General features: G+C 46.3%; 5 protein-coding genes, 1 long non-coding RNA gene and 1 other non-coding gene across 7 annotated transcripts; 1 reads left to right on the top strand and 6 right to left on the bottom strand.

Moving 5' to 3' along the window:
* Positions 1-28,276: 28,276 nt before the first annotated feature.
* On the bottom strand, positions 28,277-31,233 carry LOC123442559 (probable leucine-rich repeat receptor-like protein kinase At1g68400). The gene is made up of 2 exons (XM_045118638.1): positions 29,301-31,233; positions 28,277-29,201 (listed from the first exon to the last, which is right to left on the bottom strand). The coding sequence occupies exons 1-2, from the start codon at positions 30,778-30,780 to the stop codon at positions 28,510-28,512; spliced, it is 2,172 nt and encodes a 723-aa protein (XP_044974573.1). The 5' UTR covers positions 30,781-31,233; the 3' UTR covers positions 28,277-28,509.
* Positions 31,234-39,665: 8,432 nt separating this feature from the next.
* On the bottom strand, positions 39,666-43,226 carry LOC123442558. Its single transcript, XM_045118636.1, has 4 exons — positions 42,906-43,226; positions 42,283-42,448; positions 42,068-42,193; positions 39,666-41,144 (listed from the first exon to the last, which is right to left on the bottom strand). The coding sequence occupies exons 1-4, from the start codon at positions 43,118-43,120 to the stop codon at positions 39,858-39,860; spliced, it is 1,794 nt and encodes a 597-aa protein (XP_044974571.1). The 5' UTR covers positions 43,121-43,226; the 3' UTR covers positions 39,666-39,857.
* A 1,621-nt stretch (positions 43,227-44,847) lies between these two features.
* LOC123442557 lies at positions 44,848-47,405 on the bottom strand. The gene is made up of 2 exons (XR_006630481.1): positions 47,353-47,405; positions 44,848-45,368 (listed from the first exon to the last, which is right to left on the bottom strand). It is a non-coding gene; the product is annotated as an uncharacterized LOC123442557 (long non-coding RNA).
* A 1,058-nt stretch (positions 47,406-48,463) lies between these two features.
* Positions 48,464-49,296, bottom strand: LOC123442556 (protein EXORDIUM-like 3). The gene has a single exon (XM_045118635.1). The coding sequence runs from the start codon at positions 49,154-49,156 to the stop codon at positions 48,761-48,763; it is 396 nt and encodes a 131-aa protein (XP_044974570.1). The 5' UTR covers positions 49,157-49,296; the 3' UTR covers positions 48,464-48,760.
* A 319-nt stretch (positions 49,297-49,615) lies between these two features.
* Positions 49,616-51,655, bottom strand: LOC123439265 (glycosyltransferase BC10-like). The gene is made up of 2 exons (XM_045116001.1): positions 50,667-51,655; positions 49,616-50,566 (listed from the first exon to the last, which is right to left on the bottom strand). Exons 1-2 carry the CDS (start codon positions 51,210-51,212, stop codon positions 49,916-49,918), a joined length of 1,197 nt encoding a protein of 398 aa, XP_044971936.1. The 5' UTR covers positions 51,213-51,655; the 3' UTR covers positions 49,616-49,915.
* Positions 51,656-69,060: 17,405 nt separating this feature from the next.
* LOC123441353 (glycosyltransferase BC10-like) lies at positions 69,061-70,555 on the bottom strand. Its single transcript, XM_045117827.1, has 2 exons — positions 69,929-70,555; positions 69,061-69,791 (listed from the first exon to the last, which is right to left on the bottom strand). Exons 1-2 carry the CDS (start codon positions 70,553-70,555, stop codon positions 69,159-69,161), a joined length of 1,260 nt encoding a protein of 419 aa, XP_044973762.1. The 3' UTR covers positions 69,061-69,158.
* TRNAF-GAA lies at positions 69,831-69,903 on the top strand. The gene has a single exon. It is a non-coding gene; the product is annotated as a tRNA-Phe (tRNA).
* Positions 70,556-70,944: the final 389 nt, after the last annotated feature.

Raw genomic sequence — 70,944 nt, 5'->3', positions numbered from 1 at the left:
CATAGCATGTGAAAAACTGTTGGAGTACTGAATATTTTTCATAGCATGTGAAAAACTGTTGGAGTTCTGAATGTTTTTTGCCAAATGTGATTTCTCTAAAATTGTGAATAATTTTTATAAATACGAATAGAATTAAAAAAAACATTTTTTTAAACAAAAAAGACATAGTATTTGTGACAAAAATAGAAAACATAAATATTTTTAACTTGTGAAGAATTTCAAAAATACGCGAACTTTTTTTAAACTTCATAAATTCTTGTTGTTAGTGGATCGACCCAAATTCTGACCGTGAGAGTAGCAGACTAGCATGTTATTCGGGTCGGCATTGTGATATTCCCAGAATTCCGGTGTGCCAAACATGTGTAGGGTCCAAAATAGACCGAGATTATAAGTTTAGAGTGTCAATTTTAGGGATTCAAAGTTCAGGGTTTGATTTAGCTTTCGTCTACGACTTTAAGATTTGTTTTGGACTTTTTCCTTTTTAAGCGGACATGCATTGATTGTTGACCTGCACTGCACGCACGGCATCCTTCTCTGTAGTAGCAACTCCACCTTGGTTTGCCCGGCGCGCAGGGCGTGAGGTCCACGGCTCCTGCTGTGCTGCCTCATCGTTACCTGCCAAAAGCTAGGCAATGGGGTACTGCGGCCCCGCCGGCGCCGGAGGAACAGATGCCCGGCAATAGTGCCCGCCTACTTCCGCTGTTGGATCAACACAAGAAGCCACACACACCTCTCGGACGCCAAAGCATTCCTGTCTGATGGTGTTGGAAATCCACACCTCGCCGAAGAGCTAGCACATGACAACCAAGGTGAGCAGAGTAGGTGTGCAAAGGTGGCTGGCCTGGCCGCTGCTTGCAGGCCGGCTGACCCGCTGTGACCGCTAACCACCCCACTGTTCTGTTGCCGGGTGTGGATTTTCTTCTACTTTTTACGACGGATCCATCGACTTGCGCGGCGCTTTTCAGTTAAGGCGCACCGGTGCTGCAGTGCACCGCCGGCCGCCGGGCACCGGCACCGCTCCGCTCGCCCGTGGACCACCCGACCCTGGCGCTGTACTGGCGCGCGATGTGTGTACTGTGAAGGGGGCATCGTGTGGCATGTACGTCCAGTAACCAGTATATGATGGCCACGCGCCGCTGCACCGGGCATCTACCTTTGGAGCGAGTTACCGTTGCTCCACCCACCACGCCGTAGCCCAATTAACATGCATGTAACGTAATGATAATTCTGGCCTGGTTACCCCATGCATGTTACTCTTATTAGACAATGTGTTTTGGGAACTGCTCGACATCCTAAACGTGGGTGCGGCTATCTCATTATATAAGGGGGTACAAAGAGGTATCATACAAGTCATATACAGTTATATACAGAGAGGCTACGTATATACAGTCTAACACCCTTCCTCAATCTTAACTGTGGCCTGAAGTACAAAGCAAGTTAAGATTGTGCCTACATCCTACAAACTGAGGCTGTGGAAGAGGCTTCGTGAAGATGTCAGCAAGTTGATCCTTGGAAGAGATGAACTTGATACGGAGTAGCTTCTCTGCAACACGTTCCCTGATAAAGTGATAGTCAACTTCAATGTGTTTTGTTCGGGCATGGAATACCGGATTCGATGAGAGGTATGTAGCACCAATGTTGTCACACCAAAGTATCGGAGGCTGGTCTTGAGAGACTCTCAACTCTCTCAACAAAGATTGTGCCCATATGAGCTCAGCTGTGGCATTAGCAACCGCCTTGTATTCAGCTTCAGTACTACTGCGAGATATTGTAGCTTGCTTGCGAGCATTCCAGGCGATCAAATTAGGACCAAAGAATACTGCATAGCCCCCCGTGGATCGCCTATCATCAGGACTACCAGCCCAATCTGCATCCGAGAAGGCCGAAAGCTCACAAGATGTAGCGGGCTTAAGGAGCAAGCCATACGAGGCGGTCAGAGAGACATAGCGCAGAATCCGCTTCACAGCTGACCAATGAGATGTCCTGGGTGCATGAAGATACTGACATACACGGTTGACTGCATAAGAGACATCCGGCCTGGTGATAGTGAGATATTGCAGACCACCAACAAGGCTGCGATACTCAGTAGCATCATCAGACGAAAGAGGGTCGCCATCAAGCACAGACAACCGATCAGTGGCAGACATAGGAGTGGTAGCATGCTTGCACTTCAACATACCAGCACGACGCAGCAAGTCAAGAGAGTACTTATGCTGAGTGAGAGTCAACCCAGCAGAAGACCGTGAGACCTCCAGACCAAGGAAATAATGCAGAGCACCCAAATCCTTGACAGCAAAAACTACACTCAGTGAAGAAACAAGGCGGTCGGCAGCAGCATCAGACGAACTAATGAGAATGATATCATCCACATAGACCAGCATGTACATCGTCACCTCAGGACGCTGCAGAATGAACAGTGATGTATCAGCTGTGGAGGAAAGAAAACCATGAGCTCGAAGAACCGAACCAAGGCGTGCATGCCATGTGCGAGGGGCCTGCTTCAGTCCATAGAGAGCCTTCACCAGGCGACAGAGATGCTGAGGACGTGCAGGATCAACAAAACCAGGTGGCTCGCGCATATAAACCTCCTCCTCTAGAACTCCATGCAGAAAAGCGTTCTGCACATCAAGCTGAGGGAGAGACCATCCGCGAGAAACAGCCAAAGAGAGCAGCAAACGAATGGTAGTAGGCTTGATGACTGGACTGAACGTGTCTTCATAATCAAGACCATACCTATGTTTGAAGCCCTTGGCGACCAGCCGTGCCTTGTAGCGTTCAATGGAACCATCACCATGTTTCTTGACCTTGAAGACCCACTTGGAATAAATAATATTGACCCCAGAAACAGGAGGAACGAGTCGCCAACTATCATTCTTCAAGAGAGCTTGGAATTCCTCCTCCATAGCAGCGCGCCAGTGCGGAATACCGAGAGCAGCCTGAAAATGTCTAGGCTCCGCAGTGGGATCAGCAACGGCATGAGCAACACAGGCAGCAATCCATGCAACAGTCCCCCCAGGTGTTCACTGGTGTTCGTGTGTCGTCTTCACACTGGCATGCGCGCCTTGGTCACCCTGCTGCTTCCATAGTTCGCCACGTCCTGCATCGTCCTGAACTTTCCGTTGTGTCCAATAAAATTGCTGAAACTGTCTGTGATGCCTGTCAGCAAGGCAAGAGTCATCAACTTCCGTTTTCTGAGTCTAGTCGTGTCGTTAAACAACCTCTTGAGCTAGTGTTTTCTGATGTATGGGGTCATGCCCAAACGTCTGTCAGCGGCCATAATTATTATGTCAGTTTTATTGATGCTTACAGTCCGTTTACGTGGGTGCGGCTATCTCATTATATAAGGGGGTACAAAGAGGTACCATACAAGTCATATACAGTTATTTACAGAGAGCCTACGTATATACAGTCTAACATCTCTCTCCGTTCTTTTATAAATTTCATTATAAACTACATACGGACTATATTTTAAATTTTATCTATATACATTCGTCACTAATAGAATTATTAAAAGTTCTTATATTTAACGGAGGGAATATTTCGGAGTAGATTTGGCACTGATCTGCGAATGGTGCGTGCCTCAGCCTCGGGTTAGATATAATATCTTTTATTGAGACGAGGTGGATTAAGAGGATCTTTGGTACTGATGGCGGTACTCGTACAGTCGATCAGAGTAGGTAACGAACAACGAACTAATTAATGCGTCCATTGTCAGCCTTCTCAACTGGATCTGCCAAAGTGCACATGGCTCGCAGCGGTCAGTCAGGGTCCACGTTAAACATGGCGCCGCAAAGTCCGAAGAACATGAATATACTACTAAAACTTGCTAGCCTCGCATGCTTGGATCCAAGTACTAAAGAAACAAAAATTAAATTAATGAGTATTTATTATCCTTCAAACCCACCAATCCCGAACTTGCATGAGGAGTTAAATTAGGAGAGAGATTACTAATGCACATTTTAGTAGGGGTACCCCTCACTAAAAGATTTTAGGCTCAAGACTAAGAGGGTGATTGGATACGCTTTAGTCTCATGACTAAAAGTAATGAGACTAAGACTTGCCAGCCTCATCCATGCTTGGATCCAAGTACTAAAGAGACTAAAATCAAGTTAATGAGCAGTTATTATTCTTCAAACCATTCAATCCAGAACTTGCATGAGGAGTTAAATGAGGAGAGAGAGAACTAATGCACATTTTAGTAGGGGTACCCCTGACTAAAAGATTTTAACCTCAAGACTAGTTTTAGCCTCTCTTTAGTCGGGGGTGCTTGAAACTTTAGCATCTTAAAGAGACTAGTTTAAGTCAGACTAGTTTTAGTCTCTTGAATTCAAGCACCCTCTAATTTTAACCTCTCTTTAGTCAGAGGTGTTTGGAACTTTAGCCTTTTAAAAAGACTAGTTTTAGTCTTTTGGATCTAAGCACCCTCTAAGTCACACTCTTAGAGTATTTTTCGTCTAATATTTACTTATCTTTCTGTTTAAATTTTTTGTTTTAGATTTGTCTAGAGGCAGGTTCACTCATGAGCTGAGGTTTATGGGAAGCATGTGTTGCTGAGTAGGAGCCGTTAGTGTATTCCTCTACAATGGGTGTTTGCGAAAGCACCAACCATAAGCTCCAAGGGAACAATTCGATCTGTATTATCCAATGATCAGCGAGCAGGCACGATAGGTGCAACCAAAGACACAAAGAACCGTTTCCGTTCACGGTGCTGAAAAGGAAAGCTACTACTCGGCCAAATAGTGCTAGGTGGTACACTGCGAGTCCAACTCAGCAGAAGGAAATCGAACCAAACAGTTAATTGGTCCAAACTATGGTCGGACAGTTACATGAACAATGGTATTTCAAGCTCATCAGGGTTCAAGTCCTGATCACATTTATTTTTATTTTTATTTTAGGATTTTCAACTATGCGTGTTCAGTAAATTTGTCAATCTCAAGATAATGTATCGGTTTAGTCTTTTGAAGGCGTTCATACGGGTATGATGTGATTCTAAACCGAAGTTGTAATTCTATATTTTTGGAATAAAATCCTATGCTTCATCGCAAAAAAAAAAAGGTTCATAACATATTCTAGTTTCATACGGGTACCAACCGCGGCACGACCGACATCGAGATCCTCTTCGGATCCAGATGCTACTCGTGGGGGAGGGTCATTGTCTGGATATGGCAGCGGGATGCGGTGCTCCCAATGCCAATGTACTTGGTGCATCAGGACACTCATACGATGGCGAGTCCGGCGGGATGACGCCGACAGGGGGAGCACGCCGGGATGGACTTGCCCTTGTTTTGGGCACAGAAGCCGGTCATGGGTGTTGGCTAGGGTTTGGTCGCTGAAGAGGGAGCAGAGAGGTCGCGCGATGGGGACAAGGTGATGAAAGCAGATGAGGTCGAACCCCACCGCACGTTTGGATTAAAAAAGGCCGACCGCAGTCGATGACGCATTGGTCCGTGAAGAACGGTCTTCATTAATTATGTTGACCGCGGATAATTGGGGCGAACATCGAGAGGGCGCGCACGTCCTTTCATTCCTAAATTTAGGCCGAAAATGAATCGGCGCGGACGCGAAACGAACGCATTTTGATAATGGATCCACGTGTTGGATTATTATATTTGTTCGCGTAAATCCAAACAAACGACGACGGACGAAAAGCATCACCCCGTTGGAGTTGCAGTATTCTGGCCTGGTTGCCCCCATGCATGTTAACTCCGCAGTAGATTTGGCAATGATAGGTGAATGGTGCATGCCTCAACCTCGGGTTAGATAGTTCTTTTATTGAGACGAGGTGGATTAGCAGGATCCTTGCCACTGATGGCGGTGCTAGGTTTACAGTGGTACTTCTTCCGCTTTTAAATATAATTTCTTTTAAAGATTCAGTATAGAAAACATACGGATTTATGTAGTCTCATTTTAGGATGTACTCCTAGATTCATTAATTTTGCTCCACAATTTATCTATAGTAAAAAAACGTTTTATATTTAGAAAGGTACTCTACTAAGTAGTACTACCTCCGTCCAAGTGTATAGGGCATATTCGTAGTTGTAGGTTGTTAATTTAACTAGTTAAATATATATTAAATGTGATAAAAATTACATATTCAAGAACTACATTCCCACATGAATCTAATGGTATATTATTTATTATATATAATATATATTTAGCTAGTTAAATTAATAACCTAGAACTACGCGCATACCCTATACACTTGGACGAAGGTAATACTGGTAGATCACAGTGGGTAAGGTAAGGAACAACAAACTAATTAATGCAGTACTCGTAGATCAGAGTAGGTAAGGTAACGAACAACGAACTAATTAATGCGTCCATTGCCAGCCTTCTCAACCGGATCTGCCAAAGGGCACAAGGCTTGCAGCGGTCAGTCAGGGACACGGACCACGTTGATCATGGCGCCGCAAAGCCTGATTAACAGGAATATGCTTGTGTAAAAAGATCATGGTAAGATTTCCATGGTTATTTTGTGATCGTAAGTCATACTCATCAGAGTTCAAGTCCTGATCATTTTTTTTTGTATTTATTTTAAAATTTTCAATGATGCATGTTTAGTAAGTTCGTTAATTTTAAAATAATGTACCGGTTTCGTCGTTTGAAGGTGCTCATACGGGTAATGATGTGATTCTAACATTAGTTTCATAACATATTTCAGTTTCATTTATCCGAGAACATATTTCACAATTATGTAATTTTGAGTTCAGCTATTTCAGAACAGATAATTGCTCTCATTTCGTTAATTAAAAAAAAGGTGAATAAATTAAAATAAATGTTTCAATCCATTTCAATCTTATTTTCAGTTTTAGAACCTGCATTGCACTTTCAAACACATGCCTTTTACTTCTAGAACATGCATTTGAGAACCACAAACGTGCACATCAATTTCACATACCACAGAACATGTTCCAATTTCGTAAATATGTACATCGATGTCACGTACCAAAATCTAACAATTCCCCATGCAGGTGGTTGCAAAAGATCACTTCGACGAATGAAAAGATAGAGCCATGGTAAACTCACACAATTAATAAACCCATAGAGAAAGAAAAAAGGCTCCCATGCGTTAGGATGTATTCGCCCCCTCCCCCCCCCCCCCTCCCGAGCACTGCCGCGATCTACCCAACCTCTTGTGGCCTTAGGGCCATGAAGGCGCGGTGGATCGTGGCCCATGCTGGGGGTAGGGTTCATGCTTTCTTTTAGGTGTTTTTGAGCTTGTTTAGGGACTGTGTCCTGCTAGAGGAGGTGAGTAGGCGAAGACTCTGTGAAGACCGTATAAGGTTCTTCCGTCTAGCCCCCGTCCCGGGATGCGTCTCGCGTCATTGGAAGGCGTGTGGAGGTGTTTTTTTTTAGATCTCATGAGATTCAGACGATGTTTGTGTTTGATGGATTCACGTGGATCTTATTTTCATTCGTCTGTGTTCATGTGTCCACATGTTAGAGCCTTTTGATCTATGAATTTCTTCATCGACGGCGGTTGTTGTTCTAGTGCGGTAGTTTTTTTAGGGCCTTAGCACGATGATTTCGACCGTGTACTACATCAATACTTACCCCGCGTCGGTGAGAGAGGGACGATGATCACGATGCACCTCCGATAAGTTTCGGTGTATGTAGTTGTCGCTAAATGGTCTACAGACGTGCATGCATATTTTTTGTTATTGTGTTCTTTGTACGGTCATGGTGTTTGATGAATAGATCGAAAGTTTCGCGCAAAACAAAACTCCCTCGGTAAACCAAAGCGCACCCCGGCGGTAGATCTATTCTAAGTAAAGCAAGCAGTCATCATCATGTACAAAAACCATCAGCAGATTAGATCCAATGGACCACATCAATCCTCCTCGAAATGAAACAAAAACCATTGAATCAAAGCACTAATCACAACAATTCAAGGCCCTAGCAACTAGAAGCCACCTCCGAATCACTGTCGAGACGCCGTAGGACAGCATCGCTAGCGACCCAGCAGCTAGCACGCGCCCGCGGTCACCGCCCCCAGGCGATCCACCACACAAGCGGCCGAGCGAGACGACGGCGGCTCGAGCCTTTTCCTCTTTGGCGGATGCAGTTGCAGGACGGCCTGGCCGGGCAGCCGTTGCCGGCTCTGCTGTGACTGATAACCACCTCACTGTGCGCCGCTGTTGCCATCGCTGTGGATCACGGATCGCTTTGCGGTGCTGCAGTGCGCCGCCAGCCGGCCTCGTCGCCCGCTCGCGCTGGACCAGTGCAGTGCATGGGACTACGCGAGTCCTTCGGGCGATGCCGATCTAGCGGCCTCTAGCTGGACCACCCGCTCCGATCCAGTGGCGCGCCATGGGCGTTTGGTGTAGAGGGCATCAATAATTGTGCCGGCGCGGCGGCGGCGCTGCCTGCCTCGACCGTTCTGTTACCACCGACTCACCGGAACATGGAGCTGGATAAAATGTGCACCGAGATCAAAACCTGGGGATGAAAATGTTGTCCATTCACATTCACGAAAGCAATGGGAGGCGAACAAGCGATCGTTTCAGATTTAAATGACCGGTTAGAGCATCCACAAACGGACATAGTAGCAAATATGATCCCCGTCCCCTATTTATCCGTCCACACATTCATACTTTTTATTTTTTTTCTCATATATCCGGTCACTGATATGTGATTGACGGAAAGGAAGAGAGAGAAAGTAAAAGAATAAAAAAAAGTGATCCAGGATAGGGTCGTGTCCTACGTGGCGGACTGGCCGGGCATGACCGGACGCGTTTGCAAGCCCTCGTATCCTTCCTATATTTAAGATGGATATGAACTTTTTTGCGGATAGTCCAGACTTATAGAGATGTTATGAGGGGTTTAATTGGATCATTTTTTTTCTTCTCTCTTCTCTTCGGTCACTGCTCAGACACGTTTGCGAACGTAGGAGGGATCGTTTGAGACGTGCGATTGTAGATGCTTTTAGATCTTTTAAGACAACTTCAACGGGGCGACCCAAACGGACGCATGCTTTATCCGATTTTCGTCCGTTTGGGTCGTCCGCCGGTCTGTCCGTGTCCGTTTTTTAAAATGAATCGGCACATGCACTCAACGGAAAGTAAGTGGGCAACAACATTGTAGTATTATAATAATAAAAGAGAGGTGGATGAGAGTGGGCCAACAAATTAAATAAGCATGCAGAGGTGGGTGGGTGACTGTGTGACAAATAGGTCAGGCCGGTCACATGCGGGCACAGAGAGGACGCGCGCGTCCGCTTCGTTTCCGCGCCGACGCATTTCAGTTTCAAATTAGAACCAAAAATGGGTAGGCGCGGATGTAAAGTGAACGCGTTTTAAAAATGGATCCGCGCGTTGGGCCATCACTTTTGTCCGCACGAATTCAAACGAACGACGACGGACGAAATGGATCGTCGTGTTGGGGTTGCTCTTATTGAGGCGAGTTGGATAGGGTTAGATAGTAAGTACTCCTTCTGTCTTAAAATAAGTGTCTTAATCTTAATACAACTTTATACTAAATCTAATATAAAGTTGAGACAGTTATTTCGAAACGGATGGAGTAGCTAACTAGCAACAAATGCCCTGTTTGGATACTCTAGATTAGCTAGTGGTTAGAGTTAGTTTCTAGCTCATGACTAACCCTAAACTAACTCTAGCCAAATAGGTGTTTGGATGGAAGAGTTAGATTGACAATAGATGCACTTTATGGAAAGAGAAAAGTGATGTTTTTATGGGGCCCATGAGAACTAGCTCCAATTAGCATCTCTTGGCTGGTAGGAGAGAGAGAGAAAAATATGTTTTAATGAACCCATGAGAACTAGCTTCAATTAGCATCTCTTGGGTGGGCTAGTTTTTTAATGGGTTAGATGCAACTAGCTCCAATCTAACCCTTGTATTTGAATATTTTAGGGTTAGTTGAATCCAAAATAGCTCAAGCTAACTCTAGGTTATGGATCCAGCCCAAACTAAATAATGCCTCGATTGCCAACCTTCAACTCCATCTGTCAAAGTACAGAGGGCTCGCAGCGGTCAGTCAGGGGTCCATGTCTGTCATGTCGCTGCAAAGCTGGAATAACAGAAATGTTTGTGTGAAAAGATCATCCGATTTTCATGCTTCCCTTGTGCTCCGGTGAAAACGAAACACTACAATGATCACGTGTGATGTCTAGTTCGAGATGATGGGAAGCATGTGTTGCTGAGTAGGAGTGATAGAGTCAGTGTATTCCCCTACAGTAGGTGTTTGCGAAAGCACCAACCATAGAACTCCTCCACATGAACTCTCTAAATTGTTTATTGACGTTTGTTATCCAACGAGCAACGAGCAGACAACGACACATTGAGTCAAGACACACGGCACAGGATAAAACCGCCTCGTCTATGCAATTTTTCTTCTTCTTTTAGGCAAGTTCTTGTGTGGATGATGAGTTTTTCGGCATGCTGCTGGCAACGATAGCTACCACTCAGACAAGTAGTACCGGTACTCTGCGGGAGGAACCCGACCCCGGGAGCACTAGCACGTTGCCGTAGCTATGCAAGAGCCAGCGATGTGAAAAAGACTTGCAGAAGCAACCTCGCCCTCGACTGGCAACGGCAATCCACGGATGGCAACGCCGTGGTGGTGGTGTGGTCATTACTATACCACGTCGTCTCCTCCTACGCGGCAGTGCGCCACACAGATATGTCAGACATTTACAACCGTACCCCTCAAACCTTTTTTAAAAGACCGGTCAACCGATAAGAAAAACAATTCAGACGGATCTCTTAAACTGACCTCCAATGCATGAGCTCAAAGACATCCTTTATATTCAACCCAAATATAAGGCGAATATGTGAAAGCCCGGACACGCTCGTCAGGTCAGCCTGACGGTGTGTCCTCATGCGGCCTCGTCTGAAAACCTGACGGTCCGACGACACCGCGTGCGGCGCTACGGTGTAAACGCCGCATAACGCCGCTCCGTCTCACTGCCCTTATCCATAGCCAACTATTTAAGCCGGTCGACGTCCCGGAACCCTAGCACATCCATCTCATCCCTTCCACCGCCGCCACCTTAGCCTGTCAGCCAGGGCCGTGTCCAGGAATTTAGGGCCTTGGGACGGTAAAAAACAATATGCTACGATTCGGCTATTACTTTGTGCAATGCGTGCTTGGTGTCACATGTATGTTCCAAGATTTCGTCACCTTGTTAAGGAGTTGATATCGTATCGCATAGAGTACTCCAAGTTGCACATTTGAGTTGTATGGTCATCGAATATAGAACATGGCCTTAAAATTTTGAAAAGTCATACTCCTTTGTTTCATATTATTAAGTGTGTATTAATTTCCCTGCTTAAAATAAGGTGTTTATTATTTTTTCTGAAAAATGGTGTGTATTAAGTTTTAGGGGATTTGAAAATATTAAGCCTTCTTTTCGAGCTCTTTTTTTACCAGTCTTTTCCAGCTCCGTGTGGTGCGGGTGGTGACGGCGGTGTCCGCTCAGATCTTCGGCCTGTTGTTGGGAGCCGGCGGGCGACGACGTCGGGCCGTTGTTCTACCTAATAAAATCGACGGGCAACGATGTGAGGCCGTTGTTCTATCTAATAAAATCGGTGGTGCTATGGCTCCTCTCGCATCAAGACGAATATCTGCTTGATTGCTTGTCCTCCTTAATGGTCGGACTGTCAAGTTTCAGAAAGCTTCACCGACGAACTTAGTTGGATGCACATGCCTGAAAATTGCTACATCGAATAGGATTTGGTCGTGCGCATTCATATTTTTTTGACCGTTTGATTTTTAAATAATGCAGAAACTCTGTGTAATTAGTATCTTCGTGATATCAATATATTTTCCTAGTGAAAAAAAATAAACCTGAAAACCCAATCCAATAGGTTAAAAAAACGCCCCTTCCAAACACTATTCAACGCCGCCGCCGTCCTTTTTTTTTCCAGGCGAAGCCGGGACGCCGGAGGCAGCCAACACATGATCCCCAACGCACAAGCTGACGAATGAGACGATGCCGGGTCGAGCCTTTTCCTCTTTGGCGGACGCAGGGTGGCCTGGCCATGGCCGGGCAGCCATTGCCGGCCGGCTCGCTGGCCTGCCGGTGTAAGAGCAACCCCAACGCAGCGATCCATTTTGTCCGTTTGGGTCATCCAGACACAAAAGCTGGCCCAACTGGATGCCCAAACGGACGCGCGTGTCCGCCTGCTGTCCGCTCGTTGTCCATCACGACCCAAACTGGGCGCAAAATTGGGCAAAAAATGGGTCCGCGGCGGACAAAACTGGGCGCTCATGTCGTCCGCTCCTCCCCTCTCGTGTCCACCCTGGTCCCACTTATTAGCGGTCTGCCTCTCCCCAAGGCCGATGTCGGTGGAAGTGGCCGGCGACCTGCCGCGGCTGCTGTCGTTGCCCATCTCGACGCGGAACCGGCAAAAAGAAACGAAGTTGAACTAAGCGGGATGAAGGGTAGGGCCGGGCCGAGGACGTGCGGTGGTGGGGCGGCGGCGGACGGGTCATGCATGGCAGCGACCGAGGTGACGGGATCTCGCGCGGCGGCTGCGAGATCTCGCGCGGCGACTGCAGGATCTCGCGTGGCGAGAGCAGACGTAGGTGGTCGGGCTACGGAGGGAGGCGTCGCGAGCGAGGGAGGAAGGCGATAGTGGCGGCGTGATGCAGTTCGCAGGAACGGACAGATGTGATCGGGGGAGGTAGGGAAGTAGGTCGTGGGGAGCGGGTGGTGGTTCTTTTTTTCTTCTATACCGGAGAGGTGGGTTGGGTTCGTCCATCGACCGACCCTGTCCGCATCTTGTCCGTTAGATGGACGCGTGATCCAAACAGACAAAATTCGAACAAAATTCGTGTCCATTTGAATATTGGCGTTGAAGTTGCCCTAACCACTTGAGTATACACAGCTACTGTTGCGATCGCCATGGATAGTTGGATCACGGATCGCTTTTCCCAGTGCTGCAGTGCACCGCCGGCCTCGTCGCCCGCTCGCTTGCGTTGGACCAGTGCAGTGCAGTGCAGTGCATGGAACTCCGCGATGCCGATCTAGCTGAGAGCCTCTAGCTGGACCACGCGCACCGTCCGCGCCATGGCTGGTCCACTCTAGTCACCGGACACATGGAGCCGGCCGGGTGAAATGTCAAACGAGAAAACTTGTGGATGGGCGAAAATGTTGTCCATTCACTGAAAGCAAGCGGGTGTGGATCATCCTGGGCGTAGTAATAGTTGATAAATAAATTCTGCATCCCATGTTAGATTTGGCAATGATGATTCACACCTCCGGCCCGATCTTTTATTATGACGAGGTGGATTGCGACGATCTTTGCGGCTGATTGCGGTGCTGGGTCCGAACTGGGTAGGAGTGGATCGGAGTGGGTAAGGAACAACGAACTCATTAATGCGTCAAATATGCAGTACGGAGTAGATCTGATCAAGTGCAGGCTCGCACACGTCATGGGTCAACGTTTATAAGGGCACGGCAAGACCACAAGGCCGACGTAAAAGCATCTCGAGCACACCCGTATAATCACGGTCACCGGAACCGTAAAATTCCAGCGACCAAATATTTTTTCTACCGGATACTGTAAACACGGTCCAGTCCGTACATTATTTGCGATCATAAACGCGAGCGCTCAGCCACTATATCTGTCGGTTCGACCGCTGGATGCGGGTCGAAACCCTATCCCACCGCCATCGTGAAAAGTTCCCCCATCTCAGCGCCGGCGCCTCCAATCCGACGTCGCGCGCCTCCATTCCGCCGCGTAGCCGCTCTAGTCCACTGCCCTTTGATGGCCAACTCCGACGGCCGTAGGAACGACGGCCCCGAGATGGCTCATCGCGTCAAATCCGACGTCTCCCGGAAACGCGTCGCTTGCCGGTACACGCTGTGGGGCCTGGCGCCGCCGCCATCGCTCCTCAGTCGCGAGACAAAGGAGAACGACCACGCGCGCGGCCGGCTCTTCTCGTGCAGCTCCTCCAAGGCCTCGAGCTCGCCCTTGCGCACCTCTCTCCCCCGCTGGAGAGGGAGCTCGAGGAGCTCGCGCCGGTGAAGATGGAGCTTGAGGAGCTCGAGGAGCCGGTGGCCGAGGCGGTGCCGGAGCGACGTGTCGGGGCCGTCGTCGGACCGGAGGATTTCCTCCTCCAGGCGGAGGCAGACAGCCTTTTGCCCGCGCTGCTGGCGCGGGGTGCGCGGGAGGCGGAAGAGGACCAGTAGCGCCGCCGTAGGGAGGAGGAGATCGATACCCTGCTCGTACCTGCTCTACGAGCAGGGTGTCGCGTCGGCCCTCGCCTTCGGCCAGAAGGTGAAGGAGTGGCGCCGCGAAGCGACTGCGCATGAGCGCATCTACGTCGAGCTTTCCTCCGACGAGGACGACGACTGAGGGCACTGCGCATCTACTACCGCACGAGCTCGACTCCGGTAAGCTCATTTTTGCGTAGTGCGATAGGAAATAGTAGCTCCGGTGAGCTCAAGTAGGATAGCTTACCTCTAGCCCCTTCTTTAGTATGTATGGTCGTTGACTATGTATGAACTGAGTGAAGTGTGCTTCCAAATTCGTTCGCGAATACTTTTTTCAAATTATGCAGTTCGATTATACGGGTTCTGTTCTGCAGCGTAACATTTCGTCCCACAAAACCCCAGATCTTCGAACTGTAAAACGCGTTTGGAGGTCGCAATTATACAGGATCTGCTAGAGATGCTCTAATAGAGTTACTCTTAGAGCATCTACAACCGAGAACGGACATTTGAAGCTCGGTCTCCACGAAGGCCGAAATATTTGAACAATTAAAAATTTAAATTTTTTGGTTTTAAAAAAATATGAAAAACATATGCAAGTAAAGGAGGATATTATACACATGTGTGTGAAATTTTAGGATTAATTACCTTGAAATACAGCACAAAAAAGACAGATTCATGACGTGGAACGATGAATAGTATCGTGTATTAAAAAGACTCAAATTTGTCTTTTTATACAATCCTCCTTTCAATGTATTTTTTATAAAAATTTACACACATGTGTGTTACGTACTTACTAATCTCTGTATTTAAAAAAATAAAGTGTAAAAAATATGAATTTTCATGAAATATGTTTTTTCATAAAATTTGAATTTCAAATTTAAAGGCATGTACTCCAAATGAAATTTCCGATATACAACCGGCCTTTATTTTTTGGAGGACATCTATACTCACACTTGTCAAATTGGACCCTTTAAGAGCAACTCCAACGTGCTGACCCAAACGAACAACGTTTTTGTTCGCTTTTTTTCATTTGGGTCGGCCGCCCGCCTATCCGTGTTTTTTTTAAATGAATCAACAAATGCATCCAACAAGAAGCAAGTGGAAGGCAGCATTGTGGCAATAAAATAATAGGAGAGAGCTGGGTGAGGGTGGACCAGCAAATTAAATAAGTAGAAAAAGGTAGGTGGGTGGGTCGATGATAAGTGGGTCATGCCGGACACATGCGGACGATGCAGACACAGAAAACTTCCGCTTTGTGTCCACTGCGACCGAAATATTACCCCAATTTGCGCTAGAAATGGGTCCGTACGGACGCGAAGCAGACACTTTTTGGGTTTGTGTCGGCGTGTTGGCCGTCCACTTTTGTCTGCACCACCCAAACGGACACGGGCGGACGATTTGAATCGCTGCGTTGGAGTTGCTCTAAACGCTCGCGAATGTCTTCGAACATGTCTCCGAAGAGTGACCATTCACGCCTTAAATAATGTATTCTATAATCGGATACCTCAAATTCATATTATTACATGCAACGTCAGAGCTCGTCTGGCTCCACCGTGTCTATGTCCGACGGCTGACTACACCCTTCGTAGTGTTGGTCCGATCACCGGCGAGGTAGAGTAGAACATGGGACACTCGTCAGCTCACGGGAGTCGAGCTTCCGCCGCCTCCCATGCCCTACTCTTTCTCGTGAGATCCCTTAACCCGGACGATGTCGGTGGACGTCAGGTCAATGACGAATCCTTCCTTTGAGTAGAAGACGTCCACCACAACGTGGTTGTGACGCTCACACCCGTGTAGCATACAGGGCGTCGGAGAGTGTGACCCCGTCTCTCCAACATCCACCACCGCGAGGGCCTCCATCATTTCCCGCACTGTCTGCCTCGCACGACAGGTACGACACGCCATGTTATTGTCTCAGGGCGCCCATGGTGCGTCCTCGACGCGCCAACACAAGGGTTGCGTGTCCGCCACGGCGTTCGGATGCCTGACGAACTGTACTGCCTCCCATGAGGGAGTGATGCCGGATCCAAGCACTGGCTCTGCCGACGCAATGGATATCCGACGTTGCGAGTCCGAGTGTTGCCTTCGGGCGGCCGCCTCCCGAGAGCGGCGAAGTGCAAGACACACGACCATCTATTCCCCGAGGTCACGTGGCCATAGTTTAAACTACCATACCGGACCGATAGTCGGACTAGAAAAAACCGGAACCGACATCCCTTTCGGTTTTGCAAGCTAAAAGGACTTACGTGCAATTGGACCGGAAAAAACTATGTAAAGCGGCTGGTTTTTTGCATGAACCAATGGTATAAAGTGACGATTTAACCAATGTCACGCATAAAAATAGAAAAATAACCTACAACAAAGGAAATTCAAATCGAGGATGCTAGATATAGGTGTGTAAGTTGCACCTTTGGTCGAATAACCATCTTGGCTAGCCAACTTTCTTCTCAAATTGAAGTAAATGATGTACTTTACATCTATTTAGTACCACACTAGTACAAATATATATTATTTATGGTATGAAAAAACAAACATCGAACCGGTGAACCGGCGGTCCGACAGGTAAAAACCTGAACCGGTGGCCTGACCGGTTTGGTTTTTTAAACTATACACGTGGGATGAGCTTGTGGTCGACAGATCTGGAGGTGAAGGACTCAGATCCGATGTCGCCATGTCGTAGAAGGTCGTATTTCGCGGAGGTGAGGTTGGGCGACGAATGGGAATGGAGGGAAGTGGAGTGAAGTGGTTAGGATTTCGTCCGGCGTGCGGATTTGGACGAATATATGTGGGATCGATGCGGGCGAGCGTGGGTCAGGCCAATGGACGAATATATGTGGGATCTATGCGGGCGAGCGTGGGCCAGGCCAATGTGGCACGCGTGCCCGAGCGCGTCCCCATATTCGCTCCATATTTGAGCTGGATATGAGGGGTGCGACTCAGCCCATGCGTTTGAGCCTCATTTAAGGCGCCGGTTGGGTTGAAAATTCGTGAACGACCAGTGATCGGACGACATGTCCAGACGTTTGAGACGAGTATGAGAGGTCCGTCTATAGATGCTCTTACGTGTCCAAGTGCGCCGGTTTTGGTACAAATGGACAAACTAGACGGCCCAACGCGCGGCCTCATTCATATAATTTTCTTTTTTACGTCTGGTTCGTCGTATTTCTGGACAGAACTTGCTTCTGATTTGCGTACACACGAGCAGCGAATTGATGCGCATGTCGAATGTTTTTGTCCACGTCGGGCCCGTGTGACAAGCGGCCACTTATAACACACCGTCCAAAATTAATCCGCACGCCCATCGTGACTGACCATCAGCCACCGGTCTATTGAATTCATGTTTTAGTCGGTTGTTTCAAAAGTTCGAACTGATGAAGGAAGACGGTTAATATATTTCATCATTCTCCCTCACATTTAGGCTATTTTAGTCCTTTAACGTGGGATTGATGTAGGCGTAGAATCTTTTATTCTTAATACTGTGTTTGTAGGGTCTTTAACTGAAGACCTATTATCTCTTATACCATGTTGAATTCATGGTCCAATCAATTGCTTCAAAGATCTGAACTGATGAAGGAAGATGAGTAATATATTTCAACACAATCATCGTCCTTCTTAATGTGAAAGTCATAGACCGATCAATTGCGACCACGCGACCACCCAGTGACCGAAGGCGCCATCAGCCCACCTTTGAACGCCTCCATACGTCGATCTCATCATGGACGACGATGATGAGGACGCATGAAGATGGCGCTGGCATCAACAATAAGCCACAACGGAGTCGGTATTGCAGTTTTTTCTAATGTTAAGTAATGTTTAATTAAGCGGGTCAGGGTTTTTTAGACTTTTTAGATTTTGGTAATGTTTTATTAATTTTTATCTGTGGTAATAAAAATATGTGGTCGGCTTTTTTGTGTGCAATGCATACGATTTGGGATGCGACAATGTGTTGGATGCATCTACCGGCCACTGTCTAAACCGGACATGAACGTCCGTTTTACCATCTCAAACAGACGAAATCCATTTGGGTGTAAGGTTGGAGTTGACCTGAATCTGTTGAGGCAAAAATATCATTGTATTTAGTTGTTTCTCTTCTTCTCCGGTGCAAGAAGAACGTACTGAGAAATTTGCAACAGTGATGCTTTGGCGAACGCATCTTTGCGTGCAAGAACCTTGATGCATCAATCGGCGACACAATTATATCTAACCGGAGGCGTTATCAGACCGCAGTACTACAATGGATACACCGAGCCAAGCCACACAGCAGAGGACAAAACCGCAAGCCAAGCCACAGAGCATAGGACGGAACCGCTCTGTACTACGTGCATGGCGAGCCGCGTGCCGCGTGCCGCTGACAAGGAAAGCTACCACTCAGCCAGGGTGCGGCCAGCGGGAGGAACCGAGCCGGACGGAGCGGGCACTACCACCACGTTGCAAGCAGAGCCCAGCGATGCTAGCAGCAGCAAAGCCTCGCAGTCACCACGAATGGCGCCGTGGCGCCGTGGTGGTCGCTTGCTGCCTGCCTCGTCACTGCTCCTCCTCCTCCTGCGCGTCCGGCAGCGCACAGCCACGCCACGCTGTGCCCCGACGTCTCCTGCATAGCTGCACTGAACCGAGGAGCAGGAGCCGGGGGCCGCTGCGATACCGCAGATCTGCATCGGGCGCGGCGCCGCCTCTCTCGCTCCACGGCTGGATATGGCTGCCGGCTATCCCATGGGCGGTGGGCGGTGGGCGCCAGGCGCTGCGCGTCAAAATCACCTTGCCAACGGTCGGTCTTGCTTTGCTCTGCTCCCACGGACTCACGCCCTTGTGCATTCATCATGACGTACGGGCGAGCCCATTGACGCCGCCATACCGCATCTTGTTCCATCAGCCATCACCATCACGCCAACAAAACCACCACTCCATTCAATCATCAGTGCTTTTTTTTTTGACAAAACATGATTTCACTATCTAAAAATGTAGCATCAATCGGATACAAATCATAATGAGCTACATCTAACTTTACATAGCTAAGATACACACAGTCAGCAAATAAATCATCATTGGATCGAGGCAAACTTTATTGTAATACACAGTCAAAAAATCAGCGTGTTAAGATCCCATAGGACTAACGCATTAAAACACCAAACATTGCATATGAAGAGAAACATAGATAAGAATGATCAAATGTGTAGACAAACGACGAAAGACAAACAAACACTCGATCTAAACATATCCACCAAAGACCAGCACGAGCTGAATTCTGCAAGATCCAACGAAGACACTAGACGCACCGTGGGGCCGTGGACGATTTCACTGTTTTGATCATTTTTACATAGTTTAGCCTCTGACCCCGTTTGCAGATTTTTTTTTTTGAATCTGATCATTTTTCCTACCGCCACCCGTTGTGGCGGTAGGCATACACATCCTACCGCCAGAGACACCGACGATAGGGTCGTTTGACTTCGCTGACCTGAAGAAACCATTTGCATTGACCCGACCCCTATCGTCATTGTCTCTCGCGGTAGGGTGTGTATGCCTACCGCCACAAACGATGACGATAGGAAAAAAGGTCACATCCGAAAAAATTCACAAACGACATCAGGTGAAGCTAAAGTTAGCAAAAAGGATCAAAATCTTGAGTTTGTCCTAGGGACATGGATGAGGCATGGGAGATATTATTACAACTAAGGCATTGATTGGATTGTCGTTTTCAACCCTGTTACACGTGTAAAATATAGAGACCATAGTCCGTCGTTTTTATTTTCTACTGAAAATCATACATGACCAGTAAAATACAGTTGTAAAACTAATACGGATGTATTAGAATACACCGATTCCAAGCGGCCCCTAAGGTACATCGTTGCCGCCACTAGATCATACCCAAGATATGAAATAAAAAAGAACAAGAGTGGAGAAAACAGGTCCGTCCCTAGGGTGACGGTTGGTTTCTCGTCTCGCGAGTCCATGGGCGATCTAGAGTTCGCCTGGCCACCACCGTGCTGCCATCTCGCCGACGATCTCCAGCCCGCCTAGGTTCCGCTGTGACCCTGATTAGGTTGAGCACGGAGTCCCCTCTCGTCTCCCTCGTCGAACCCATCCACCATACAGCCTTTCGCGGGTCCAGGGACCGTGATCGTACACCACATCTAAAACCCTAGTTTGCTTCCTCTGAGTGCGGTTTGAATACCGATGGAGAAGGTGGAAAGACTGGTGCACAAACTGAAGCTGTCGGAGAAGGAGAGGAAGGGGGTCAAGATCGGATGGGCTGGATCGGGGAAGGTGGTGATGGTGGAACCGCAAGCAGTGGCAAAACTCCTCTAAAAAACGGTGTTTATGGAGGCGATGGCGGAGACGCTCGACAGGATTTGGTGCCCGATCAAGGGCCTGGAGTGTAAGGAAGTTGGGGAAAACATATTCCTCTTCACGTTTGGGCAGGAATTGGGGAAGCGGATGGCCCTCGAAGGGGGCGTGGGAGTTTGGGAATGATTTGTTGGTGTTTGAAGATTTCATCGCAAGTAAGAGACCGGAGGACTATAGTTTCGACACCATTCCTATATGGGTGAGAATCATGCGTTTACCGCTTGAGATGATGTGTAAGGAGGCCGGTGAGGCGATTGGTTCTTTGATTGGGGAGGTGCAGGAAGTGGAAGCCAGAGCAGATGGAAAAGCTACGGTAAAGTTCCTAAGGGTGAAAATACGTATGAACATCAAGTCACCTTTGATGAGGGGTTTTACCCTGGAAGAGGAGGAGGCAAATAATAGGAAGAAACAGAAGGTACCCCAAGGGGGAGGAGAAGAGTTGGATGAAAAGAATTGGTGCCCTTTTGAGTATGAACACCTCCCTGATTTCTGCTATGTGTGTGGGATAATTGGTCATACTGATAAAGCTTGTGGATTGAAACTGAAAAAGGGAGAGAAGTCGCAGTTTGGTCCCATGTTACGAGCTTTTATCCCTCGTAGGGGTGGCTTGGATGGTAGGAGCAGGGGGAGAGTAAATGGGGGGCTGAGGCCCGTAGTTTTGGTGGCAGAAACACGAGCAGATGGGGACGTCGTAGCCTATCCGGGAGTGATGCACCGTCTTGGCGCAAGAATAGGATTAGCGGGGCCGACCACACTGAAGACGAGGAGAAAGGATAGGAGGTGACGAGCCCGCTAAAGAAAACAACGTGAGAGAGGGAGGCGGGGGTGGTTAAGCAACTGACTTTCCCGGCGGAGGAGAAAGGTACAAAGGATAAGGGGGGAGTAGATGTGGAGGGTAGCGGAACCAAGGATGATGGGAAGGAGGGTTGTGGCGAGGAGACTGAGAAAATGCAGCAGGGTGATATGCTGGTCGATGATGTTGAAGGGAGTGTTAGGCCCGGCTACTCAAGGTCCGACGAATCATACACGGCCAAAGAACACACAAAGCAAGTGACTTCGAGGGACAAAATCTTGGAGAATAAGGGGAAGGGGAAGAAAATTGGTACATTCAAAAGGCTTAAGGGTGGGCGGAAGGTCGTGGAGAATAGTGCCGAGGGAGCAGGCGGATATAACGAGTTCATCACTCGTACGAAGCGAGGTTGTGACACAATGGAACTCGATGATTCAGAGGAGCATAAGAAGAAGCGGGTTGAGCTGAGCCTGGATACGAATGCACCAAAGAACGCGGGGTTTCCGGGACAACCCTGCGAGTCTCAATGAAGATATGTGCATGGAATTGCCGTGGTTTGGGGAATGGCTCGACAGTTCGGAGCCTTCTGAAGTTGCAGAAGGAGGAGCACCCCGACATTCTTTTTCCGTCGGAAACTAAGCTGGACAGAGGGAGGATGGGCAAATTCAGAGATAAGCTGGGCCTGTATCATATGGAGGTGCAGGATAATGTCGGGAAGAGTGGAGGTTTGGCACTGTTATGTAGGAAAGGCATCAATATAACAGTCAGATGGAAAGGACGAATGCACATTGATGGTGTAGTTGAGGAAAAGGATGGTTTCAAGTGGCGTCTCACGGGGATCTATGGGGAATCACACACTCAGAAGAAAGTGGAGACATGGAGGTTGTTGCGTACCCTTAACCACCAGGTGGCGCTGCCATGGGTCTGCCTGGGTGATTTCAATGAGATCTTATTTAATCATGAGAAGCAGGGGGGGTGCCCCGCGCGCTCATAGACTTATGCAAAATTTTAGGGATGCTTTAGACTTTTGTAACTTGCATGATCTTGGTTTCGAGGGTGATGTTTTTACTTGGAGGAATAAAAATTATCGAGTTGATGGCTATATTCGTGAGCGTTTGGACCGTGTTGTTGCTAATCCGGAATGGTGTACTCGTTTTCCAGCGTATAAAATTGTCAATGGGGATCTATAGCACTCTGATCATCGTCCGGTTTTGCTAGCACGTGATGGGAGCCCAAAAGTGCAACGCATGGCTGCTGCTCCACGAATACCACGCTTTGAGGCGAGGTGGCTGCTCGAAGATGACTGTGATGGCATTGTGGAGAATGCTTGGGAGAGGGCTGTCGACCCAACAATAAAGAACAGATTAGCGGTGGTGATTGGAGCTCTGAATACTTGGAGTCGGGAGGTGTTGGGGGACCCGAGGAAGCGGATAAAAAAGTTGAAGTCTGAACTGGAGGCCACACGAAGAGAAGCGATCTCGGATCACCATGTAATGAAGGACTAGACAATAAGCTTCAAGTTAGAGCGCCTTGAAGAACAAGAGGCTCTTGTTTGGCGGCAGTGCGCACATGCAAATTGACTCACCAATGGAGATCGGAATACGCGATACTTCCAAGCTTATGCATCAGAAAGGAAGAAGCAGAACTCGATAAAAAGGCTGAGAAGGGAGGATGGTGTAGTGGTGGAGGATGAAGAGGGCATAAAAACTCTTATCACTAATTATTTCTCCTCCTTATTTACCCCCATGGCAGGTGTGGACGCAAATAATATACTCCAACATATATCCCCCAAGGTCACGCCTCAAATAAATGACGTGATATCTGCGGAGTTCAGAGCGGAGGAGGTTAAGGGGGCGTTGGATAGCATCGGTGACCTTAAAGCCGCTGGTATGGATGGTTTACCTGCGATCTTCTACAAACACTACTCGCACTTAGTTGGTGATGATGTGGTTCGGGAGGTGCTATACATGTTGCGAGGCGGTAGTATACCGGAGGGATGGAACGATACCCTAGTGGTTCTAATCCCAAAGGTTTAGAACCCTGAAACTATGAAGGATCTACGCCCGATTAGCCTTTGCAACGTGGTATACAAGCTTGTGTCTAAGGTTTTAGCCAACAGACTCAAGTGCATCCTGGGGGAAGTTATATCATCAAACCAAAGTGTTTTTGTGTCGGGGAGGCTAATCTCGGATAACACTATCTTAGCATATGAGATGACACATTTCCTAAAAAGGAAGAGGTCGGGGAGTAGTATTTATGCTGCACTCAAGGTGGACATGAGCAAACCTATGACCGCGTCGAGTGGGATTTTCTGTAGATAGTGATGACATGATTAGGTTTTGTGCCGAGCTTTCTGGGGTTGATCAGCAAATGCATTCGTACGGTGCGCTTCCAGTTTAAGGTAAATGGAGATCATACGGAGCGGGTGATCCCGCGCAGAGGTCTACGCCAAGGAGACCCGATCTCACCGTACCTATTTCTCTTGTGTGCTGAGGGGTTGTCGACACTGTTGCAACATGCTGAGGAGACAAGTCAGATTCGTGGGATCCAAGTGGTTCCGACCGCGCCGACTGTCAGCCACCTTCTTTTTGCGGACGACTCGCTGCTATTGTTTGAGGCCACCCCGGATAGTATCGAGGTCATTAATCAGATATTGCAGGTGTACGAGCGTGGGTCGGGACAAATGATTAACAGAGACAAGTCTGCAGTGTTGTTTAGTCGAAATGCATCAAATCAGAGGAAACATCATCTGCTAACGTTGCTTGGCCTAAACTTTGAAGGGGAGCATGGGAAATACCTTGGTCTACCTAGCTATGTCGGGCAATCGCGGAGACAGTGCTTTGAATACATAAGAGATCGTATTTGGGAGATCCTAAAGGGTTGGAAGATTAAACTTTCGTCCAAGGCGGGGAAGGAGGTGCTTATTAAGGCGGTGCCCCAAGCGGTGCCTACTTACACGATAGGATGTTTTAACCTCACAAAAGCGCTCTGTGATAGTATCTGTCAGATGGTGTGCCAGTTTTGGTGGGCAAACCAGGATGATGAGGATAGACACCATTGGGTCAGCTGGGAAAAGATGATGCTACCAAAGGAACAGGGTGGACTGGGCTTTCAAGACCTGCATTCTTTTAACATGGCCATGTTGGCGCGCCAGATTTGGAGGATCATCGAGTGCCTGAATCCCTTTGCGCCTGTGTCCTACAAGCAAAGTATCTCCCCCATGGTGATGTGCTGAAAGCTACAACCCAACCTGGCATGAGCTATGTGTGGAGGAGTCTGCTGCAAGGGGTGGAGGTGGTAAGAGCCAGCATGATTTGGAGGGTAGGCTCTCGAGATAATATCAACATCTGGTCTGATCCCTGGCTACCCTCGAGTGACACACGACAACCGCGCACATTACATGGATCACATCTGCTGACGAAGGTATCCGAGCTCATAGACCCGATAACAAATACTTGGGATCAGCAGTTGGTTGGCCAGACTTTTTGCCCTCGCGATGCTAGTACAATCCTAAGCATTCCTATATGTGAACACTATGATGATTTTGTGGCCTCGCACCCTGACCCCAAGGGAATGTTTTCAATGCGGTCCGCATATAGGGTACATGTGGAAATCCAACGAAAGTCGAGAGTGAGGCAGATTGGTGAGAGCTCAGAGGACCACGGGCAGGATGCTAAATTCTGGAAGCAATTGTGGCAGACCCGGTGTCCAGCTCGATTTCATCATTTCATGTGGCGATTTGCACATAACAGCCACCCGCTCCTCCGCAATGTGGAGTGCCTGGGAGTGGAGCTTGACAACAGGTGCATTATGTGCAGCCGACTACGTGAGGATGGGGCACATCTGTTCTTGAAATGCAAGCAGGTTAAACAAGTTTGGAGGGCGGGGAGTCTGGAGCGAACACGCCAAGCGTTGCTACTGTGCCAAACCCCAAAGAACATGCTGGCCACTATCTTCAAGATGTCGGAACCACAAAAACTGTGGGTGTTATGTCTATTATGGTGCTGGTGGTCGGAGAGGAGCAAAGTGAATCATAAGAAGAGGACAATGTCGGTTGAATCTCTTGTGGCATCTGTCAACTTCACGTCCATGGAATGGGTGGAGTTCTTGGGGAGGAAACAACCTCAGCCAAAACATGCAGAGCGATGGAAGCCTCCACCTGCAGACTTTATAAAAATCAACCTGGATGCCGCTTATAACTCCAGAACGGGTGACGGGGGTTGGGGGGCTATTGCTCGTGATCATGAGGGAGCTACGTCCAGGGTGGCCGCAGGGAAACTTGCACATCTGAATGATGCTCTACATGCAGAAACGGAGTCTTTGCGGCAGGCTATCGACTTTGCTGAAGATCAGGGGATGGGCCGTGTTTTCTTTGAAACGGACTGTTCCAACCTGCAACATGCAATAGCATCCAATGTGCAAGACCGTGGACCTCTGGGAATCCTATTCCGTGAAGCCAAATTCCGGTTGCAGCTAGGCTTCATTGAGTGAAAGATCATGTACTCTCCCCGTATGTGTAATACCGCAGCGCATGTGCTGGCTGCCCGTGGTATGGCTGGAGTCACTGATAGCCGAGGGTGGCAATCAAACTTCCCGAAAGATGTAATCCGCGCTGTGGTCGCCGATTTGGCTGGTCCCTTGTAATTTTGGAATGCAAGGTGTTCCACGTCAAAAAAAACAAGGGTGGAGTCCCACCCGGCAAGGTGGCTGGAGCTGTTTGGTTTGAGATTAAGGTTGTCAAAGGATGCCGCACCTAAGGTTAATCAAGTTTGATCGATTTAGATGAGTATTTGATTCAAGTAATACTTTAGGCAAGTCACACTCGGGCCCTACGTTGTGTACATACCAAAAGAATGATAAGATTCTCTTAGAGCATCTATACCAGACGCCCAAAAATTACTCTAAAGATCGTCTTTTTTGGATGCGGAGGCGTTCCACGAGATGTTGCAAAATAGAGCACGCGAAAAAAATTAAGCACGCGCTAAGAATTGTTATTGTATGCTGCAAATTTAAAGCGACGGATGACGCGCTACATAATTTACACTGCATATCTTTTTGGGCACATGTTTCTATGCATCCGAAAAATGAATGTTGGCCGCGGGGCGCTAAAAACGCTATGATGGTGTAAAACTATTTTAGCGCTTGCTATTTTTACGCGTATGTTGAAGATGCTTTTAGTCTTGTTAATTTATGACTTTTATTTTATTATACTGATCTTAAACAAAGCGTGACGAAAAATATATGATAAAATGTGACGATGCAAGGCCTAGAACCAAACAACCCCTTCACACCTTCCTGGCGCGGCCAACTAAGGAGGCATGAATCGGTGACAGTGCCCACGTGCGAAGGGGTAGTCGCCTAGAGTCGGACGGACGAGGGAAACTTTTCACGTTCCTCCAAAAAATTTTAATACTCCCTCTATCGGTCCGAAAATCTTTACCTACTAATAAAGCAAATAATGCTTCTGTCGTACGTCATAAACATTACCCCTAAAGTTGCTTCAAATTACCCACTATGCTACCCATAAGTCAAAAGAAAACGGTTTCTTTTTTATCACAAATCGAGTATTGGTTTATAAGATGTTGAATCGTAATTTGGCAACTAAGGTGTCCTAGGGTGCTCGCTCGAGCGCGCCCCTTCTTCCTGGAACACTCGGGTTCGAGTACTGTCCTAGCATATATTTTTTCTTTTTTTATTTACCTTTTCTTCTTTTCTTCTATCAGGCTTATTCAAATCAAGCAATTTTCGTTTATTTTTTCCCTTTTTTGTTTACCTTTTCTAGCATATTTTTTTTTCTTTTTTTTTACCTTTTCATCTTTTCTTCTATCAGGCTGATTCAATATTTTTTTCTTTTTTTTTTCTGTTTTTTGTTTACCTTTTCTAGCATACTTTTTTCCCTTTTTTTGTTTATCTTTTCTTTTTTTCTTCTATGAGGCTGATTCAAATCAAGCAATTTTCGTTTGCCTTTTTCTCTTTTTTGTTTACCTTTTCTTCTTTTCTTCTATCGGGTTGATTCAAATCAAAGCGATTTTTTGCTTTCTTGTTTTTATTTATCTTTTCTTCTTTTCTTCTATCAGGCTGATTTAAATCAAGCGATAGGAATTAGGAGAAGAAGATGAAATGGACTATTTTTGAAAGAGGCCAACTATCTATGATAGGTTGTCAAATTGTATACCACTAACTAGATCGCGAACTTTTTTTTTGCTCCAATGGCCTCTGAATTAGTTCATCTTGATTTCTTTCACTCATGTACAACAGTATGCATGCGAGCACAGCGACGCCCGACGTATACAACATCGGCCAGATATGCATACAGAGTGGTTGTTGAATTTTGAATCTATTTTATGCTCCCATGCGGTATTTGGCCAATGAAAATCTTGAATTGCACTTTTGTAGGGTAAGTTCATCTTTGTTTGTGTCGTAACTAAAAAATCTCATATTATAGATCTTTTTTATAAATTAAAAAACGTGTAGCATTTTTTCTTCAGTTGCAACGCACGGGCCTTTTGCTATTAAGTAACTAAAAATGATTCAGTTTCGTACTAATTTTAGTATAAAGTAGAGTCACTAATTTTGACAAAATTAATTTTAGTATAAAGTAGAGTCACTAATTTTGCAATGGAGGGAGTATATTATTTATCGTGACTCATATTTAGTACTTCCTTCAACTCATATTATTTGTCGCTGACTTTGTACAACTTTAGTGAAAGTAGAATAGAATGTTCACCGTGAAATTAAAAAGATTTTCATCTAAAAAATATAATATTGTGTCAATAGACTGAAAATTAGTTAATCATTTGTCAGATTTACAAATATGTTCGTTTGGATATACTAAAACAAACCGTCACATTGCAATAAATTAGTGGTAGTGCAAAAAAACAGTGTTTGCTAGCTGAATTACCATGAGATGAAAACCAGTGTAGTGACGCAGTAGCACACGACCACGTCGACGCAAGAAAAAGACAAAGCCAAGCCAATGATCAACTCACATACACAGCAACAATCAAGCGGTACGGCTATTCTAATCAGACCAATCATCATCATCATGTACTCCTACAAAACACCATCATCAGATCAGATCCAACGGACCACAACCAATCCTCCACCAAATGAAGACAAAAAAAACAGTTAACCAAAGCACAAACCACCACAAATTCTCATCAAGCCCCCAAGTACCTAAAAAAAGCTCTCTCTCCGATCACTGGCTGGCGGCGCCGCCTTCCGAGACGGCGGGCGAGTCGGAGACGCCGGACGACTCGTCCATGGACGACCCGTGCGACGGCGAGGAGGCCTGCGGGTCCCCGCACGCGCGCACCTCGTCGACCATCCTCACCACGTACCCGATCTTGGGCCGCTGGTCGGGCGCGCTCGCCGCGCAGCTCAGGGCCAGCTGCAGCATCGCCACCATCTCCTCCTCGATGCCCTTGTCCTTCATCAGCTCCAGGTCGAACACCTCCGACGTCCACTCCTCCCGCACCACCGACTGCACCCACCGCGGCAGCTCCACCACCACGCCGCCGTTGGGCAGCTCGCTGCCCGGGCACCGCCCCGTCAGCAGCTCCAGCAGCACCACGCCCAGGGCATACACGTCGCCCTTCTGCGACGCCCACGGCCGGGACGCCGGCGCCGGCGCCTCGGGCGCGCGGTACCCCGCCGAGCTCGCCGCCGGAGACGACGTGCCCAGCTGCGCCAGCCCGCAGTCCGCCAGGCGAGCCTCGCCTGACCTGTCGAGCAGTATGTTGGTGCTCTTGATGTTGCCGTGCGCGAGCTTGGGCGCCATCCCGCCGCGCCGGCTCGCGTGGTGGATGTAGGCGAGGCCGCGCGCTGCGCCGGCCGCGATGCGCATGCGCGCCGCCCAGTCCAACGGCGTCCTCCCTGGCCCTCGGTTACCTGCGACGACAAACGCACATTTCCACCTTCAATTCAGCAACAGAAGCAGCAAGTGTTCGACGCAATTAACGGTGAAGAATCAAGCAGCAGAGGACTTGCCGTGGAGGAGGGAGAAGAGGCTGCCGTTGGGCATGAACTCGTAGACGAGCAGCTTCTCGTCGCGGGCGTAGTAGTAGGCGTTGAGCGGCACGACGTTGGGGTGGCGGAGGCGGCCGAGCACGGCCATGTGGTGCTCGAAGTCCTTCTTGGTGGAGGCCGCCGCTCCCGGCGTCGCGTCGCGGAGCCGCTTCACGGCCACGACGCTGCCGTCGTCGAGCACCGCCTTGTACGCCGTGCCGCAGCCGCCTTTGCCGAGCATCTCCGCGGACGCGCGCAGCAGCTCCTCCAGCTCGAACCGCTTCCCGCCGGCGTCCTCCAAGAACACCATCTTCCCCCGCTCGTACGTGCCACCGGCCGCCGCGACAACGCCGGCCGCGCCGTACGGGCTCGAGGAGTAGACGATCTTCTCCCCCTCGCGGTGGCGCCTGTCGCTCCGGCGCCCGGAGATGCGTGGCCAGAAGTAGCAGAAGAGCAGCCCTGCGACGAGCCCGACCACGGCGAAGTCCGCGGCCACAATTGCGGCCACGACCCCGCGGCTCATCTTCCCCTTGCCATCCGCGGGCTTCGAAGAGGGCGAGGATGCCGCCATGGCCGCAGCCGGAGGGCACGGGGACGCGTTCTGCATCTCATCCTTGCACGGCGGCAGCGGCGCCCCGCACAGACCAGCGTTCCCGCCGAACGCGCCCGCCGGAAAACCCGCCATCGCCGCCGGAATCCTCCCCACAAAGAGATTGTTGGACACGTTGAGATCCTGTAACCTGGGCAGCGCAATGCCGTCGACCCCGCCGATGAGGCGGTTGGAGTCGAGCCTGAGCGTGAGCAGCCGGTCGAGCCGGCCCAGCTCGGGCGGCACGACGCCGGACAGGTTGTTGGACGAGAGGTCAAGCCGGTAGAGGCGGTAGAGCCTCCCGAGCGAGGGCGGGATGCCGCCAGAGAGCGCGTTGCGGGAGAGGAAGAGCAGCTTGAGCCCGAGGAGCGGCGAGAGGTCGGGGACGGCGCCGGAGAGCTGGTTCCCCTTGAGGCTCAACACGCGGAGGCCGTCGAGCCGGGCCAGCGCCGGGAGCGCGTCCGCGCCGGACAGGCCGAGCCCCTCGAGCACGAGCCGCGTCACCCGCCCGCCAGCACACGTCACACCGCGCCACGCAACTCCCGTCGTGCCGCCGCACGGGGACATGCCGGCGGACGTGTTCCAGCTCGCGAGCGCGCCGGAGCGGTCCGCGGCGAGCCGGAAGTCGGCGAGCGCCGCGGCGTCGCCCTCCAGAGAGCCGGCATTGGCGCCGCAGGCAAGCAAGACGGAGAGGAGCAGCAGCTGCAGCAGCGTGGTGCTGCTGCCGCCGGGACGAAGCATGGTTTTGGGTGGCTGCGGGCGGTGCGAGCAGCAGAAGTGGCAAGGCGGACAGCGGCGGGACGAGAGGGGCTGGTTCTTCTTGTCTGTCTGGTGCCACGCTCTGTCGCCCTCTGCTCGGCCCTTTTTCTCCATCCCCGGCTCTCTCTCTCTCTGTCTCTCCGCTTTCAACAGCTTTACCGCACAGTAAAGCCGCTGGCTGGGCGCAGTGCACGCTCCAGTGCCTGTCAGTAGGTCGCCCAGTGCGCGCGCGGGCACCACCAGTGCGGCGCTGTTGCGTACACTGCTAGGCTCGTGTGCGTGGTGATCGGTCGACGGGGTCGAGAGCACGCACGCACGCACGGGGACGACGTGTCCGTCCTTGAGCTGTCAGGGGACGTTGTGGGCGTTGGGTTTTTGGGTTGATAGGGACTTCTCAGTGAGCAACGGACGGAGGTGGTAGTGGTAACAATAATAAAAGGCGAGGAGGGAATTGTTTGGGCGTGCATCGGTGTCCTAGTTAGTGGGTGGGAGGGAGTGAGTAATAATGTTTCATGCATGGATTGGGGTGCCTGGTCTTTACGGTCTGCCTCGGGATGTGGGAAATGCAGGCTAAGGGACAATTTGGTTTCCAGCCTAAGGTTGTCACGCCTAACCTTAGTACAATACTTAAACATTTGTTTGATTCATTGCATACTTATGGCTTGCCACGCCTTTTCTAATTATATGTTTCGCAAAATTAATCATGAACCAAACACGTCCTAAACTAACCAACCCATGGGCCATGAACACGGGTATCAGGTTGCTGTTCATCATCATCATCATGGAGCCAACAACAAGGAGCCGACGAAAGAGTGCCACGACTTTTTTTTTTTGTCTCAACTAAAAAGTTTCTAGTCCCTATTCATTTATTTTCAGAGACTAAACAGGGACTAGAGATCATTAAATCTCATGCAAAAAGACCATGTTACTTTTAGTAATACTAGAAGTTATTAAATGACATGCTAAAAATAGGGGCAATGTTGTAAAAAGTGTCAAAAAAGTCCCAAGAAGTCCCTCGGGAGGGACTTCTTCTTTTAGTCCCAAATACCCCCTTTTAGTCTCTAAAAGTCCCTCATGTTTCTTTCACATGAGACTAAAAGAGACTTTTTTAAGTCCCTACAACAAAAAGTTCCTCTAAAGAAACACCCCCTAGTTAGCTGCAAACTTTGGTTGACGTCGAGGGCCGGCTGGATCAAGGAAAACAATCCTTTTTTAGTTGGATCCGGACGGACAAAAAAAATCGATCCAATGCGTCCACCCAAAGATGCGTGTCCGCTTTTCGTCCGTGTGTGGATTCATTACCGGTTTAATTTTAGACCTGATTTGGACCGACGTGGGCATAAAACGCACGCGGACGACATGTGCGTACTACTTTCTCTTGCCTTTTAGTCGGTGGTGCATTGGCCCTCGCCTTGCCTTCACCTCGTCGTCGCTGCCGCCCAATTCTGGTGACTCGGCCACCAGTCACGCCTCCTCCCGTACCTCCCCAAACGACGACACCTACCCACGCCTTTAGAATCGTCGGTTAGCTTTATCATCCACGGTCGCAAGTTGTTCAACAGTCTGCCTCAAGGTACAAATGGACTACGCCGATGAGTTGTTTTTTCATAATGTTTTGTGCGACTCGGACGGTTAGGAGATGTTTCTTACCGTGTTGGTCCATGACCACCTTAATAGGCAACGACCGTTGTTCCGGGGCTCGATTCCAGGACATGTTGTGGCGTTGAATCGCAACCGAGAGAGTGGTCAATTCCTTCTATGTAAGGACTAATTTGACACAACAAATCCGTTGTTCAAACATCAGAAATTCCGGCGGCATTTCCGTATGGCTAGGCATATTTTCAACCGGATTCGAGAGGTGGTTGTCGGATACGATGACTACTTCGAGTGCAAAGAAATTTCATTGAAAAGATTGGCTTCTCATTTTATGAGAAATACACTTCAGCTATCCGGATGCTTGCTTACGGAGTACCTGATGATCTTATTGATGAGTACGTTCGTATGAGTGATTCTACGTGCCTAGAGTCGTTGTACAGATTCTGCAAGGCTGTGGTTGCAGTTTTTTTGCCCTTAGTACTTGAGAGAGCCGACTGCTGGAGACACAACCCCTTTGTAGGCGACGAATGCCAATCGGGGCTTCCCATGGATGCTTGGAAGTATAGACTACATGCACTTGGAGTGGAAAAACTGCCCTTCTGCTTGGCAAGGTCAGTACAAGGGCCATATCTAGGCTTGCACTGTCATACTTGAGGTCGTGGCCTCTCAAGATATCTGGATCTGGCACTCTTTCTTTGGGATTACCGGATCACACAATGATATCAACGTACTTCAATGTTGGCCGGTGTTTGCAAGGTTTGCCGAAGGCAACAACTCGTCGGTCAATGTTAAAATCAACGGTCACAACTACAACAAAGAATACTATGTAGCTGACAGAATCTATCCACAGTGGACCGGTATTATGAAGACAATCTCCAATCCTGTCGGAGAGAAGAGAAAAATATTTGCCAAGAGCAAGAGAGTTCTAGGAAGGATGTCGAGCGTGCCTTTTGGTGTTCTGGAATCTCGATGGGAATAGTTCGATATCCTCCTAGAACTTGAAGTACCAAGAAATTGTGTGAAGTGATGACTTCTTGTGTGATCATGCATAATATGATCATAGAGGACGAGCGCCCAGAACGTCTCCATGATCAAGGGTTTGAGTTTGAGGATGACAATGTGATGCCTTAGCATGGCGGAGGAGTGGCATCGTTTGCATAGTTCACCCAGTTTCATCATGAAATACGTGATTGGAAAACTCATATTCAGTTTCAAGATGATTGGGTTGAGCATATGTGAGATCATGTTGGCAACCAATAGATGTATATTTTTAAGATAATTTAAGTTTTATTGGGTTTGTAAAACTTCGTTATATTTTATTCCGGTTATGAAACTATACTATTTCATTCGTTTTTCAAAATATGCAAAATGTATGTATTTGTTAAATAACGATGGCTAGCCGGCCATGCGAATAAATATCAGTCGATGCGTTGAACGTACCGTCCATCCAAATTCTAAAGTGGACGGACACAGAGCGAGCGGGTGATCTAAATGAACTAAAAACGAGTAAAATCGTTGTTCATTTGAATCGATCAGTTGAAATTACTCTAACTACTAAAGGCTAGTTGGGTAACTGAGTGTTCGACCATGAACATGTTATGGAGTGAAAGATGAAGCGAGAGTAGCTGCAGGCTCCAGCTAGCAGTAAGTACAGGGGGAGAGTATCTGGTTCACCGGCCCAATTAGTGCTACCGGTGCACCCGAAAACCGTTACACATTAAAAATATTCAATAAAATCTGATAAAAGTTTAATGCACTGATACAATATCAATGTGTGTTGTCACAAAAATTTAAATTCAAATTTAAAACATTGCTCGTGATATAAGAATGACAAATTTGACGTGAATAAGCTAATGGGTTAAATCTACAGCCCGAACTTCTATTTTGTACTATTCAGTGTTAAACTTGTCGTTTTTATATCTCAAACAATGTTTTAAATTTTGATTTGAATTTTTATGAAAACACATATTGATGTTGTGCCAATATACTAAATTGTTTTAATTGTTTTTAAATATTTTTAAGTGTGTAACAAGGGTCTGGTGCACCGGTAACATCAATTGCCCAGTGCACCAGATACATTCCCCATTACAGGGCAGTGGCGGATCGTGATCGGAAATCAAGAGTGGACCAATTTTTAAATAAGAACACGTTATATGCATACAAAATCATCAAAGTTGTACGTCCTTCGCTTTAAATATAAGTCTTTTTAGATGTACACTACAAGACTACATACACATGTATATAGACATACTTTAGATTTATTCATTTTACTCCGTCTGTAGTCTTATAATGAAATTTCTAAAAAAATTATATTTAAGAACGGAGGGAATAGAACATATGCAAGGACAATTAGAGGACCATATCATCTGCTGCCAACGGTGCTGCAAGTGGGTTGTGGTATGTGGTGTATCTCCTCATAGGCTGGGCTAGATCGGTAAATGTTACTTGTAGTGAAAAAATCCACATCGGTAAGGGGCGTCATAGGCTCGTAGCCCAGTTTGATCACCCCAACGCTCCGCCAGTGGTGAAAAGGAGAACAATTTTGAAAGACCCCGAACAAATATGAAAGCATAAACAAATTTTTAAAACACGAATATTTTTTGAATCTTGAGAACAACTTTTGGAACCGAGATCAATTCTGAAAAATCCGGAATAAATTTGGAAGCACGAATAACTTTTTAAAGAACGGAAAATTCTTAAATCTTGTGATTAAAATTTTGAAAAGATGAACAACTTTGAAAAAACTTGAACAAAATTGAAAACACAAACAAATTTTTAAAACACAAACATTTTTTGAATCTTGAGAACAACATTTTGAAAACCCCAAACAAATTTGAAAACGTGAACAAATTTTTCAAGCACGAGGTTTTTTTTTAAAATTGAGAACAAATTTTGAAATCGAGCACAATTTTGAAAAATCCAGAACAAATTTAGTAGTGCGAACAATTTATGAAAGCATGAACATTTTTTGAATCTTGACAACAAAATTTTAAATGGAGAACAATTTTGAAATACCGAACAAATTTGTAAGCACGAAATTTTTTTGAAAGCACGGACATTTTTCGAATCTGGAGAACAAATTTTGAAAACCCCAACAAATGTGGAAGCGCGGATAATTTTATAAAGCAAGAACATTTTTTAAATCTTGTGATCAAAATTTTGAAAAAGATGAACAATTTTGAAAAACCCGAACAAATTTGAAAACGCGAACAAATTTTAAAAACAAAATAGTTTTTGAATCTTGAGAACAAAATCTTGAAAAGGAGAACAGTTTTGAAAACCCCGAACAAATTTGAAAGCGCGAACAAATTTTTAAAGCACGAATCTTTTTTTAATCTTGAGAACAATTTTGAAAAATCCTCAAGAAATTTCGTAGTGCGAATAATTTTGGAAAGCATGAACATTTTTTGTATCTTGACAACATAATTTTGAAACGGAGAACAATTTTGAAATACACAAACAAATTTGAAAGCACGAAAAAAAATTAAATCACGAACATTTTTTGAATCTCGAGAAGAAATTTTGAAACCGAGAACAATTTGAAAAATTGCTGAACAAATTTGAAAGCACGAACATTTTTTGAATCTGGAGAACATAATTTTAAAATGGAGAACAATTTTGACAAAACCCAAAAACATTTGAAAGCGCGAACAATTTTGGAAAGCACGAACATTTTTTGAATGTTAAAAAGAAATTTTGAAACCAAGAACAAATTTCAATCTTAAGAATAAATTTTGATACCGAGAACATTTTTTGGAAAATACAGAATTTCTTCAAAATAGAGATTTTTTTTTTAAATGCAGAGCATTTTTGAAAATCCAGAAACATTTTTTGAACTAGAAACATAAAATAATATATAAAAGAAAACGAAAAAGAAACTGATTCAGAAAACCTTGTAGAAGCTTCCCAAATCCGAACAATTAACGGCTAGAACCTTCCCAAAACCGGGGCGCAGCTACCCACTAAATGGATCAGTCCATTTAAAATCGCTATCTTCCCTGATTTATGCGATGTCCTGACAGCGCTTCGCACAGAGCGGCGAATAGAATATTCATTTTTTCATACTTGCTCAAGCGTCAGTCTTCAGCTCTCACGATGCGCACATGTTTTTCTTGAGCAATGCTACAACTACAAAAAGTTTACAGAATGTTTACGGACTAAGTTTAGATGGGATATTTTAATTGGTTTAGGATGAAGCGGGGCCCATCTTAAAAATCTGGGAGGCATAATTAGTGAGAGGAGAGGGGTTAGTCCGTTAGAGTCTGTAAAAATCATCCGTAAGTTTAGCATTTCACGACGTACAAATACAACACTCTGAGTGACTACAAGTTTTGGGCTAGCTAGTCCTTCAACGGGCCGGGATCAGCAGCTTGTATTTCTCTTGTGTAAAAGAAAAGTTTAATTTTGCTCCTTGTCTAGAGGTAAAATGCCGCTAAAACACGCACCCTACAGAGGCCCGCGGAGCTCCCGTTCGCTCGGCTGCCTTCACTTCATTTTTCTAGCTCGCACCTCTACTTCTGGTTCAAGAAAACAAGGCGGTCACCAGGAGTTTGCTAGTTTAAAGAAAGGTGAAGTAACAAAACTGGTCACTAATTTTTTAAATTCCATTTTAAAAATAAAATCCCCTGATTTTTTCATCAAATCGATCTGTGTATTACTCCTTTCATTTCTAAATATAATTCTTTATTTCTTCGGCTTGTCCGCCTTTGTTTTTATTTTTAGGGCTTATTGAGTTGTGCCCTCATCAGAACCCTACAGTACTTGTGTTGTGTTGTGTGTGTTTGGTTGGAACCTTGTATGAACCTTGTGGCTGTGGTAGTTTGTTTTATCTATAAAGCGAGATGAAAGTCTTTTTTATTAATATCAGTCTTTATAAGATTTCACTACGGGCTACATACAAATAAATCTACACTCTAATGCATGTATATATACATCCGTAGTTATAATGAGATCTCTAAAAGAAATATATTTAAAAATTGAGGGAGTAGTCAAGAAAATGTTCATGAATTTTAAAAACAATAATTTAAAAATTGTTCACAAATATGAGAAACGAAATAATGAATAAAAATAAACGAAAAAAATGTTGTAAGCCAAAGAGAAAATCAATAAAAGCGCCAGAGAAAGCACACAAAATAAAAGAAGAAGAAAATTGGTTCAAGCTTCCCAAAATCGCAAAAAACAAAAAAGGATCTGAGGGGTGAGCCTTTTACACCGTTGACGACGTATTTCCCACAAACGAGGCAGAGATATGATTTTCCTGTCCAGACTAAGTGAGCCTTTACTTAACTGGTGTTTCATGGCACGCACTTTGGTTTTGAAAAGCAACTTTTGCGGAACGTTATAACTTATACGGAATGGCTCAAAATTTCAGCCCCCACAGATACTCTAAAAGGGTCCCGTTCTGTAAAAATGTTATGGAAGGCCCATAAACCGTCCTGAGTTTCGGTATATATTCGGAGGTAGGAGGGATTTAAGGTTTCCGTCCCATAAATCCCCAAGCCACATCTATCGCAAACTCTTCCCTCCGATGACGAATCCCTTTCCTTTTGACGACAAATCCCGTCCCCTTCGGCCACCGGATCTTGCCAACGACGGCATCCGTAGGTGCAGGGCATGGACGCGGCGATGGTTATTGTCATCGTGGGGATCTCCGTTGCGATGGGGGCTCCGTCGGAACGACGGCGAGGAAGGCGGCTCCGGCCTCCGCCTGCCCGTGTCGGAGAAGCAGGGGAAGGTGACGCACATGCGGCGGCGCCAAGTCCCGCAGCGCCGGCTCAAGGTCGACGGCGTGGGACAACTTCCGGCACCTCGGTGAGATCTTTGACCCAGCGTTGGAGGCAGGCAGAGCTCACCTGGTTCCATCTGAGGGAGGCGGCCCGAGACGACGTTGTGGTTGCGGCCGCACGGCTGCCGGCGTTGCGGGAGGGGTTGGACCTACATGCCACACTGTACCAATCGATGCACGATGCCACCCGTCGATGCCATCGACTAGATCTAGGGTTTTTAAATTCTGTTTTTATTTATGTATAATTATGGTTTTGTACTAAAACTCCTCTATGCATGTGATGAACTACTATGCTATGCTATGTGTGTGCGATGAACTCCAGCGGATTTTTTAGCGTGAACTACTTATTTGAATTTGCAGTATGAATTTGCGATATCTGTTCTTGCGGAGAGGGAGGCGTCCTACAAAAACCGTTTACGAGATCCCATAAATGATTTATGCGGGACAACGATTTGGGGATCTGGTAGGGATGCTTTTATCTCTGCCCATGGTGGCAACGACAAAGAAAGATTTCAAGGTTTCTCTGTCCCCCTCCCCCTCCTCCGGGCGCCCCTCTCTCTTGTTGCTTTTAAGTTTTAACTTAAGAATCTTCTCTATACTGTGTCGATGGGCTAACCTACAGGAAAGCTCCCATGTGCTCTCGTTTAAGAAAAAAACTGATGCTTTTCACCAAAGAATTATTATTGGGAAAATGCCGTTTATGGCTATAAAATCGGTTCTTGAGATATTTTAATAAATAGAAATTTTATATATAATAACGACTTTCAAAAATTGCTTCATGAGTTTTAAAAATACTCATGAATTACAACAATATCCATGAAATTTTAAAAAATATATTCAACTTTGATTTTTTTAATCAATATTACAAAAGAGTTCGTAAGATAAACAATATGCTTATGAATTTATAAAAAAACATGATTTATCCATTTTTATTGTATTAAAAAAAATTAGAAGGTAAAAAACCGGGATGAATGGTGAAAAAGGAAAATAAGTAAAATAACAAAAGGAGAACAATAATATATTTGATATAGAACAGAAAATTTTAATATTACATCAGTTGAACCAACAAACTCTATCGAGTTGGGCGAGCCCATATCATGGGTGAATCCTCAATAAGACTACGGTCTCTAGTTTTAAAAAGTTCATATGCAATTAAAATTGGGTCATTTGATTTTAACCGGGTCAATAATTTTTTAAAGCTCTCTCATTTAATTATTTTATATTATACTCTATGCTTCCTAAATTTTAAGGCTTCACAATTACTCGAGGTCTTCAATTTAGATCTGGGTCATCCGATTTTGATCGGGTCAAAAGCTCTCCCATGCAATTCTTTTAGTTCTCTATGTTTCCTTATTTCCCAGCTCTTACATTCACTTGAGGTATCCAATTTGGAATATGGTTTACGATTTTGACCGAGGCAACGATTTTTCAAATCAATCAGCAACAGCTACCCTACAAAAATATATCAATGCCTCACTCCCCTCCTATCACTAGAAAGAAGAAACATCATGTGATACTATAACATCAATATAGTACATGCAACCAGGGACACCATTTTTTTCCTTACATAAATATATGTTAGTTAGCAGATAACACATAACCATACCACACCACAAAAGGACCATCAAATTACCGCATTATGAATAAAAATATAATACACTCCATCATCTCTCCCACCTGCCAAACTAAAGTTGTTCTAAGCACAACCATGGTTCAACTCATAAAGCATTAACGGTTAACAGCGAATGTTACAATTTTCAGGCATTTGTAGCAGCAAAGTAAAAAAACAACCACTATACTAAAAACTAAATCAGATATCTGGAGGGAGAAGCCACATTGGAGGATTAGGGCCACCCCTGACATAGTATCCTACTGCCCCGATCCTATCAATGTCGCCCACGGCTGCTGCGGCGAAAGCTTCGCCGTCTTCCCTGTAGTACACAGAATCACCCTCATTGTTCGACCTTGTCAGGAACACCAGGTCACTGCTGAGATGGATCTCCTTCTGCGCTAAGCGGCGATGGTACGAATAGTAGATGTGGTTTCTCTTCACACCGCCGTGCTTGTCTGCTGACACATGCACCGCCTTGGAGCAGTTTGGGCCTAGGAATAGGGCAAAGTCACCCAAGCTCAACACCTCTGCCCACTTGTGCGTGCCACGTGCCATCCCCTCGCTGGCGTCCATGTCAACAAGTTCGAACACTCTGAAGAAAGGTCTGAGATTGGGTGACCATGGGGACCTCACCGCGGTCGCAAGCTTGCCATGTAGCTCAAAAATGTAGCCAGCATCCACCCGGTTGGCCCAGACACTAGGGGGCTGCTGGTGCACGGGGGTGACAACCAGCCGATCCACAGCTACGACCATGGGTGCGCCATCTTCGTCAGTGTCGATCTCAAACTTGACAAGTTCCCATCTGTCTCGTGTGAGGCCATAGAGATCACCGTCACAAAAGGCGATGTCTGCAAGCACCATCGTATGGCTTACATGACCTTTTGTCGTCCACCCACCATTCGGACACCCAATCCTGCAGAGCGCGATGCCATGATTGTCGGTGATGGCTGCGAGGATACAGTCACTCGAAGTGGGTGGTTTGGAGAAAATGATTTTCCAAATGATGATCTGGCCAAGGCGGCCTGAGCAAATGATCCCCTTCTGCTTCTCGGAGAGCACCACCTCTACACTGGAGAAGATGTTCACGATCCTGAATGGGGGTGGCTCGAACGAGGCAACCCAGCCACCATCATGACTGCCAACGAACCAGTTGCCGATGAAATCACTCGGGAGTGAGATATGCAGGATCTTGCTGTCCTCAGGACAGTAGAGGCGCTTCGTTGTATCACGGTCACGTGGCGAGAGGAGCAGCCACGGGAGTTCAGGCAGAGCAGGGTGCCGCGAAGCTGCAGTGCACCATGACCTGCAGACGGCAGCAAAGCGCACACGGCTACAGTGATTGGGGACCTTGTTGTAGATGACGTCAAGGGGATCATCGGGAAACGTGGAGGACCAGCATTGTACTGCCGGTGCATCACTATCATGAATGAACTCAATTGAGTCCTTGTACTCCAAAAATTCCTTCCACTGCTTGCCAATGCTTAGCTGGTGAAAAAACAAGGAAGGTGTTTAGCACAATATGAAATGTGGACGATCGAGACAGAAACAACTTACATAAGCATGCACACGGACCACCAACCAACAGTCAGCATATACTAATACCCCCTATGTTGATTAATGTGCGTTGTTTTTGGACTTTGCACAAAGACAGGTGATAAAACTGACCTCTGATGATTGCTTTACAAGAATTGCATGGGTGACAGTGAGCATGCTGAGTAAAATACTTCATTTAGCACTACATACATTTATCAAAGAAGCTTAACAAATAATATGTCTTGCATCACTCAATCGAGTATAAAAATGTCATGAAATTATCGCATTTAAGGATACAATTGCAGCACAACTGTAAGAACTATGAAAAATGGTAAACAAAAAGGAAAGCCAAATCTTACACAAGGATTTAATATAAATATAACTCAAAACAATGCACCAAGAAACGAATAAATGTTGCAATTCCTTAGAAAAATAAGTTAAAATGATCCAGCCATACAGCACATTGGCTGAAATAATGAAACCTTTACCTAGGACAATTTAGGTTGGAAACCACAGATACAGATGCATAGTACAACCAAAGATGACAACCCATTCAGGTTTAAGTTTCTATGACAATGTTCTGCCATTCGAAAAGTACCACTATATCCTTCGAGGAATATAAGTTTCTTCAATTGCGTCGAACTCTTCAGATAACCATATAAGAGCATTTCTAGTTACAGAATAACATTTGGTACAAGCACAACTGTACAAGGCTCCATACAGGTACAGCCATGTCATCGTTATTTATACCAAGGTCACGGTATTATACCTCCTTATAGTATTTCACAAACATTGAGTCTATGATATTGCATACCGCATGGCTGTTGCCTGAAATGAAACAAACAATTTCGTGGTATGCATTATAGGACTTGTACCTGAGCAGCTTCATTAGTAGCATCTTTAGTCCATATAGCTATTGTCTCCTGCCGCCCACGCACGCTAAGGACCGCTCCACAAATTTCATTATCATATTCGAATTGCTCACCAATCAATGCAAGTAGCTAAACATAGTATTTGTGAAAAGGAATTAGGATGGAATTTACAGAAAAGGTAATTGTCCAAAACGAATTATTATGTGAAAGACGTTTACCGTATGCAACCACAATGGTTGTGATTTCCCTTCGTCACAACTGATGGTCCATGCACCTCCTTTGGCACATATGGCGCCTTTGCATTTCGGTTCAGTCTTATTCTTGAAGCAATGAAGGTCGGCTCCCACAGACAATTTACTAGGGTGGATGACATTTTTGTAAAGGCTGAAAGACCACCCAACTCAATTGTTAGGAATGATGAAGGGATATATGAAAGGTGGAAAATACAGTAAAGACTGAAACAAATTATCAAAACAAACATAACCAGATTTCTGAAGCAGAAATTTTTACCCTGAAACAAGTGTAGTGTGAGCAATGGCAGATATTATTTTCTGGGAGAAGACAACCCAGGGAGTCAGTAAATGTACACTACTCAGTTCAGCTTAATTAAAATAACTGGTGGATTTTGACAAATCCCTGTTTAAGGGAGGCTAAAATTCGGTCACAAAACTAGAACCAGAGAGCATTCGCTCGAGCATCGGATCAGCAATCTTGTGTGGGCTTAAGGCAATTCGCTCACAGGGCATCTAAATTTAGAGTGGTCGTGCATCATTCACAAGCAACCAACAGATTGGGAACGACTAACTAGGGTTTGGGAGGAGGCAAGGGTGGGGGAAAAGACCTCCGGAAGTCGTCGACGGTGGAGAAGGTGTGGACTGTGTTCCTCCGGCCGGCGGACTCCTCCTGCGGGTCGCCGATCCAGAAAGCCCAGGTGGGCTCCACCGGCTGGGGCGCGGCGGAGTCATCGTCGGCACCGGATTCGGGGCCTGAGGTCTCTCCCTTCTCCGTAGGCTCCGCGTCGGCGGGCGCGCGGACCGTGTCGGCGCCCTCGGCCATGGCGGTGGCGGCGATGGGAACAAGCGCCGCCGCCGCGTCGTGGCGTCAGCTGCGTCGACTAGTCGCCGAATGGACGAGTGCGCACAGAGAGCTATTTTGTGATTCTGTCACTGCACATGTAGAAATGCTTATCTATACCAAAAAAATGAACTTGTACAGTAACTTATTTTCTACTGTAGTACTTCTTCTTTCTTTTGGAAAATTTTGCAGGAAAGGCTTATCTTCTTCTTTTGAACCATGTGTATTACTCAAATTATAATAATCATTAATTAAGAATAAGAAAAGAGACCAAAGAATCAAGCATCCATCACTTTTTTCTTAGATTTATCGATTTTTGCCGGATGTTGGTTTTTGTATGATATTCTTCCACAGTTAAATATTCACATCCGAGAAGGTCAAACATAATTGACCTGGAACCCATAACAAATTTCATACCACTGAGTTAGCGCTCAGTTCTCTTCAAGTTGTATTCATACAATTGTTTTTAACCCTTTCGGTCGACTCAACCTTACACCCTTTGATTGTGCCTCTTATTACAAATTTTGGTCAAAAATCATCAGCAACCATACCGGCATCACCTAAAAATCGTATTAGCATCACATTTAATCTTCACAGGAATTTTTTTTGAAAGACCCCTCACAACCCTTCTCCTAAAAGTTAAATCAACCAAGCGAATTGTCCATGGATGATTCAAACAAAAAGTGCGTCCACTCTGAAAACTTATGTGATTATGCAACTCTAAAGCAACATAAAGAGCCTCTTAAGACATACATGGGATTTTTAGAAGTTAAAAACTCTTAGGCAGTTCTACTTTTTAGGAAGACTTCTCGTGGCTTGCTCCCGCGACTCACAAGGCGATTTTCGCCGCCATCTCTAGCTACCTTCTCTTTTCCTCGTTCTTGTTGCCACCGCTGTCGTCGGTCGGGCCGCGACGACAGCAAGGTGCCCTCCCGCCTTCTTTCCATCCTTCCTCATGCTCTTTCGCTTGGGCGTGCTCGCCTTATCCATGGCGACAAAAATCTGTTCCAGATCGACAGGTTTTGGGAGATGGACCGGGAGCAATGAAACAAGCTTTTAGTACACACTAGTTAACTGCCCGTGCGTTGCTACGGAGCAAAAGACTAATTTGTAGATGCATTGAAAAAACAATTAACGATCGCGTCGATAACAAACTATGTTGTCATTTTTATGTTGAATGAAACACCATTATGATTTGCTCGACAACAAATTGTATTGTATATTTTCTTATGGCGAGTGGAACACTATCATGGTAGGTTTCAAATTAAGCATCTCGCGCAGATTTCTTATTATCCTCAATTAATTAAGCTTTTATTTGCCAAAATTGCACCATACCGCTTCACGTTCTACAAATAGAAATACAAAATATATTATGTGTGCATAGACATACTTAAGGATAAAATTTAGGCATGCGAGACCAGTTTTATCAACTTCCCACATTTTGAAGGGCATATTTTCAGCAAACCAGCAACTCATGTATGCAAATGTTTGTTATTCTTCAGCATACTTACATCATGAATATATCACGTTTCAGAACTGAGAACCTTGCCATTTTAATCTAACATATAATACTGACATGATATAGCATGAAACAGTTAGAAACTGTGGTAAAGGGAATCACATACTAACTTCTAAAGATATCGCTCCAACAACACATATGAAATTTAGCTGACATATTTTAAATCTGGACCAATGTGATGCAACTAAAATTACCATCATACCACTCTTGTTTGAAATATAAACCAAAACTCAAATACACATTATGTGTCTTTTGAATCTAAAGTGAACTTCTGAGCCAAGGGACAACCATTCCTCACCAAAAATAAAGAGAACAACAATAGGTGCTACACATTAACTAACACCCTAAAAAGTAATCAACACTTTGAAGTGTATTTATTCAGAGCATTAATCAACAAAATATAAAAATATCCCTTAATTTTGCCTAGGCTATGCAAGAAAGTGGTACCAAGGAGCATCAAACATTGTCAAACATTCTTTGGCTACATCTATTTCATGCCTTTGACACTACCAACAAAACGAGAGAATCCATGCCATCCATGCCACTGCAATTTCAACCTCTCTGTTGCATTGCATGATGATAATGAAAAAAACATGACCGGTCAAGGCAGGTTGTCGATCCCTTGCTGGACATCATCTTATGTATTGCCAAGCACTGGTGATTTGTCTCGTAACCTAGCTGTCATCCCTATCGTTTTGGCAAGCCTAAAATCTGAAAAATAATATAAAATCTTTGTAGATCTATATGAAATAGTACAAAAACAATCATACACAGCAATTGTACAAAATGGCTCTTTTAGCTTGTCAGTCTAGTGTGAATCCAAGCATAGTACAAAAGAAACAACTCATTAATTAGTAAACACTTACAAATGGAGAAGACAAAATACCTACTTAGTAAATTTTGGAATATCAAATAGATCACCACTGCTCCTCTCTACAAAATTCTGAAACTCTTCAAATGTATGCTTATATTCTTGAGTATCACAGGTGTAGCCTAACAATATAGAGTGCAATGCCATTAAAAGAAACAAATGTCATTATAGTCGGAGAAAGCCATCAAACAGAATCCTTCCGATTACGTGTCGTTTTTTTACTGTAAATTGGGTGCCCTTTTCTATTGAACTGTACTCATAAATCTGTTAATGCGTGATGCCCTTATCACGGAGCACGTAGAGGTGGACTCAGAGACCACATTGTACAAGTCACAGGAGGGTGACACAACCTCCTCGCTGTCGACGAGGAATTAAGATCTTTAACCTTCACTGAGACACACCCAAGTCTATGTCCTAATTTATTCTATTCAAGGTCTTTTCAAGGTCTTTCATCGAGACACAAGCAAATTTGTTCTTATGTTCTAACTACCCATGAGACGCCGCACCGTCATCTTGCAAAATTAAGAAATCCAAATTGAGGTCTGCCAGGCAGCCGAGATCGTGTAATTTGAAGGAAAGGATTTGAACTGATGCCTCGAATTCTGCACAAAAAGGATTTACTCCAACTTCTTCTTGTAACTGTTGATGGCCACTTTGGGAGCGGCCATGGTGGCAAGGGCGACCACTATGGTCGTCGCCGTTGCCACCGCTCAGACCACGATCAGGAGGATGGCTACTCCGACCGCAGCCGCTCGCCTTCTCGGGACCCTCCTCTACCCGGTAGGAGCACCGCTGGGCGCGGAACCACCAGGGCAGCTGTGCCGCCCCACTTCCTCGTCGTCGTTGTGCCTCCTCCTCCTGTGGCCACCTTTGCTGCCCCGAGCCCCTCGCTGTTGTCTGGTAGCGACCTCTCTGGGGTGAGCTTGGAGGTGGCGCACCCGGACTCCCCGCGCTCTCCCTCGTCCTCGGCTCTCTTTGGGGGTGCGGGGTGGTCGCATCTCCGGCCCTCCTCGCGCAGCCGGCACTGGCGGCCTCGTCGACCGTGCAGCTCGGCCCTTCCTCAACCCTGGCTGGCTCCGCAACCCGCCTGTCGTCCCTTGTTCCGGAGGTCCCCAGTCCACCTTTGCCGAGAGCCACTTCCAGTCCGGCCTCCGTCACGCCGGCCCTGTCCCTGGCTCCTGCGCTGTCCAGCCCCATGTTGCATGCTCCGACCCCATCTTCGAGCCTCCCGACAACCGTCGTGCCGCTCCCGACCCTGGACCCGAACGTGCCATCCCCGGACCAGGGCCGCCTCCTGACTCCACTGCCTGCTCCCATGCTGCTCAGCCCCCTGCTGCCTGGCCCGACCCCTGCTTCACCTTTGGCCAAGTCCGCGGTGGGGGTTGAGGAGGTGGCCACTCCGGGTGCCGCCCACCCCGACCCCCTCGGTCTGCTGCGTACTCCAGGCGGGTGCGGTCAGCATCAACTCCGGTGCCGCCTCCAAGCGTAGCGGCAGGATCGATGCTGCTCGCCCGGTGGACCGCCCGACACCGTCCATAGTGAGCAAAAATCAAAATTTTCTCTCAGTTGTTGTTGCCTTCGTTATTGTTTTCACTAATGCCTCGAATTCTACACCACAAGAATTTACTCCAACTTTTTCATGTAACCCTGCAGCAGTCGTTGCACCATGCAACATGAGCATCACGTAAAAGAAAAGAGGGGTATCATTTTTTTGTTTTTTCAACAACCAGAACATGTTAAAACCAGACAAAATATTAGTTGGAGATATGTTCCACCAGCAGAAAAAGTACATATATAAGCAAGTCATATCCGGGGATCATTTACCACTAAACTTGAAAATGCAATGACGTTTTTTTCTTCCTCTCCTACTTCAATCCTACTTCAATCTCAGCGAGTACATTGGAGTAAAAACCTGCCAAGCAAATGTTGCATCGGGGAATTCAACACTGCCAGAACTACAGAATCAAATCGAACTGAACCAAATCAAACCAGTTTAGATTCTTTACGAAACCAAATTTGTGCATGACAATGGCTGACCTTCTCAACGAGCAGACTTTGAGCTCCTCACTGGCCAAGTGCGTCACCTCCACGACATCTCGCGTCACCCTTTGACTGCTGACGTCCATGGACATCCATACAACAGTTAGTAAGCAAGGTCAATTCTACCTTTCTTCTGCACATCTACGAATCTGCAAACAAGTCAATTTTATTCGAAAAACAGCAGCTCACTTCTATTATTACAGCAACAGCAGGTCATTTCATTCATACAACACGGAGCAATGTGGTGACAAGCATGTAAAAATAAAATAGGAAAGATAGAAAGAGAGGGGATGACAACCTTGCTACTGGAAGGGTGGTTCGTTCCGGTAAACGTAGCTTGCTAATGTCAATGTAAAAGTTTCAAACTCTAGATGATGCATAAAACTATTTTGCCTGCAATGAACCTTGATTCATGAGCGTATATAGGTTTACAAGTTACATTTCCACATCATGCGAATGTTAAACAAAAATAAATATCCTAAATTATGGATCTAACATAACATTTATCCCAATCTGGGAATATGTACCACCAAATCAGATACAAATTGTATGAAAAATAACTTGCGGTATTGGCACAGACCTTGGAGTATCAAGGTTGCAGGTTAAAAAAAAGGAAAACTTCACGGGCATGAATCTCGTTGTGGTGACGCCCGTTGAATAACTCGTAGACATCTACCAGCTGCACTTACGTGTCGCATTTGTCTTGAGCAATGGTCTCTGTGCCGCATGAAGCCTTCTCCACCCCTGCCCCCGCCCACAACACGAAAATATACATCCTCCTTATGGACTCGCCCTCTCAAGTCTCAACTCTACCTAGGGCGCACACACCTGGGAATGGGATGGACGCAGCCGTGTACGTACTTTCCTACGTTTGTGCAAGCAATGGCAATGGTTGTTCATCCAGATTCCCAATAATTGTACTCCTGATGCTTCAAATGTTATCCAGATGCACAAAATGACATCGAATTTGAATGAAAGCCCAAAACATTGTCCGCACGCAGACGTGCCAAATCATGAGCTCACTGACCGGCGACCGGACCACCATGCTTCGGCTCACTGACACTGAACTCTATACAGGAGACGCTCCCATGACCGACCATGGATGTCCCGAGGAAGGAATCCAATGCTATGCTGGAGTTGGAGGAATACTACTGCCGCTACCGCTACCGCTAGATGCGGCGACGATGAAAAGCTAGTGGTGGTCGAGCGCGTTGGGGCCGGAGCAGTAGCTGCGGTAGGGGCCCCAGACCCAGTGCACCAGGAACCGGCGCCCGCCGACGCCGTTCAGGTTGTAGGACGCGCCGGACCGGCCGTCGGTGAGCAGCTGGCCCGTGTACGCGCCGCCGCCGCCGGTGCCGTAGATGCCCTCGCACAGGTCGGCGATCTCCGTCGGGAACGACGGGTCCCCGCCGGCGTACCACGCGTTGGCCAGCGGGTTGGACGCCATCTCGGCCAGCTCGTGCGCGATGACGCTCACCATGCCGTCCACGCCTGGGTCGCCGTTGGGCGGCGCCTCGGGCCGCCGCCCCGGCACGTACGCCGGGATGGCGAACGGGTACGCGCACACCTCCGGGCACCACGCGAGCATGGCCGCCGGCGGCCTCCCTCCCCCGGCGCGAGCACGGCTGGCGGCGGATCATGAAACGGCTTCCCTGCCTGGCCGGGTGGGAAGAAGAGAGGGGAGATCGTGGGCATCACGAGACGGAGGGGATCAGGATCGAGGAGGTTGGGATATTTTTTTACGAAGCGGATGTGGTTTTTATTGAACTAATCGGTTGGTTTATCACCTGGTTTATGGAGGGATGAATAAAAATTGGTGGAAGGGCTACCGGTAGGAGAGGGATCGTACGAGGTCGAACCATCACTACGACGGCAGATCCCCTTTAATAATAGAGATTCAAGTCACGTAATAAGATTTGTAAAGTTCAAATGAATACGACACCGTGAATAAATTAATCCTGCAATTCTTTCTATCACTTCCGTACCAAATCGACGACAACTAATATGAAACCGAGAGAATACCATCTTTCACAAATCTTACGAATCGAATATAAATCAGTAATATACATTCGCAATAATGCTACACCTACAAAAACTTACAAAGGTTTACTTAACCTTCCAAACTAATTCTTCTCTTCCTCCCTAGTATAAGATCGTGCGTTGCACTTGCAGTCGACGTTAACCGGTTGCTTTTCATCACTAATGAAGGAAAAAGGGATTATTGAACCGTTGAACGTAAGCACGGGTGCAGATCGATCAGTTAGGCGATCGATCGAGCTTTTTTTCCGCGACAACTAGTTAGGAGTAGAACTCAAGTGATGCGAAAACGAGCTCAAAAGGTGTCCTGTCAGCCAGAGGCAAACAGCTTGGGAGCCAGGTCGAGCAGGGCGTGGAGCGCCTCCGGCTTGAACTTGCGCGCGAACACGGCGCAAACCTCCGCCACCACGCCGTTGTAGTAGCAGTCGCCATACCCCCGCCTCATCTCCTGGAAGAGCTCCACCGTGACGTCGCTGCTGTTGTGGGTCTTCGGGTGCTGCCCCACCGGGTGCCGCCAGTCGGAGTAGGTGACGGTCCGGTTGGCGTTGCGGGCGCCCCAGCCCAGCAGGCTCGCCAGCGTCATGGGGTAGTGCTCCTCCAGGTTGCGGACCCCGTGCTTGCCGTTCCGGAACACCGGGCCGTAGTAGGTCTCGTCGGAGGCCACCTCGAGCGCCAACGCGCGGTCCATCTCGAACCACTGCGCGCCCTTGCGCCACTGCGCCAGGCTGATGTTGCGGTCCGCGAAGAATTGCCGGTGCCGCGCCCGCCCGTCCCGGCGGTCGAAGCTGTCGACGAAGCTGGTGTTGGCGCCGGTGAGGTAGGCGTAGAGGGCGGGGAAGCCCAGGATGGGGATGCACGACTCCGACAGCAGCGCGAACCGCGCGTTGGCCACGTCCAGCAGCGCGTTCCCCAGCAGCCGCCGCTCCGCGTCCATCAGGTTGATGTTTCCCCAGCTCGTTCTCTGCATATGCCATGCACGCCGTCCATCGGCTATCAACGTCGTCGACCTGATCCGGGTCGACGGGGAGGACGAATATGAAGTTTGTTAGCTAGCTGCGTACCTGGCTCGGGATGATGCGGCCGTAGAACGGGGAGTCCGGCGGCGGCGAGCCGGTGTAGTCGGGGCTGGTGTGCACGTAGATGGAGTAGAGCCCCTCGTGGCCCTCGAAGAACTTGTCCCACAGGGGACGCAGCGGCACGTCCCCCCTCACCAGGAACAGGAAGGCGACCTTGGGCACGATCCCGTGCTTGGGTGTGCTCGTGATCCTCGGCACCATGGACGCCCTCCAGAGCAGCTCCTCGTCGTTCATGTTGTGCATCGCGCCGTCGCTTTCCATGCGCCGTCTCTCAGGTGATGAAGACGGCGTCGGCGGTGGTGGGGGTGGGGGCGTCGGCTCGGGAGGGGGCAACGGCGGTAGTATGCATGGTACAGCTTCCGTCGTTGCCGGCAACCGGGGGGCAGGCATCAGCAACGGCGACAGGATGTTGTTCAGGAAGGTGGCGTTGGAGACCAAGCCCAGCACGTATGCCAAGCAGAAGACGAGCAGCATCGGTACCACGGCGACGCGGCCGCTGCCGGAACGAGGAGCCGGCGTGGGCTTCTTCATGGCCTAATTGCTAGCCTCGATCGAGCACGCGTGTGAGTGTGACCTACGGAGAATTTGATGCTCCTTCCTGTTGGCTATGCTTCCAACAACAACGAGACCACTAGTAAGTAGTAGTGAGCTGACATGCGGCGTTAATTCAGACCTGGCTTATAGGGAGTATATGACTTTGCTTGGTTAACACTAGTCACCAAACTTTTTCAATACCATATAACTTGACTTGGTTAGCACTAGCTTGCTATTGAAAAAGCGCCGGTGGTGTATGATTAGGTAACTAGAGCATCTCAATCTGATTCTCTAGACGCCCGGAAATGGTTTGGGGCTGGCGACTACGCAGGTTGGGACGGCGGTGGAGCTAGGCAAGGACCAGTGGACGAGGCAGAAGAGAGGAAGATAGCAGGTAAGGCGAGGGTTGGAGATGATTTGTGTAAGAGGATCATATAGAAGAAAATTGACATAATGCAATGTGAGTTGTATTGAGCTGATGACGAGTATCTATATATGTACATGATGACTTGAAGGACAAGAAGGCTCCTAGGGATAAGAAGAAAACACTTGCTATCTAATCCCTCGGACAATCTCTAACTACCAAATAATATGTCTCTAACATCCCCACGGTCATAGCGGTAGCGCTGCGGTCGACGAAAACGTCACACACGATCAAACTGGAGAGAACCGAAGGTAGAAGCGTACGGACTGACATGGTATCGGCCGCAAGTTCCAAGACCAACTCCACCACCGCGCTGCCCACGGAAGGTCGATCTCTATGTTCTTCTTTGGGGCTGCGTAACCCGTAGCTAGAGTTAGTCCGACGATTATGTTGATCGACTTACCTAAAGAGTCTTTTTTTGAATTATTGATTTAGATTTTTTTTTCTTTCTCAATATTAAATATGGGCATGACTTGACGGATCCGATGCGACACACGCGTTTAAACGGCTTTGTGTTTACCCCACATATGGCTAGGGTTTGAGAGGATGTCGGACAACCTAGACGTGCAAAGAGTCAGGTTTGAAGATGCTTTTAAAAGGAAAAGAAACAATTTGAAGGCAACAAAATACGACAGATTTGTGCATTTGGACATATATAATTTTAGGAAGCATCCCGCGAACTGGGCGTAACTCAGATAGTTAACTTCCCGGTGGTATAACCAACCCATGTGAATTCAAGTCTTAGACTTGCATTAATGGTCACATTTTTCTTAAACTATTTTAGGCATTTTCAATAATTTGTGATTAATGAGAGGATAACTTACTGTCGATCATAAAAATGTCCATAGATTTTGTCAATTTTAAAATGATGTGTTGTGTGTGTGCATTCTACTACCTCCGTCTCGGTGTATAAGTCATTCGCGTAGTTCTACTACCTCCGTCTCGGTGTTAAAAAGTAAAGTACAAAAAACAATCAAACCACAAAGTTCGTGAAAATGGGCCGTGCAGATCTTAAACGGATCTGAATTAGATTACTACTACTACTAATTTGATTTCGAACTCAAAAGTATTAGCAACGTCACATTTAGCAAGTTCTGCAAGAATTGGCACTTCGAACATTTGGTATATATGAAGCTGGCGCTAGTTCTCTGTACATAAAGATGACCGAGATCGGACGTTGCTTAATACTGACCCATGTGATAGCCTCTAGGTCAATAGCTAGAGGAAACTTTTGGAAATAACACAAGCATACGGCGAGGAGACGGAGGATCACCGTAAAGGAGATTGGCAAGTAAATCGCGGGAGTGGCGATGCATAGTTGACTAAATATGTTTGGACATTTTGGCTACCAGCTGTCAATCGTCACTATCCAACCATGCGATCCAAATCGTCCGCTCCGAGATGCTAAAAACACCACACCATGCGATCCAACCATGTCGACGGTCACACCCGTGATCGGTCGCGCGCGCCGTCCGATTGCTCAACTCTCACCGTTCGAGGTATTTGTACCTCAATAATGCTATACCTACGAAAGCTTTACATGAGGTTATGTGATGACTAGAAAGCGATCCAACGTGGTCGTGAGAGCCCACGCGCTGAGAAAAGGAAATGATTTTTTAAAAGAAATGAGCCGAGAACGAGAAAAGTTATTTGCAGTGGATGAAAAAAAACATAATCCCATCCCTTTCTCTGCTAACCATCCGGAGACGGTCTCCAGCTCAGTTTATAAGTCTTGCACGTGTATTTAAATCGTCAATTTAACTTATATAAGTTTATGGCTGGAGGGCCTTCTTCCTCGTGTGGTCAAATGGTGACCGCATCAAGTTTGAGAACACCATGGAGGTGTGCTCGAAATTCGGATCCATGCCTCACATGCAGAAGGAATCTGATGCAGTGCTCATGAGGGCCACTTCACAGGAGTTGAAGACGCTGATTCCTAACCCAACGAAGGGCGCAATGACAGTCGACATCATTCGCTGGGCCATGAATCAGGCCGTCTCCGACGACGCTAAACAGAGGAAGAGGTGGTCCAAGTACAAGAATTACTAGGCTTCTAATGACCGTCGTGCCGCAGTGTACTGGGAGACGACAATCATGCCGCCAGCGGTCATCGGTGGGGAGCCTAAGGAGGAGGAAGAACCGGTGGAGATGCCAGTGAGGGTGCCAGAGGCAGGCTGTCGTAGCTGGCAGATCAACCTTACCGATGATGGAGTCTGGTGGTCTTCTTGCTCTCCTCCGATCCACCGCTGCCGGTGAGAGTTGGGAGAGTGGGGAGAGGGAGCGGTGGGGGCGGTGAGGCTAATAACTTCCGACGCTTCGGGAAGCAACGCGGCAATGAAAACTATAGGATAAGTAGATAACAAAACTATGACAGCAATCTGTCCAAACAGAACAGTCTGTAGAAGTTTATGAAAACAGTGTACTTATGTAACTCAAAAAATTATGAAAATTTAGGACATGCTATAAAATTTATATTTAAACCCTGTGTAAAACTTTCAGAAATTTTCCACGTTCCAGTAAAATATAAAAATTCAAACATTGCAGCACCAGTCTTTGTTTTTACACAACACCAATCAAAGCATACAATGCAAGCATCCTAACGTTCCAGTAAAATATAAAAATTCAAACATTGCAGCACCAGTCTTTGTTTTTACACAACACCAATCAAAGCATACAATGCAAGCATCCTAATGCAATTCTTGGAACTTTTTATTGGAAGACAAGATTATAAATAACACCTAACAGATAACAACAAAATAAAATGACACTCCAAGCAAAAATCATATTATGCGACGAATAAAAATATAACTTCAAGTAAGATATACCGATAATGTTGAAGACAAAAGAGGGGTGCCTTCCGAGGCATCCCCAAGCTTAGGCGCTTGAGTCTTCCTTGGATATTACCTTGGGGGTGCGTTGGGCATCCCCGATCTTGGCTTCTTGTCACTCCTTATTCTCCTCATATCGGTGTCTCACCCAAAACTAGAAAACTTCAATCACATTAACTTAACGGAACTTCGTGAGATGGGTTAGTATAATAAATAATGATCATTCACTTAGGTACTGTCAAGACAAGATTCATAATTGTTCCCACAAGATACCTACTGTATTATACTATTCCCATAATTTATATCACTGAATATAAGCTACGGGAACACTAAAACAAGCAAACTATGCATGCAAAATAGAATCTGTCAAAAACAGAACAGTTTGTGAAGATCTATAGTGTAACCATACTTCCCTGTCTCTAACAATTCGGACAAAATAGGACAATCCACGCAATTTGTATATAAATCATGTGTAAAAACTTCAGATCAAAAGCATGTTCCAGTGAATTTATAAAATTCCTTGAGTGAGAGCAAATGTTTCTGTTTTTGCACAGAATGAAGTCAACTATCATCCACACTATCCCAAAGCCTTTACTTGGCACTTTATTGAAGTAAAAAAACATAAAATACAGTACCTTAATTATGTGAACATCAAAAACAGAAAGTAAAAGTGTTGGGTTGTCTCCCAACAAGCGCTTTTCTTTAAAGCCTTTTAGCTAGGCATGATGATTTCAATGATGCTCACATAGGAATAGTAATTATAACATGCAAAAGACCATCATGAATCTCATGACAAGCACATTTAATTCTAACCCACTTCCTATTCATAGGGATTTTGTGAACAAACAATTTATGGGGACAAGAATCAACTAGCATAGGAAGGCAAAACAAGCATAACTTCAAAACTTTGAACAAATAGAGAGGAAACTTGATATTATTGCAATTCCTACAAGCAGATGTTCCTCCCTCATAATAATTTTCAGTGGCATCATGAAGGAATTCAACAATATAACTATCACATACAACATTCTTTTCATGATCTACGAGCATTGAAAATTTATCACTCTCCACATAAGCAAACTTCTTCTCATTCATAATAGTGGGAGCAAACTCAACTAAATAACTATCATGAGGTAGTTGATTGACATAACCACTTTGAATATTAAAATCATGATAACAAGTTTCATGGTTACTATCAATCTTTATAGCATACATGTCATTGCAATAATAATCATACATAGGAGGCATGCTATCATCATAATAGTTTTGCTCATCAAAACTTGGGAGACTAAAAGTATCATATTCATCAAGCATAACATCCCCAAGCTTGTGGCTTTGCACATCATTAGCATCATGAATATTCAGAGAATTCATACTAACAATATTGCTATCATGCTCATCACTCAAGATTTAGTGCCAAACATTTTAATAACTTCTTCTTCTAACACTTGAGCACAATTTTTCTTTCCATCATTTTCGCGAAAGACATTGAAAAGATGAAGCATATGAGGCAACCTCAATTCCATTTTTTGTAGTATTCTTTTATAAAACCAAACTAGTGAAAAATAAGAAACTAAAAGATTTAATTGCAAGATCTAGAGATATACCTTCAAGCACTCACCTCCCCGGCAACGGCGCTAGAAAAGAGCTTCCTTGACGGGATGTGAGTGCCGCTTACCTAACCTTCCCCGCAACGGCGCCAGAAAAGAGCTTGATGTCTACTACACAATCTTGTTCTTGTAGACTCGTGTTGGGCCTCCAACCGCAGAGTTTTGTAGGACAATAGCAAGTTTCCATCAAGTGGATGACCTAAGGTTTATCAATCCGTGGGATTTGTAGGATCAAGATGGTATCTCTCAAGAAACCCATGCAATCAAATAACAAAGAGATACTTGTGTCCCCAACACACCCAATACAATGGTAAATTGTATAGGTGCACTAGTTCGGCGAAGAGATGGTGATACAAGTGTAATATGGATGGTAGATATAGGTTTTTGTAATCTGAATATATAAAAACAACAAGGTAACAAATAGTAAACAACGAGCAAAACGTTGTATAAATGCTTGGAAACAGGGCCTAGGGTCCATACTTTCACTAGTGCAAGTTCTCTCAACAATACTAACATAGTTGAATCATACATAAATCCCTCACGTGCGACAAAGAGTTCACTCCAAAGTCACAAATAGTGGAAAACAAACGAAGAAGTTATTATAGGATAGGAAACTGATACGTCTCAAATGTATCTATAATTTTTTATGGTTTCACGCTGTTATCTTGTCTTCTTTGGTTGTTTTATGTACCTTTTATATCTTTTTTGGGACTAACTTATTAATTCGGTGCCAAGGGCCAGTTCCTGTTTTTTCCGTGTTTTTGACTCTTTTCAGATGTGATTTTGGAACGGAGTCCAAACGGAAGAAAAACCCCGAAATGATTTTTTCCCAAACGGAAGAAGACCAGGGGGCTTTTGGGCCAAGCCAGGTGGGCTCCAGGGAGCCCACAAGCCCCCACTCCGCCACCAGGGGGAGGCGGCGGTGGGCAGGCTTGTGGCCTCCCTGGTCGCCCCCTGACCTAGGTCTTTGGCCTATAAATTCCCAAATATTCCACAAAAAATCAGGGGAGCCTCGAAAATACTTTTCCGCCGCCGCAAGCTTCCGTTTCCGCGAGATCTCATCTAGAGACCCTTCCCGGCACCCTGCCGAAGGGGACTTTGGAGTTGGAGGGCTTCTTCTTCATCATCATCGCCCCTCCAATGACTCGTGAGTAGTTCACTTCAGACCTACGGGTCCGTAGTTAGTAGCTAGATGGCTTCTTCTCTCTCTTGGATCTTCAATACAAAGTTCTCTGTGATCTTCATGGAGATCTATCCGATGTAATCTTCTTTGGCTGTGTGTTTTCAAGATCCGATGAATTGTGGATTTGTGATCATCTATGATATATATTTGAGTCTTTGCTGATTTCTTATATGCATGATTTGATATCCTTGTAAGTCTCTCCGAGTCTTGGGTCTTGTTCGGCCAACTAGATCTATGATTCTTGCAATGGGAGAAGTGCTTGGTTTTGGGTTCTGCCATGTGGTGACCTTTCCCAGTGACAGTAGGGGAAGCAAGGCACACATCAAGTAGTTGCCATCAAGGGTAAAAAGATGGGGTTTTTATCATTGGTTTGAGATTATTCATCTACATCATGTCATCTTGCTTAAGGCGTTACTCTGTTCTTATGGACTTAATACACTAGATGCATGCTGGATAGCGGTCGATGTGTGGAGTAATAGTAGTAGATGCAGAAAGTATCGGTATACTTGTTTTGGACGTGATGCCTATAGATATAATCATTGCATAGATATCGTCACGACTTTGCGCGGTTCTATCAATTGCTCGACAGTAATTTGTTCACCCACCATCTACTTGTTTTCATGAGAGAAGCCACTAGTAAACACTACGGCCCCCGGGTCTATTCACATCCATCGTTTACATCTCCGTTTTTTACTTTGCTTTGTTACTTTGCTGCTTTCAGTTCTCACTTGGCAAACAATCTATAAGGGATTGACAACCCCTTCATAGCGTTGGGAGCAAGTTTTGTGTTTGTGCAGGATCTTGAGATACTCCTCCACTAGATTGATACCTTGGTTCTCAAACTGAGGGAAATACTTCCCACCGCTACGCTACATCACCCTTTCCGCTTCGAGGGAACACTAACGCAAGCCTCCAAGGCCACGTGGGAAATCCTTTGCATACTTGCCTAGGAAGTCCCTTAAGGCGTAGCCACAGCAGAAAGATCAAGCCAACCATTCTCCCGTCGACGTGCCTATTTCTGGAGCCGTTGGAAGGTCTTTTGTTGCAGTAGCAGAAGTATTTCTGGTGCATTTGCCAGGGATACACAACAAACATCAGAAGTATTTCTGGCGCCATTGCCGGGGAGGAGAAATCAAGATCTATCCAAGTAGGTCTCACAAACTCTTCTCTTGTATTTACTTTTGTTGCGAGTTGCCTCTCGTTTTCCTCTCCCTCACTTCACATTTGCCGTTTTCATTTGCCTTTTTCCGTTCGCCCTTCTTCCGCTCGCTTTCTGTTTGCTTGTGTTACCATGTGCCTTCTTTTAGCTTGCATCTTTGCTTGCTAAAAATCCATTGATATGGATCCTCATCCACTAGCTAGTCTCTTTAAGAGACCCACTATTGTGGAATGAATTGCTAGTGAGTTGAGGGCAATTGATTATTTTATATGGAGTTTTGCTTGAGATGCGTGAATCTGAAAATCGTGATGAAGAAATTCATGAAGTGATTCATGAGGGCTCCTTGGATGAAAAGCATGATTGCAATGATTTCACTATAAATCATATTAGTGAAAATCATGCTAAAAATATGCAAAACCCTAAGCTTGGGGATGCTAGTTTTGCTATGTCCCCTAGTTGTTGCAATAATCATGATTGGGGTGATGATCTTGCTTATGATCTTGAAAATTTGTTTAAACCTCATGATGATTACGATATTTGCAATGATACTGAAAGTGGGATTGGAGAAGTCATGACTTTATTTGATGATAATCCCACTATTTTTGAAGAGCGTCAACTTTGCATGCATGTGGATCATGAAAAGAATATCCTATGGGATAGCTATATTGTTGAATTCAAATTTGATCCCACATGTAATTGCCATGCGAGAGGATCATATGCTTCTACTTATTGCAATAGTATCAAGCTTCCTCTCCATGTGTTGAAATTTTTGAAGCTATGCTTGTTTTGCCTTCCTATGCTAGTTGATTCTTGCTTCAACAAGTTGTTTGTTCACAAAATCCCTAAGCATAGGAAGTGGGTTAGACTTAAATGTGCTAGCCATATGCTCCATGATGCTCTCGTTGTGCTTCAATCCTTATCTTTTATGTGAGCATCATTAAATGCCTAGCTAAGGGCGTTAAACAATAGCACTTGTTGGGAGGCAACCCAACGAATCTATCCTTTTTCTTTCTGTTTTGTGTTTTCCACACTTTCATAATTCTGTTATGATTGTGTTTTTTGTGTTTCTTTTTGCGTTTGTGCCAAGCAAAACCGTTATGATTATTCTTGGGGATGATCGTTTGGTCATGCTGGAAAAGACAGAAACTTTCTGCTCACGAAAAGAATTTTCATTTTTTTTCTGTAAGATCTTTTGAGTTGATTCTTTTCTCTGCTGATTTCTACACAAATTCTTCAGACTGTCGTAAGTTTTCAGAATTTTTGAAGTACCAGAGGTATACGAAATATACAGATTGCTATAGAGTGGTTTGCTGTTAACAGATTCTGTTTTTGTTGTGTTGGTTGCTTATTTTGATGAAACTGTGGATAGTATCGGGGGGTATTAGCCATGGAAGATTGAAAGTACAGTAACCCAACATCAGCACAAGTATAATTTAAGTTTGCTACAGTACCTAAGGAAGTGGTGGTTTGCTTTCTTGTACTAATGTTATCAGGAGTTTCTGTTTAAGTTTCGTGCTGTGAAGTTTTCAAGTTTTGGGTGAAGTTCTTATGGACAAAGAGATAAAGAGTGGCAAGAGCTCAAGCTTGGGGATGCCCAAGGCACCCCAAGAGATTCAAGGATGCCATAAAAGCCTAAGCTTGGGGATGCCCCGGGAAGGCATCCCCTCTCTCGTCTTCAATCCATCGGTAACGTTACTTGGGACTATATTTTTATTCACCACATGTTATGTGTTTTTGCTTGGAGCGTCTTGTATCGTAGGAGTCTTTTATTTTTGTTGTATCACAATCATCCTTGCTGCACACCTAGAGAGAGAGACATGCACACACCGTGATTTTGTCGAGCTTCACTTATATCTTTTGGGTAGACAATTCAGCTCACATGTGCTTCACTTATATCTTTTGAGCTAGATACTTTTGCTCTATGTGCTTCACTTATATCTTTTAGAGCACAACGGTGCGTGGCTTGGTAGTTGATCTATGCTTTGAAAGTAGTCTCAAAAGGGGTAGTTATCCAAAGGGATACGAAAACTTCCACCTTCATGTGCATTGAATAGTTAGAGAAGTTTGATTCATCTCAATTAGTTTTGAGTTGTGGTTATGGTAATATTGAAGTCATGCTAGTAAGGTGTTGTGGATCTAGAAATACTTGTGTTGAAGTCAGTGATTCCCGTAGCATGCACGTATGGTGAACCTCTATGTGATGAAATCTGAGCATGATTAGTATATTGATTGTCATCCTTTGCGTGGCGGTCGGGATCGCGCGATGGTTTATACCTACCAACCCTTCCCCTAGGAGTATGCGTCGAATGCTTTGTTTCGATTACTAATAAAACTTTTGCAACAAGTATATGAGTTCTTCATGACTAATGTTGAGTCCATGGTTTAGATGCACTTTCACCTTCCACCATCACTATCTTCTTAGTGTCGTGCAACTTTCGCCGGTGCACAAAACCCACCATTAGCCTCCCTCAAAACAGCCACCATACCTACCTATTATGGCTTTTTCCAAGTCATTCCAAGATATATTGCCATGCAACTAACACCATGACATGTGCCACCACGTCTACTTTGCCTTTGCACGATCGTAAGATAGCTAGCATGATGTTTCCATTGATGTCTATGCCATGCTAGATCATTGCCACGGTACACTATCGAAGGCATTCCATATAGAGTCATCGCTACTCTAAGTTTTGAGTTGAAAGTGTGATGATCATCATTAATGGAGCATTGTCCCATGTGAGGAAATAAAAGAGGTCAAAGAAGCCCACAAAAAAGGAGGCCAAAGAGCCCACCAAATAAAAAAAGAGAAAAAGAGAGAAGGGACAATGCTACCACTTTTTCCACACTTGTGCATATTAAGCACCATGATCTTCATGATTGAGAGTCTCTCGTTTTGTCACCACCATATAGATAGTGGGAATTTTTCACTATATAACTTGGCTTGTATATTTCAATGATAGGCTTCCTCAAAATTGCCTTAGGTCTTCGTGAGCAAGCAAGTTGGATGCACACCCACTAGTTTTCTTTAAGAGCTTTCACATACTCATAGCTCTAGTGCATCAATTGCATGGCAATCCCTACTCATTCACATTGATATCTATTGATGAGCATCTCCACAGCTCATTGATATGCCTAGTTAATGTGACTATCTTCTCCTTTTTTGTCTTGCAACCTCCACTACATTTCACATCATCTCCACAGCATTGTCCCATCTCCACTACATTTCACACCATCTATAGTGCTATAACCATGGCTCACGCTCATGTATTGCGTGAGAGTTGAAAAGGTTTGAGAAAGTAAAAGTGTGAAACAATTACTTGGCCAATACCGGGGTTGTGCATGATTTAAATTCATTGTGCAATGATGGTAGAGCATAGCCAAACTATATGCTTTTGTAGGGATAACTTTCTCTTGGCCTTGTTATTTTGAAAGTTCATGATTACTTTGCTAGTTTGCTTGAATTATTATTGTTTCCACGTCAATAGCAAACTATTGTTTTGAATCTAATGGATCTGAACATTCACGTCACATAAGAGGAATTACAAAGGACGCCTATGCTAGGTAGCATGAAAGCATCAACAATTCATTCTTATCACTTCCCTACTCGAGGACGAGCAGGAGTTAAGCTTGGGGATGCTTGATACGTCTCAAACGTATCTATAATTTTTGATGGTTTCACGCTGTTATCTTGTCTTCTTTGGTTGTTTTATGTACCTTTTATATCTTTTTTGGGACTAACTTATTAATTCAGTGCCAAGTGTCAGTTCCTGTTTTTTCCATGTTTTTGACTCTTTTCAGATCTGATTTTGGAACGGAGTCCAAACGGCAGAAAAACCCCGAAATGATTTTTTTCCGAACGGAAGAAGACCAGGGGCTTTTGGGCCAAGCCAGGTGGGCTCCCTGGAGCCCACAAGCCCCCACTCCGCCACCAGGGGGGAGGCGGCGGTGGGTAGGCTTGTGGCCTCCCTGGCCGCCCCCTGACCTAGGTCTTTGGCCTAGAAATTCCCAAATATTCCGCAAAAAATCAGGGGAGCCTCGAAAATACTTTTCCGCCGCCACAAGCTTCCATTTCCGCGAGATCTCATCTAGAGACCCTTCCCGGCACCCTGCCGAAGGGGACTTTGGAGTTGGAGGGCTTCTTCATCATCATCATCGCCCCTCCAATGGCTCGTGAGTAGTTCACTTTAGACCTACGGGTCCGTAGTTAGTAGCTAGATGGCTTCTTCTCTCTCTTGGATCTTCAATACAAAGTTCTCCATGATCTTCATGCAGATCTATCCGATGTAATCTTCTTTGGCGGTGTGTTTGTCGAGATCCGATGAATTGTGGATTTGTGATCAGATTATCTATGATATATATTTGAGTCTTTGCTGATTTCTTATATGCATGATTTGATATCCTTGTAAGTCTCTCCGAGTCTTGGGTCTTGTTCAGCCAACTAGATCTATGAATCTTGCAATGGGGGAAGTGCTTGGTTTTGGGTTCTGCCATGTGGTGACCTTTCCCAGTGACAGTAGGGGCAGTAAGGCACACATCAAGTAGTTGCCATCAAGGGTAAAAAGATGGGGGTTTTATCATTGGTTTGAGATTATCCCTCTACATCATGTCATCTTGCTTAAGGCGTTACTCTGTTCTTATGGACTTAATACACTAGATGCATGCTGGATAGCGGTCGACGTGTGGAGTAATAGTAGTAGATGCAGAAAGTATCGGTCTACTTGTTTTGGACGTGATGCCTATAGATATAATCATTGCATAGATATCGTCACGACTTTGCGCGGTTCTATCAATTGCTCGACAGTAATTTGTTCACCCACCGTCTACTTGCTTTCATGAGAGAAGCCACTAGTAAACACTACTCCCCCCGGGTCTATTCACATCCATCGTTTACATCTCCGCTTTTACTTTGCTTTGTTACTTTGTTGCTTTCAGTTCTCACTTGGCAAACAATCTATAAGGGATTGACAACCCCTTCATTGCGTTGGGAGCAAGTTTTGTGTTTGTGCAGAATCTTGAGATACTCCTCCACTGGATTGATACCTTGGTTCTCAAACTGAGGGAAATACTTCCCACTGCTACGCTACATCACCCTTTCCGCTTCGAGGGAACACCAATGCAAGGCTTCAAGGCCACGGGGGAAATCCTTTGCATACTTGCCTAGGAAGTCCCTTAAGGCGTAGCTGCAGCAGAAAGATCAAGCCAAGTATTCTCCCATCGACGTGCCTATTTCTGGCGCCATTGGAAGGTCTTTTGTTGTAGTAGCAGAAGTATTTCTAGCGCATTTGCCAGGGATACACAACAAACATCAGAAACCACCTCAAAGTTATCTTTTTTTTTATCAATCTTATGAGCTATCCCTGTAAGTGTCACAAAGAGTCCTAGAGTTCGTACTAAAAAAACACATTAAGATACACATCAACCAAAACCCTAATGTCACCTAGATACTGTTGGGGAACGTCGCATGGGAAACAAAAAATTTCCTACACGCACGAAGACCTATCATGGTGATGTCCATCTACGAGGGGGATTTCAGATCTACGTACCCTTGTAGATCGCATAGCAGGAAGCGTTAATAAACGCGGTTGATGTAGTGGAACATCCTCACGTCCCTCGATCCTCCCCGCGAACCGTCCCACGAACCGTCCCACGATCCGCTCCGATCTAGTGCCGAACGGACGGCACCTCCGCGTTCAGCACACGTACAGCTCGACGATGATCTCGGCCTTCTTGATCCAGCAAGAGAGACGGAGAGGTAGATGAGTTCTCCGGCAGTGTGACGGCGCTCCGGAGGTTGGTGGTGATCTTATCTTAGCACGGCTCCGCCCGAGCTCTGCAGAAACGCGATCTAGAGGAAAACCGTGGAGGTATGTGGTCGGGCTGCCGTGGCAAAGTTGTCTCAAATCAGCCCTAATACCTCAGTATATATAGGAGGGAGGGGAGGGACCTTGCCTTGAGGCTCAAGGAGCCCCAAGGGGTCGTCCGAAGTGGGGGGAGGAGGATTCCTCCTCCAATCCTAGTCCAACTAGGATTGGAAGGTGGAGTCCTTCTCTATTTTCCCACTTCCCCTTTTTTTTCTTTTCTCTTTGATTTCTTTCTTTCCTATGCAGGGGCCTTCTTGGGCTTGCCCACCAGCCCACTAAGGGCTGGTGCGGCACCCCTAAGACCTATGGGCTTCCCCGGGGTGGGCTGCCCCCCGGTGAACACCCGGAACCCATTCGTCACTCCCGGTACATTCCCGGTAATGCCGAAAACTTTCCGGTAATCAAATGAGGTCATCCTATATATCAATCTTCGTCACCGGACCATTACGGAAACCCTCGTGACGTCCGTGATCTCATACGGGACTCCGAACAACATTCGGTAACCAACCATATAACTCAAATACACATAAAACAACGTCGAACCTTAAGTGTGCAGACCCTGCGGGTTCGAGAACTATGTAGACATGACCCGAGGGACTCCTCGGTCAATATACAATAGCGGGACCTGGATGCCCATATTGGATCCTACATATTCTACGAAGATCTTATCGTTTGAACCTCAGTGCCAAGGATTCATATAATCCCGTATGTCATTCCCTTTGTCCTTCGGTATGTTACTTGCCCGAGATTCGATCGTCAGTATCCGCATACATATTTCAATCTCGTTTACTGGCAAGTCTCTTTACTCGTTCCGTAATACAAGATCCCGTGGCTTACACTAAGTGACATTGCTTGCAAGGCTTGTGTGTGATGTTGTATTACCGAGTGGGCCCCGAGATACCTCTCCGTCACACGGAGTGACAAACCCCAGTCTTGATCCATACTAACTCAACATGCACCTTCAGCGATACCTGTAGAGCATCTTTATAGTCACCCAGTTACGTTGTGACGTTTGATACACACAAGGCATTCCTCCGGTGCCAGTGAGTTATATGATCTCATGGTCATAGGAATAAATACTTGACACGCAGAAAACAGTAGCAACAAAATGACACGATCAACATGCTACGTTTATTAGTTTGGGTCTAGTCCATCACATGATTCACCCAATGATGTGATCCAGTTATCAAGCAACAACACCTTGCACATAGTCAGAAGACCTTGACTATCCTTGATCAACTGGCTAGCCAACTAGAGGCTTGCTAGGGACAGTGTTTTTTCTATGTATCCACACATATATCTAAGACTTTATTCAATACAATTATAGCATGGATAATAAACAACTATCTTGATACAAGAATTATAATAATAACTTATTTATCATTTCCTCTAGGGCATAATTCCAACAGATACTCCAATGTCACCACAAGTACCCATAGGCATGATTATACGATATTCATCACATAATTTTAGATTCATCATGTTCAATCCAACACAAAAAACTTCAAAGAGTTCCCAAAAGTTTCTACCGGAAAGTCAAGACGAAAACATGTGCCAACCCCTATGCATAGATTCCCAAGGTCACGGAACCCGCAAGTTGATCACCAAAACATACATCAAGTGGATCAATAGAACATCCCATTGTCAAGTGTTCTCAAATAATAATAGAATATCCCACCGCAAGACATACATCAAGTGTTCTCAAATAATTAAAGACTCAATCCGATAAGAAAACTTCAAAGGGAAAACTCAATTCATCACAAAAAGATAGAGAGGGGAAAACTCCATATGATTCATCTACATTAATAAAGCTCGCGATACATCAAGATCGTGCCATCTCAAGAACACGAGAGAGAGAGAGAGATTGAACACATAGCTACTAGTATATACCCTCAGCTTCGAGGAGGATTACTGATACATTATCATGGTGAGAAAGCGAGATTTGCTGATGGAAAGGTGCAACCCCGAAGAGATGGAGGCGATGGCGACCACGACACTGGCGACAGGCGACGCCGGCCCCTTGCCCCTCCTTCTTCCTTGGTCTTGGTGCTGCGATGGAGGAGCATGTCCCCTTCTTGGCGGCTGTCAAGGGAGATGCAAATTCGTGGCTCTTGGTGCCTCTACCAAAATTAGGGTTTTTTCTCTCCTTATATGTGCCTCTGTGGTGCTCTATGGCCCTCTGATGGATGGACCCTTGATCCAATGGCTCTCGGACACCTCTAAACCTTCCTAGGGGCTCCTCACAACCTTCATGAGTCTCCAAAGTTGTGGCTTGGTCGAATATATCACATATCTTAAGAGTTGGACTCAATCACGTCAACAATTCTCGTGATCCCGTAATCAGATATTTTCCTTTAGTAAAACGGGTCTCCAGATCGCATATGAACTCCGTTTTGGACGAATTTGTAGTCCAGAATCATTGCCATAAAATTCTCCACACTTTCCTAGTTTTAGATTTTTTCCATTTGACGCCCTATTCGGGGGGTCAAACTGACGATCTCTAAAAACTATTTGTGGATAGATTTCAGGAGAGTCAGAGTCCTCCTCCAACAAGGCTCCTTTTGCGTTTTTTTGACAATTTATAATTAACTCCTACAAATCAAAGTGTGAAACAAGAACTTGTGCAATTTTGCAACCATTAATAGGTTAGTCCCAAAAAATAATATAATGTTGTAGTAAAATGATTGTAAAACATCCAAAAATGATAATATAACAGCATGGAACAAGAGAAATTATAGATACGTTGGAGACGTATCACCCGCATGCAGCCGCCGCCGCCCACGTGCACCGCTCGGGCCTGGCTCTGAAGAAACTGCCGATTCGAGCGCTCTGAGGGAGCTAGGCCCAAGAGTGCTTTAAACATCGTGCCATACAGGCCCAACAGTGTATGCAGCCAACCAAACAGCTTGTTTTCTTCCCGCGCGGGCCTGGTTGGGCCTCATGCAGGCAACCAAACGCGTCCTAAGACTCCTATATACGTAGCTTGCTAGTATCTGTGATTCTGGTGATTCTATCGATTCTGGAGCTTCCCACCAAAGAAAACATTTTAGTTTGAGTTCTTACCCTTATTTCTAGTCCAAATTACAGCAAAACTGCTACCACTCCATCAATGAGGAAACCGTCCCCGACGGCCCGAAGCCCGGCCCGGTCCCGACCCGAACATACTAAAAAGGGAATTTTCAGGGCGGGTGTGACCAGGACTCCATGTAAAATGGTGATTTATGCAAGCCCGAGCCCAGCCCGAACTGCTACCCGGGATTGAAAACCCGGCCCGAACACGACCCGAACTGCAAGCCCGGCCCGGGTTTTTCGAGCCGGGTCACCAGGTCGGGCTGCCCATGCCCAGATTTACCCGATACTCGTCTCCCCCGAGCTATTTTTTCCAAATGTGGCTGCTCTTACGCCACCCATCGACGTTGCTCGCCAGTAGCCTCGGCCTCCTCCCGTTACTCCTCTCTCATCTCATCTCTCGATGAGAATGTGAAACCAGTTAATTTGCATTTAACTAGTAGTATGTGTACATGTCATTATAGTCTAAACTCAAAATACTTATCATTCACGAAGCATTCAGGGTCATTATTGACATTTCACAACCTGTGTAATTCATACAGCTATCCAACCTAAGGATAAACAAACAACCAACTTCGAATTCTCATGAATCCACAACTACAACTGATTATGAAGAATCCAAAGCCATAGTGATTCTTAGCCCAAACAAAGGGGGCCTAAGTACAAGAAAATCAATAAGGTATTTGACCTTACAACACAAAAATTTAACATCTCTAACAATCTCAATCCATGAAATTAATTGAATATAAGATGTTTTAATAGTTTAATTAAACCAACGGGATTCATATATTTTATTTGCATGGTATATATGTCTATTTATATCATAAAGATCGTAATACAAGTCACGTACACATCAACCTGATAAAACTGAAAAGACAACAATACACTAGTCTTTGCGCAATAAAACACCAACAAAAAAGAAAAAATACAATCAAGACTAACACATCCTTTGAGCTTGACACTAGCGCCCATCACATGCCTTTGGCACCACTGGAACATGCATCAATAAAAAAACATGATAAATCACCTCCTCATCCGAGCTCAACGCGATTCCATCGCTGATGTGCAACTTTGTGGACCTTCAAGCTGACTCACAAAAGGCGACACCGTTACGATTGAACGAATTAGGCCTGGTAACACCCCAGACACGCAATCAAACTCCAGATATGCCACCTCTCCACGACTAAAATGTTGAAGGAGGAAATCATACCTGCCATACACGAACCACGAACCCAACACACGATCCATCATCTTTCTGAGGCCATTGATGCAGACTACAATATGCAACTGCTTCTGGACTACCTTCCAAGCTCCAAGAGGCATTGGAGCAAATGATATCACAACGACGAAGCCCGAGGACACGTGTCCACCACGAGAAAGCCGCCGCCACCGCGGCATCCTTGCTGGACGGACTGGTTTTCAAATACACCCCAACCATAGGACCAATCACCTCATTGGGTTAGGATCTGAAGAATCTTTATTCAGCATCGTCATCATCACCATCGAAGTCAAGATAATGAACAACACAAAACTTAAACTACTAATGCTTAAAATGAGCCACACGCGTGGATCCGGCGACTCCCTCACCATCAACAACCGAGGTCGTCCACGGAGGGGGGGGGGGGGAGCACCGGAGGGCGGCGGCGGAAGGAAGAGGGTGTACTAGCGAACGGCATAGTATAATATATAAGTACTAGGTATAACAGTTAAAAATACAATCTAGCACAACTAAAAATCAAATAAACCTTTTCCATTTGCGGAAATAAAAACACAAAATAGCGATTATTATTACACAGTACATACAAAATGTCAGCCGAAGCCCCTGACCTTAGGAGCCAGCTCGAGCAGCTTGCCGAGCGCGTCCCCGGAGAACTTGCGCGCGAACATGAAGCAGATCTCAACCGCCCAGCCGCCGTAGCCGCACTCCCTGTTCCCTCGCCTCATTCCCTCCAACAGCTCCGCCGTGACGGCTCTCCCGCCGTAGCTCGCCGGGTGCGGTCCATGTTTCTGCCAGTTGACGTACGTGAGGGTCCGGTTCGCGGCGCGCGCCCCCCAGCCCAGCAGGCTCACCAGTGTCGGCAGGTAGTGCCCCTCCATGTTGGCGATGCCGTGGTCGCCGCGGAACACGGCCATGTACTGCTCCTCGGCGACGACTTCCACGGCGATCGCCCGGTCCATTTCGAACCACTGCGCCCCCTTCCGCCACTGCGCGAGGCTGACGTTGCGTTCGTTGAAGAAGGGGTCGTGCCGCCAACGGGTTGGGTAGCTCTCGATGAAGCTGGCGTTGGAGCCGGTGAGGAAGTCGTAGACGGCCTGGAAGGACAGGAGAGGGATGCATGTCTCCGACAGCAGCGTAAACCGCGCGTTGCCGAGGTCCAGCAGCGCCGTTGCCACCAGTCGCCGCTCCGCGTCCACCAGGTTCATGTCGCCCCAGCTGGCGCTCTGTGTCTGTAAAAGGATCATCCAGTAGAAGAGAAACATGCGGGGATAGCTCAGTTGGGAGAGCGTCAGACTGAAGATCTGAAGGTCGCGTGTTCGATCCACGCTCACCGCATCACCACTTTTTTTTTGCACGTTACCTGGCTTGGGATCATGCGGCCGTAGAAGACGGAGTCTGCCGGCGGCGAGCCGGTGTAGGTGGGGTTCGCGTGCACGTAGATGGAGTAGAGCCCCTCGTGTCCGGCAAAGAACTTCTCCCACAATGGCCGGAGCGGCATGTGCCCCCTCACGAGGAACAGGAATGCCAACTTGGGCACGATGTGCCACGGCACGCGGGCGATCATCGGCACCATGGACGCCCTCCAGAGCAGCTCCTCGTCCGTCATGTTGTGCATGAGGCCGCCACTCGGCGCGAGGAGGTCCGTGAACCCCAAGACCACGGGCGGGGACGGCGTCGAGGGAGGAGACGGCAATGGTGGGCCGACGACGCACGCTGTCTCCGGGGATGGCGAGGGTGACTGTGAGGGTAACACTGTGATCACCGGCGACGGCGCGGGCGCAGTTGCGGGCGGGGGCGGTGGTGACGGCGAGCGTAGGAGTGATGGCAACGGCTGCAGGAAAGGAGGGAGATAAGAATCGTGGAAGTTGGCGGTGCAGACCATGCCAAGGACGAAGCCGAAAGAGATGAGGGGCAGCATGGTGACCACATTGGGGAGGACGCTCCCTGAGTAGAGGGCTGGCATGGGCTTGGCCGTGCTGCCGGCCATGCTATGCCTCTAACTTAGCACACGATTAGGGGAGAAAACGAACTCCTGGTTAATACAGTACATGGAACGGTAGACGACTTGCAAACGGTCAAAATGCTGCTTTGGTGAACATTGCTTCCTCTTGCAAACAGTTAGTAGTGCTACTAATTTTAGAGCATCTCCAACAGTCGTGCTTCGCGCCAGGTCTAAAAAATGTGTTTGCCACGCGCGCTTCGGCTGGTTTAGCGCGGGGATAGACGCTGGCTCCAGCAACAGCGCTAAAATGCAGCGCGCGCGCCGCTCCAGCAGCGCGCGCAAAAATGTAATGAACATGTGAATTTGACACAAACAAGTTGATGCATAAAAGTTCATGCCCACAAGTTCATCCAACCAAGTTCAAAATGCAAACT

The sequence above is a fragment of the Hordeum vulgare genome, chromosome 3H, assembly GCF_904849725.1.
Source record: "Hordeum vulgare subsp. vulgare chromosome 3H, MorexV3_pseudomolecules_assembly, whole genome shotgun sequence".
Taxonomy (NCBI): Eukaryota; Viridiplantae; Streptophyta; class Magnoliopsida; order Poales; family Poaceae; genus Hordeum; species Hordeum vulgare.
The sequence above is the reverse complement of the archived record's forward strand: the minus strand, read 5'-3'. Positions and strand labels throughout refer to the sequence as shown.

Excerpts from the sequence above, each read along its gene's own strand:
- LOC123442556 (XM_045118635.1), bottom strand. The coding sequence starts at position 49,156 with ATGCTCGCGTGGTGCCCGGAGGTGTGCGCGTACCCGTTCGCCATCCCG.
- LOC123441353 (XM_045117827.1), bottom strand. The coding sequence starts at position 70,555 with ATGGCCGGCAGCACGGCCAAGCCCATGCCAGCCCTCTACTCAGGGAGC. Across the intron at positions 69,792-69,928 it reads GCCGCATGATCCCAAGCCAG|AGCGCCAGCTGGGGCGACAT; the intron begins GTAACGTGCAAA and ends TTACAGACACAG.
- LOC123442558 (XM_045118636.1), bottom strand. The coding sequence starts at position 43,120 with ATGGCCGAGGGCGCCGACACGGTCCGCGCGCCCGCCGACGCGGAGCCT. Across the intron at positions 42,449-42,905 it reads ACCGTCGACGACTTCCGGAG|CCTTTACAAAAATGTCATCC; the intron begins GTCTTTTCCCCC and ends GTGGTCTTTCAG. Across the intron at positions 41,145-42,067 it reads CTACTAATGAAGCTGCTCAG|CTAAGCATTGGCAAGCAGTG; the intron begins GTACAAGTCCTA and ends TTTTTTCACCAG.
- LOC123442559 (XM_045118638.1), bottom strand. The coding sequence starts at position 30,780 with ATGGAGAAAAAGGGCCGAGCAGAGGGCGACAGAGCGTGGCACCAGACA. Across the intron at positions 29,202-29,300 it reads CCTCTTCTCCCTCCTCCACG|GTAACCGAGGGCCAGGGAGG; the intron begins GCAAGTCCTCTG and ends TTGTCGTCGCAG.
- LOC123439265 (XM_045116001.1), bottom strand. The coding sequence starts at position 51,212 with ATGAAGAAGCCCACGCCGGCTCCTCGTTCCGGCAGCGGCCGCGTCGCC. Across the intron at positions 50,567-50,666 it reads GCCGCATCATCCCGAGCCAG|AGAACGAGCTGGGGAAACAT; the intron begins GTACGCAGCTAG and ends TGGCATATGCAG.